The following is a 71718-nucleotide window of genomic DNA, read 5'->3' as shown; positions in this document are numbered from 1 at the left end:
AATTAGGAGTTACTTAAGAGTGGACACAGTCTTTTAAGCGCAACAGCACCATGAACATCAAATGATCACTATATTACTAACGATGATAAAGCTTTAGGAATTTGGATGTTTGATTTTTATTCAGTGCAGATGTTACCAAACATCATGTGTTTTTAGTGATTTTGCTTGTTTTACATGCAAACTCAATGTAGTTGTCATATTCAATAATTTATTCATTATTTATTACTGATTTATCCACCTAATGAAGGCCTACATTCCCCCAAATACATACATTTAGATCCTTTATAGACCCCACTGGATGCTAACAAATCAGAGCCCTGATGTTTCATGGCCATTTAAAACAAAGCAAAACCAACACAAGCATACCCGTGCAAGCCATTTTAATCTTTTAAAATGTTTGATGGTATTTGCTTGAAAGTGAAAGCAACAAGTACATAATTATCTGTCTAATTAAGCTGCCAAAACACAAGCACAGTGCTGGAGCACCTCTGAAACAGTGAGTGCACCATTCATTAGCATGTGCTATAAGCTTATTAATCATCTAACAGCCAATTAGCACACTGTTACCATTTGCAGTGGGTGTGTAAATAAATTCCTGGGTTAATTTCTTCCTCTGATAATAAAGGGAACATTATGAAAATTAGCTCTGTGACTATGTAAATGATCTATGTCGTTAATTGCATAGCAGCGATAGATGTTTGCCATGAACCAGGCTGGTGATGCAACAAATATTTCCCGGGCTGTTAGAGAAATTAAACGGGTAGCTGCTGATTCCCTGGAGGAATCCACAAGCTACAATAATGACATTTACCCAGCCCTCTGGCACACTGATAATGACAATGTCGCTGCTTGGCAGCAGGCCAGTGGGAGGTGAGGGCGATGGCGTGGGGCTGGCAATCATCTCCGAGAAAGACAGACACACAAATATGTGCACACACACACTCTCACACACTGGCCACACTGCCAGAAAAACAGTGGGCTTTAAAGACTAAATCAGCTCTTGTATCACCCACTGGTAATTAATAATAATTGCTTTCTAATAAGGGCCATGCCATTAGCAAATTACCTCTCTACTGAAATGCAACCACAGCAGAACATGCTGTTATTGGAAATGGAATCTAATGGGATTCACTTGACCAAAATAAAGATATGGGCACGCGTGCACACACACACACTAAATTCATTGAAAACAAACGATGACCACTCACAGCTAATGGAATTAGATGCATAATGCATTACGGCTGTCAAAATAATGTCATCACTTCCAGAGACATCAGACTGATGCTGAATCACTGTGCAGCTCTGACAGCAGAACTGAGGGGGGATTTCACTGCTGACGTTTCCCTGACAAGTGAGAGATGTTTGGATGTTAGGCAAACAAAGAGCAAGGTGGGCTCGGTTTCCTTTTGCTTGATCTCCACCAGCACAGCACCTACCCCACCCCATGTTCTGGCTCTGTGATAAATGCTTCAAGCTGGTCTTAACCATGCGTGTGACAGAAGAGGAAATGGAGGCCAGTGCAGACAGACAGGATGAATGGAGCGTTTACTTCGGGTGGCTTCCATAAAACAACCTTCCATGCAATACTACCCCTGTGTTGCTGACAGTGTCTGGATACTGGCTGTGCAGCTCAGGCGCTTTGGCAAATACACCCAGCATGGCCGACCGGATGAAGCTAGGCTTCACTAATGCCAAGAAGAAGAAAAAAGATTGAGGGTATGGATTGATCTTCCCCTTAGACAAGTTGTAAACTTTTCTTTTTGTGTACGGTCATGTTATTATCATGTGCTTTCATTCAATTCAATTCAATTCAATTTTATTTATATAGCGCCAAATCACAACAGAAGTTGCCTCAAGGCACTTTTCATCAAAACAAGAGAGTGGCCTGTGTCGTTAAGCGACTATATTTAACTGTTGGGACCACAGCTATTTTGTCACACTGTGTAAGTGAATGTTCCGAATTAGTGTCCAACTATCAGCTGCTTAGCCCTGAATTCTCAGCGCAGCCACCCCCCCACCCCCTTTTGCTATCCAATCAATTAACACACACGTAATACCAGCCCTATTAGAGCCAGCCAAAACTTTCTCAGCCCTGTCATCTGCTGTTGGAACAATTGCTTAATATAACACCAGACTCGAAGGAGCACTTACCAGGGTCCAATCTTCTGAATCAATAACAACAGGCAGGCTATATTGTTTCAAACAAGGAAACCGTGGGGGATGAGAGGGAGAGAGAGGGAAAGAGATGGGAGGTGGGTCAATACAAGTGCTTGGGTTTAAGAGATGCTGGCTCAGCCGTAAACACACACACACACACACACACACACACACACACACACACACACACACACACACACACACACACACACACACACACACACATTGTGCTCTAAAGTACCACTATTCTCTGACATGGATATGAGCACCACTTCCTGGGCGGAGGGGAGGGCACGGGGTCTGGGTGTTGTTGAGGTCTGAGAAAGGACGTGGCCTCTCACCAGGCCTCTCCACGACTATGAGAAAAGTCAGAAGGTTTAACCTCTGATCATGAACACAAGAGCTAAAGGGCAGCAGCCTGAAGGGAGACACTGTGTGACTGTCTACAGCCTTTGTCAGCAGCACTGTGGGACACCGTCAAGGAGTGGCAGCAGCAGTGGCATTTAGGGTCAGGAAAGATTTCATTTTCTTGATGATAATTCTTCAGGAGCTGTCCATCAAAGTTGATGAAAATTTAAATTGTGCTGTGAGCAGATGATGAGAAAGGCATTTGCCATCCACATAACATAAATGTCACAGTCTCGCTAGCATAACAATGACAGGGCAAAGCCACCCAGCCGAGCTAATGGAGAGCATTTTTCTAGTAAGTGAAGCTGTTGCCTCCCTGGGGCCTGTCAATGTCAGAGCTGCATGGATCGCATCATTTCCTGTGCCAGCAGGGTGAGCTGGCTGGAGACACCACAAGGTATCGATCTGTCTGTAATCACACAAGCAGTTTTGGCTTCAGAAAAACTTCATCCTGAAGTGCTTAGCTTTAAGGAGAGGATCCAATTTCTTTCCACAGTGCAAGACAGGGCTGAAGGAAAGGAGGAGGGAGGGAGGGAGAGAGATACGGTGTCAATGATCTTTACTCGAGGCCTGACACAGAAGAGCAGACAGATATCGACATGATGCCGTCTGTCATCAGCAGTGGAGGCCTAAATCTGCCCCTGTATGATCCAGTAGAAACACTTGCATGAAAGCACAGCAGCAGTGCTGAATGTTTTAGCCCACAATCGAATAACCAATCCTTACAGTTAGGAATGGGAATCAAGAACCGGCTCTTGTAGAAAAACTGGTTCCCAGTAGTCCAATTCCTTGGAATTGTTAGTCTGCCTGCCTATCGATTCTGCTTATCGGTTCTTGCACTTGCACTACAATTGGCTGATTTCAGTTTGCATGTCAGAGGAGGAAAATAACGCTGCAGTCTAGAGCATGAATATGGACTTTTTTTATTGCACAAAAAGGACGAGATAAATGGTAAAGTAAAAAACTGCATCCAGGACAGAAACAACCCCATTATGCTGCTAACAGAACTTCAGCTCTTTGCAAGCATCTGTCAAGACATTTGACCCACAGCATGCAATTAATTTGCACGAATTTCTCTTTATTTCTGCTTAGTAATGGTAGTGACTCTCAAAATGGAGCCAATGAGAACCCAATGACAATTCATGAGAGAATTGATAAATTCTGATCAATTCCCATCCCTACTTGCAGCACAGTAGCTGGTGTCAAAAACAAAACTAAGAAATGGGAAGCCACAATTCTGCAATACTGAGCCTAGAGAGCGCTTTCTGTCCATGCTTATGCATTTCTTTAAAAAAAAAAAACAAATCAAGTATCTGAATGACTCTGACAAATGGAAAATTTATATGAAATATTTAAAAAGCAAGGTATTTTTTTTAATGGAAGGAACTGGAACTGTCTATTTTGGGATAAGAAGAGGTGGTCTTAACTAACAGTGAATGGGTGAGTGATCACACCTGCATCTTTGAATGAAGTCAGCGAAGCTCGATGAACAGAAAAAGGATCGAACGAGAGGCTGAGGAAACAGGTGAAGAGGAGGTGTGAACCACAGCATCTTCCTAGAAGAAGTGCTCATTTCTGCCTCTCGTCTCACTTCTCTTTGATGCCTTTACATGGAAGTCAGACTCCAATCACCAAATGGAGATCTAAGTGTGTGAAAACTGATTTGTTTAGACTTACTTTGCTTTTACGCTCCTGCCTATAAATAAAGATATACGAGAGGAAATCTGCTCATAAATACTCTAAAACTGATTTTGAAGTGTGAATTGAAAACGAACCAAACAATATCATTACACCTCACTCATTCAAGTCAGGGAACAAAGAAAAACAAAGCTTTAAAATGCATAAAGGAATCTTGAAAAGACAAACCCGACTAGATATTAGCTCACATGTGCGGCGGACCAGCCGCCTGCTGACAGACAGACAGAAAGACAGACAGGCAGGGGGCTGTCTGCTGCTCTATGGCTGCTATCAAAAAGCACACCATGACTTCTTCCAGCTTACAGCATGCTACCTGCATACGTCCCCCCAGTTGCCATGGTAATAGAGAGTGGCGTAAGTAGTGATGGGCCAACCACAGACATCAGAGCAGCTGTTAAGCAGAAACATCAGACGACTGCTGGCGGAGGTGATTTATTAAGCCCATGTTCAAAGTCCATCTGAACCATAACAAGCCTATAAGCACGCAACGGATCGAATACATTAAACTGGTTGAGAAAACCCTCTCGCTCTTCATTAGATTGTTCATATTACATTCCACCATGCATGGAAGCCCGAATGAAAGGACAAACAATATAGTGAATAAAAGAGAGTGGGGTGTGCTCACAATCAAGCCCACATCTTTTTTTTTTCATTCGTTTTTTTTCGGAGCGTATCATATTTATGCACAGAGTGAGCTATAATTTGCTCATAAATAATTGACTTCTCCTGTGTTAAGATCTCAGGAGACCCTTTCTGTTTATTCACTGCATGGCCTTTGCAGCATGCATAGCATATTAGCCTTTCAGAAATGTCTTGTCAGGTCTGCCACTGGGCTGCGCATAGACACTCCTTTCCTGAACACCTTTCCCTGAATAATAACCTTCAACTAACCTTTAAAACACGGTGAATAATTTCAATTCTATTTTCATATCAATGGCTGAGTCAAGCCAGGCAATTATCTTTTATCCATATACTTTGCTGTCAGTGGAGAGAATAATAAAGTTTTCCCTTGTGAGGAGCCGGAGAATGAAGAGAGAGAGGGAGCCAAAAAGGCAGAGCAAGATGCTGGAGATGCTATCTAAAGACATTAATGTTGCAATGAATTATTCAGTAATGACTACAAGATCTGTCATAAAAAAAGGCTCTGCTAACATCTGCACTGTGTTCTGAGGGGGCTGAGCAGAGCAGGGGCACTGACGCCAGAACGCCTCTGAAGATAAACATGACAAATTGGCAGATCATCTGTTCAATTAGGATTGCGGAGCAGGTGCGTCGGTGAGGTGCCTCTGCCACGGGATGACACAGTTACCAAGCCAAATCAGAGGCATGATGGGAAATACCTTGTTTGTGTGACAGTGATTTAGAGCAAAGCACCAGAAGGATACCCCATTAAAAAAAAATAAAAAAAATTGGATATTCCCCTTGGTACTCATTAAAATTCGACTGCAGACGGCACCCTGCCCCTCTCCCCCTCTGTTTCATCGCTTCATCCTTCTGCTTTTGGCTCCTCAGCTGCCTTGACTGGACCTTCCAAGATCATTTCTTATTAATCCATAAAACATACTGCACTGGTGATTGGATTGAAGAGAGCAGTGGAGCAGCAAAACTTGAGATATGGAAAAATATCACACATTTTGGCGAGCAAGCAGGCGGGGAGGCAGGCAGGTTGGGGTTGGGGCGGGGGGGAGAGGAGAATAAGTGGTGAACAGGGAATGGGCTGCATGTGTGAGAGATGATGCTGGGGGTGTGGGTGGGTGGAGGTTGGGTGGGGGGGGGCATCATTGAGGCAAAGGAGGGAGGGGAGGTATAGAGAGAAGCGGGGAGATGGGAAGAGGGGGGAGTCGGGGTGCAAGCAAGAAACATGTTTTGAAATATTAATCTGTGGTTTTGGCCGTGGGCTGGTGCACAGAGATGAAAAAATGCAGGGGAACCTTTGAAGCGAGGGAATGTTCCCTGAATTTGTGAAGCAGGCGGTGCACAGACGGCCATGTTGGTGGAGAACAACTGGGGCAGGTGCAATGTTTCTGAGAGCCCTCATCTCCACTCTATCCTATACGGCTTATTGGTGCAGTGTGTGTTTAGAGTGCTCCCTTTTCTCGGCTCTGACACAAATGAGATGAGTGTGGTACAGTCTCTTAATCCCCAGTGCCTTGTAAAGCCTTTGAAAGGAATACTTACTGCGGCATAAACTATCGTTCACCGTCTTCAAGCAAGCACAGGCCCCACGCTCCTAGGGAAAAGACATCTTCCTACACACACTGGCTGTAGCATCATCAAACTTAAGTGAAGAGGAAAAGTGCATAACAGGATATCACAGGATCTTACTGAACCCTAATGACCTGCTGAAATCCTGCTGAGGAACTAATAGATTCAGCACTCTGTTGTGACTGCCCTGTGTGCCTGTTATAACCACGGCCCACTTACTCACAGCCCTGTGTAGCTGAGCGGCTAGCCGCATCACCTCTCAGTGGTATCACACATTCCCAGTCTCAACACAGGACCGAACATGTGCCACAAACCACAACGCACTCGCACACACACAAAAGCAGAATGAAGATGTCTGCAAAAAAAATGGCAAAAAGTGAAGGCTCATTAAACATGAAAGAAAAAAATATCTCATTTAGGTGGATAACTTAATATGCAGTCCTCGAATTTACCACAGCAAACACATCCACTATGAAGACAATACATTAAAACACTTTGAAAAATCACATTGGGAAAAGTCATCATCATTAAAGCGTACTCAGGCTAAGTATCTTAGATGAATTATGCTCCCTGCATCAAAAGACAGCAGGAATAACATTGAGAGTGTGTCCTTTTTGTTTCTGTTCTCTGGCAGCACCCTGCTGGGAAACTTGAAATTACCCTCTGTCTGGCTATTCTCCACTAATAATAATGATAAAGTTTTTTCTGCCTAATTATGCAAAGAACTCTCAATTAGCATAACTCGTCCTCTGTGTCAGTACAAACAGTAGAACACCCCGCGGGCCCATGATGGTTTCATTCTCAGGCTGGTTTTTTTTTTTTATTATTATTATTCTTTCTTTCGTCTTCTCTTTTTTTTGCTTCCTCTTGTGAGCTAATGAAGATGTACCTTAATAGAGATAGTTGTGGAGGAGTAGGAGGAGGTGGCGCAGGTGTAAAGGAGCTGCTGTAGGAGAGGATGCTGTGTTTAGCATGCTGCCCTCTGCAGGCCTCCCAGAGGGACTGCAGTGGTGTGAAAGCAGGCCCGCAGACTCAGTGGAGAGGCAGTGACACGCACTACCTCTCACACAGCCTGCAGCCAAGATTAAAGATGTATGTTTAGGGCAGATTAAATAGCATGCAAAATCCACAGGCCCACAGAGAGAAAACAACACATTAGAAAAGATTTTTAATAAAATCATACATACTCTTTGCTCAAGGCTTTTGTTTGAGCCTGGAGTCACATGGCGGCTGATAACGTCCATCAAGCTCGCCATCGTCAAAAGAAACAGGCCTCCTGAAAACCGGAGCTACTATCTGAGATTTGTGCATTTTAAGGACAATGCCGCCCCAGAGGGAAACCCTGAAAGGAAGCTCAAACAAATGATGTCTGGTGTAAGATCTTTTTCATGTAAATGTATAATGGTGTGCTGCCACTAGAAGATGGTAATCAGGCCTTACAGACGGACATAAGTGACCCCTGGGACTCAAAGGTGTCATATATAGTTTTTCTGAAACACATAAGAGTGTGTGAGAGGGAAATAAGACATTAGAAGCTGAGCGAACACAGGGGGGGAGGTGTGTATTATGTACTGCTGAGTGCTGATGAAAGTGCCTGTAAGTCCTTAAGGGTTTGGCAGTAAACACAGCAAACAGACAATCTCCAGAGAGCCCCATCACCCCCCCTCCTCTTCCTTCTCCTCCTCCTCCAATACTCTTTGAGTGGGAACACCATTAAGACCACACTGAGAGCGGAGACAAAGCATTTTCTTAAAAAAAGGGGGAAAAAAAAAATCAAACCAGATGTCAGTAAACCTTGAAGAGATCCGCAGCCTCTGCTGACTCGTGCTCTATCGAGTCTCGTCAACACTGAAAGAAGTCACAGCTGAAGGTGTGAAGTGGACACCGAGCCACCACATGACTCTGTGATATCCAATCAGTGAACAACGTTTTGACACCTCAGCAGCACTCCAGAGGGCCTGTGTCGGCTCAAGTGTCCACATTTCTGCTCAGTGGGGGTTTGGCTCGGTCAGAAAAATCACACACACACTCATAGAGGCGTGAACAATGAGCAGGGCGGAGCACTGTTTCCTGTGAGAAGTGGAGATAAAAGGTCAAATTATAGCGTCAGGTTAGACATGGCTTTGGGGTCCGGCCCTCTCTGAGATCGGTGAGACACATTAGAGGGACATGTTTTTCCATCGCCTCATCGCCTTGTGAAATCCTCTCCCCGTCCTTACACTCCATCGCCTCAGGCCCTCTCTGAGAGAAAGAGAGAAAAAGGGAGAGAGAGAGGCTAGAGTGAGAAAGGGAGAAAGTGTGTGTGAAAAAGAGAGAGAGAGAGGATTTCACAAATGCCTTCATCATTTAAACGGCTGTGCTGTCGCTGGAGTGCAGCATGAATAATTCAGCGAGACTGCTCCTTCTTCAAACAGACAAATAGAACAGGATTACGCCTCCACAAAACAAACGGTAAACACCACAATCAAAACAACAGAATTAATTAGGTAATTAGGGAGACAAAATAAATGTGAAATAATGATAAACTCTTCTGAGACCACAGCTGCAACTCGGTTACAGTATGCAAATATGCAGATTCAAGAGTTCAGAATATATTACGGGCTCAGAAGGATTGTTTGGAATGAATGGCACTCGCAACCATTTTTAAAGAGATGAGATTCGACGCGTAATCCACATCCAAGCACGCTGCTGAGGAGGAATTTCAAAGGCGAAGTTGTAAGACAGCCTCGCACAAACCTATATGAAGCCAATCAATCACTGGTGATGAATATTCAAAGCCATCCTGAGTTGATCATCACGCAGCGAGCGTGTTGATTACTTTTAAACCCTGGGAAAAATTGACTCGTACTCTTATTAATGCTTGTACTTGAAAGTTGAAAGAGATTATAAGCCTTGTCTGTCAAGAATTTATTTGTATATACACAGTGACACCATTGAGTGGGAACAGGGGGAAAAAACTGATTTGGGGCTTACATAACTGAAGAATGAACAGCAATCCAGCTCAAGGATTTGTAGTTCATTTGCAGCCTGGAGTTAAGAAGGCCTTTATCTCCTTCTCATTCCAGCTGGAGTATTTCGGCGCTCTATAGCCGATTAAAAGTGTAAGCAAAGACAATCCTTTCTCATCTCGGAGAAATCCAGCCATGAAGAAGGAGTGACAAAAGCGTGCGGAAAAGCAGGCCCACAGAGAATTCTGTTTGCCTTGTGATCTGGAAAGGTCAGGGCTAAACTTTGTGCTAGCAGCAATTAATGTCTACAACTCATGCACAGGAAGTGCAGTTGACATCCTCCGGCTTTCATCGCATGACAGAGTCTGGCACCGTGAAGGGTGGGGGGGGGGGGCTTAGGTAAATACGAGCTATCCATTTCAAGCAATATTTAAATCACATTTCCAAATTGCAGCCCTTGAACAGCAGTTTAGAGCACGATGAGGAGGTGGAGGCATAATGACAGCTTCTCGGGGGTTTATTGAAAGTGATGAATGCTCAGAAGAGGGGATTGCTCAATGTGAATTCATGAATTTGAAAGAGATTATTTAAGCAGAGATCAATTTAAAAGTCTTACAGCTCAGCACTGATGCAATGTTTCAAGGGCTAAAAAAAAAAATAAAATAAAAAATACTGAGCACCACCAAAGTGAAAAAAGCATCCCTTCAACAGGATGAACGGTCCTTTTGCTGCTGCAACAAATTAGCTCTCTAAATCTGATAATGCTTCCATCCAAACTAGTTTCATCAGCACAAGCAGGGCAAGGGGGACACTCCATGACACACTAGAGTGGAGAGACATTGTGTGGATATAGCTCGGCTTAATCTACCCACTGGATATGCAGCAGCAGCAGCAGCATGTTATGATGGGTAAGCAAGAGGATGAAAAACAAGTCTTGATGTGGACCAAAGCAGAAGGGGTCACAAAAATAAGGAACAATCGGCAGCTGTTATGCCTCGGAGTGACTGTGAATTTACTACCAAACTGCCTCTAAACTGCTGGGACTAACTGCATTAGCCACCGCTGAATACAAACCCCTGAAGACAACATTAAAGGCTCAACAAGGCAGACTGCTATACGGCCGAGCTATCAAAAGACCACAGAAACAGATCCCCTGTGTCAGAGCAAAGAAAGGAAAATACATCACTAATAAATGAACATGTGATGCAAAGAAGGGGGAAAAAATCTGGGACAAAAAGAACGTGGCGCACACATTTCGTGCGAGTCAAATGGAATAGTGAATGAGGAGCTGCTGCTGCTGCTGTCCTGCAGGGGCAGGGCGGCTGTTTTTCTACAGCAGCACATCCCCATCTATGCCAGCACTCATTTACTGATCTCATTAATATCCCCACTCTAAGGAGGAGGGAGACAGCAGCCGTGAAAAAGCCTCCCCCCCACCTCATCTCCTCCTCCGCCTCCTCCCTGCATCCTCCATGTGCCTGTTCCACCGGGTCCCCCTCCCTCTCTTCTCATCTCCGCCTCTCTGTAGTTCAGTAATTGGGCTCAGCTCATTGTTATTCAAAACCCTGTAGAACCAATTAGCTACAGACCTCCTGACCCTGGGTTGCTATGTAATGGTGCAAGCTAAAGACTCTAAGTGAGGAAGCCAAGAGCAAAGGTTTTAAATTCCTTTAGTTCCTGATTAATAATCCTGTCAGGACGATCAGAGACATTAAAGAGAAACTCTGGTTCGGCTCCTGCTTTTATGGCTTCTCCCTCATTTCTAGGCTGTCTATTAAAGCTTAATGATGCCGGGGGTCGCTCTCTCTCCTCTGTCTTGTCAGATAAATGTACAGTTAAAGGGATAATGAGGAATCCTGATCCTCCAGCAATCTGGGACAAAGTAGCCCTGTGACCCTGCGGGGAGGAAGTAAAGGGCAGCACGGGAGGATGAAGAGCGGAGCAGCTAGGCCAGCAGAGACAGGGGCGGCGTGGATAGTGGACCGAGATGTCCGGCTTCCCCTTAAGGATAGAGATGAAAGAGCTTGGGCAGATAAAAACCTGGGGAGGAAGGGAGAGATGAGAGGGATGCAGATAACACCCTCATGCAACATTGATGAGGAGAGTGAATGTAAAGGAAGAGTTGCGGTGGAGGCTGCCCAGACAGCCTGCTGCTACAAGTGATTTGTTTAGAGAGTGCCGTTGTTTTAGTGCAAGAATAGTTTACCACAGAGAAAACAATAACTAATCAGCTACCCACCACGGTTGTTTATTTACACCTGCTTCAACGAGCCATTATTATAGGAGCATATATCCGTAAAGTCCTTTTGCGAAACACATCATACCATGGCATGCTGAGGCTGAATTTGAATAACAAACAGCTCTCCAGTGATTTAAGTGGCTTTAACAGGGGACACTTCAACCTGTATGTGAAAGGTGTCACTTATACTAAAGGGAGAGAGCAATCACCAAACTTCCCATATGTCTGAAAAGTTTGCATATGTTCAAATTTGAAATGGTCTACAGCCCACAATGTAAATGTTTTGATTTCTGCTCTGAATCGGGGGAGTCAAACTTTAGATCCAAGTTATGCAGATCCTTGGCCCATGTTGGTGTGGTAAGGCAAGACTGTAAGCAGTTAAAACACTCTCACTTTCATAACATCCTCCATGCACCACAGGGCGTCCTGGTCCAAAGCTTTGAGAAAAGTCCACAAAATATCTCTGCCATTTGTGCAATTTCTATCAGAAAACCATTATATTTGTCAGAGCTATGTGTTCAATACTCCTTATCTAAAAACTCAGTGAGTGTTGACAGCTTAGCACCAAATAATAGACAGTGTTACGACCCCCTCTGCTAGGCGACAGGAGGGGAGAAACATACACAAGCCCTCTCATGAAATCTGAGTTAATAAAGGGTTTTATTACAAACATTAAACCAAAAACCAACGGGGCTGTTCAACAGACCACCGGGGAAACAATTAATACACAATGAAAAGAACAGGCAAGAATAAAACTAAGGATTAACTAAGGTAAGCTGGCGGCACACAAAATAAAAGCTAAGGGTTAACTAAGGTGAGCCAGCAAACACAAGACTCTTATAAAACTAAGGTCGGCTGAATATCAGAGGTTACAAACACAGTTCAAATCAAACAAGACTCTAGTAAAACTAAGGTCAGCTGTATATCAGGTTTAAACAGAGAGCAACACAGCGAACAACACATGCAGCGCAGACGAGGAGGCCACTGCATGTTCACTTCAGAGCAGCAGTTCCCCATAGTGTGTAGGATCTTCAGCCTTTTATACTCCCAGGTGCAGACAATCAGCCAGTCAATTGGTGTTGGAGTGGTCATGGGATCTCCAGGCAGCCAATCGTCCGGGAGGTCTGGCACACTTTGATCTGCATAAAAGAAGGCTGGCACAGGACTCCCAGCAGCCAATCACCCACAAGTCATGGGACACTTGGATTTGCATGAACACAAAAAGGCAGTCTCACTCCCTCCAAGGCCCAGGGCCGTAACACCCCTCCCCTTAAAATACAAGACTACGTTTTGTAGACACAGACTTCAATATTCGTGACAGACAACAAAACAAGTCATACTCACACCTGGGAGAGGCCATCAGCTAGCACATTTTCTGATCCTTTTATATGCCAAATCTCCAAATTGTACTCTTGTAGCAGCAAGGCCCATCGCATGAGTCGTTGATTGTGGTTAAACATTTGGGCAAGAAATACAAGTGGATTATGATCAGTGTACACTACAACGGGTAATGTGCCAGACCCCAAGTACACATGGAAGTGCTGAAGAGCTAGCAACAGGGCCAATGTCTCCTTTTCAATGATGGAGTAGTTTACCTGATGCTTGTTAAACTTGCGGGAGAAGTAACAAATGGGGTGGTCCAATCCCTGCAAGTCTTCTTGCAAAAGTACTGCCCCAGCCCCAACAGCACTGGCATCAACCTCTAATTTGAATGGACGCGTCAAGTCGGGGGCAGTTAACACGGGAGTGTGGCATAGGAGGGCTTTTGCACTTTCAAAGGCATCCTGACACTCATCAGACCATAGGAAATCAACCCTAGGGCTTAGCAGGTTGGTCAACGGCTGGACTATGGAGGAGAAGTTTTTACAGAAGTTCCTGTAATAACCCACCATTCCCAGGAATCTGCGCAACTCCCGCCGGGTGGTAGGCGTGGGATACTCCATAATCACTGCAACCTTGGCGTTAAGAGGTCGCACCTGCCCACGTCCCACCTCTCTGCCCAAATAAGTCACTGTGGCCTTAGCAAATTCACATTCAGCTAGATTGAGGGTTAAAGATGCCTGAGCTAAACGGTAGAATACTTGGCGCAGAGCGTACAAATGGTCCGACCATGTTTTAGTGTATAAAACCAGGTCATCTAGGTAAACACTACAGTTGGAAAGGCCCGTATTCACCAATCTCTGGAATGTCGCGGGTGCATTACCCATCCCAAATGCCATGACAGTGTACTGCAAAAAGGTGTCAGGCGTTACAAAAGCTGAAATGGTAGAAGCACGCTCGGTTAAGGGGACTTGCCAATAGCCTTTGAGAAGGTCTAATTTAGTCACGTATTGGGCCATTCCAATACTGTCCACGCAATCCTCAATTCTAGGGAGTGGGTAAGAGTCAGGGACAGTAACGGCGCTTACTTTGTGGAAGTCAGTGATAAAACGAGGTGAACCAGGGCCGTAACAACAGACAGAAAGGGTAAGTAGCTAAAGACACAAACTTTTGCCTCACAAGAGACCAAAAAAAGGGGGGGAAAGCAGGCGACTAAATGGATGCTAACATTGCTCAGTGTCTGCTGGATGAAATAACCATTTTTCTTAGCTTCCCTGTTGACTGTAACACAGCTCAGATCTTTCAAATCGCTCTGCTCAGTGTAAAGATGGCAAAAGAGGGAAGCACCAAGCTCGGCTCTGTCCAGGGGTGAAATTCCTATCTGACACAGACAGCAAGTGCAGATATTACATTAAACAATACACAGCTGAACTAGGTAAATCAGATTCTGACCTATTCATAACCCCAAATGTATTTTTTACAAGCTTATTGACGGCCTTTCTAGCTGTTGGTCTCAGTTTACACAGCGAATAATTGCATCAAATCCTCACAAGGCACAGAACCAATATTTCCAAGTCGGTCCATATAAGGCCAGTAACTTGACTTGTTTGTGAATAATCATCTGTAGGTCATCACAGTTTTCTCTCCCTCTCATTTTTTTCGTTTCTTTTTTTTTGCTGAGCTCACACCTGTTTTCTGAAACTCATTTGGAGGAGTTGTGGTGTTTGCATTCCTGGTGCTGGAGTGCTTATTTGGTCCAATTCTCCAGGCTTGGCTGAGAGTTTTGGGAGGATTCATATGAGGTCCTGTAAACACTGGATGCTTAAGGCCCTCAGACACTGATGCATTGCCTCCCAGGCTGCTATAAATCCTTTTACAACAAACTCCATAAAGCCCTTTGGTGCCTAAATATTTATGGTTGCCTGAGTTTCCCTTGAGGGTTGTTTTCTGTCAAAGTACCAACAACACTAAGTCATGTGGAGCGACTCCAGACATCTTATCTGGGAGTCAGGGTAAAGGGCCTGGTGGTCTTCCCATCTCTACCAGAGGAGGAACACATAGGAGGAAAGGGCCACTAATGAGCACTTCTCCCTCCATCACTGGCCTCCTCTGTTAGTAGACTCAATTGACCCGCCAAACAAACATACTGCTGCATGACCTCTGCTGACCAGACAGACAAACAAACAAACTTTTCCGTGTCAAAACTACCAAGCCCATCTCTATCAGGGACCACAAGGCAGTCGATGTAGGACAAACATGCAGGAAATACCAATGCACAGAAGACAATAACGAACATGACAGGCTGTAACTCGACCTGCCTGCTGCTTGACTCGGGGGGGAGGGTTGCATGACATTATTGTGGTGCGCACCATCAGTGTGGAGACTCGTGGAGGCTTGGGAGTAGATGCAGGTGTGCTGACGGTGAATATTCTAGGTGAAATCTGTAATTTAGCCCGTCGCAGTGTTGCTGCCAGCCACTAAACACAGTGGCTCCTTGAAACAAGTGTCTCTAAAAAAGCAGCAGTGGGCCTGATGAGTCCTCAAGCATCCTTCCCAGCGCTGTGATTACTGACGTTTACCCTCTTTAATATGTGTAATTCCCATTTTCTCTGATTCATGAGTAAGGGCCCTCAGGGGGACCACACTAAGTGGCAGTCTGCCAAAGCCCTCCTGTTGGAAAGGCTCTAAGTCACTTCTCTCTCCACAGTTAGATACAGCGTGACAGTTACAGGTTGTCTCATCCACCTTTATTATTGTTATTTACTTCTTGGAACGCCGATGAAAGCTTGATTATACAATGTCTAATGTTTTGTGCTTCACATGCAGGTGTCACACGGTTTTAGTTGATGACTACATACCACCTATAAAAGGTGCTGGAAAATAGAAACACGATCATTTGCAAACACTGGCTTTCCATGTGTGGCAAAATGCTACATTAGAGCCCATATAATGACCAGAGTGCTTAGAGTGGCCAGGATAACCGACCACAGAAGGCACCACAATATGCATTTCCCTAATCTATTTTTCATTATGCCCATATGTAGTGAGCACATTTGTGGTCTTATGTAATTACAGCAGCCCTGCAGAAATAGCACATTTGTGAAGCTTGTAATGCTAAAATTATCAGCAGTAAAAAATAAAAATAAAAATAAATCATCAGGACTAAAGTTTTTTTGGCCTGGGAGGCATTCAGGGGTTAGTTTGTTTTTACAATAAATAAGAAAAATATGTACTCAGATTTATGTATTTGGCTGAAAACGGGCCTGTACATTTCAGCTAAAACCTGAGCTGCTTAAGAGATGACATAAGAGAGGAGAAAGAAATAAGAAGCATACAGTTTATTTTAAAAAGTTATAAACAATAAAATTAAAAAAAAGAACTAGAGCATCAGCAAATCTACAGTAGGATTCCAGCAGACAGGCAGACCAGTATGGAAACTAAAAATAGCACATATGTATTTAAGATAAAGTATAGAATAATTACTTGATAAAATATGGCACAGGAAATACTGTTCATTGGGATTGTACATGAGTCTGCAAGGATACAGACTTACAAAGACAGTAATACCATAACATTATAATACAAACCCAACTTGGAAAAAGCTGGGAGGCTAAGTAACCGGAAACAGGTCGTGACTAGGTATAAAAAGAGCATCTTAGACAGGCAGAGTTTCTCGGAAGTAAAGGAGGTCCCGAAATCTGCAATAAATGTCATCCACAAATTATGGAACAATTTCAGAATAATGATCCTCAATGTAGGATTGTCCAGACTTTGACAATCTCATCATCTACACTCCACAATATCATTAAAATATTCTGAGAATCTGGAGAAATCTGTGTGCACAATCGCGAGGCTGATCATCCTAACCTTCGGACCTCCAGGCCTTCAGGCAGCACTGCATTAAAAACAGACATGATGTCAGTCGTGGAAATCACTGCATGGACTCAGGAACACTTCCAGAAATCACTGTCTGTGAACACAGTTCACCGTGTCATCCATAAATGAGGCTGAAGCTCTATCGCACCAACAAGAAGCTGTGTATGAACATGATCCTGAAACGCCACCACTTTCTGTGGACAAAAGCTCATTTGAAATGGACTGAAGCAAAGTGGAAAACGTCTCTGTGGTCAGGCAAATAAAAAATGTTTAAATATTTTTGGAAGCAGGAGAGGGACCATCTGGCTTGTTATCAGCACTCTGTTTAAAAGCCTGCATTCCTGATCGTATGCATTTGTGCCTTTGAAATTGACAGCTTGCACATTTGGGAAGGCACCATCAGTTCTGAACGACATACACAATTCTATCTTTGCATATATGCTCGCATCCAGATGACATCTTTTTCAAGGAAGGCCTTGTATATTTCAGCAAGACAATGCTGAACCACAAACTTCATAAGGTAAACATGGCCCTGTCTAAACTTTTTTGATACTTGTTCCTGCCATTAAATTCAAAGCGAGCTAATACTTTTTTTTAATGGGACACTACCTTTCTCAGTTTAAACATTGGATCTGATTTTTTTTTTTAACGTGCCATTGTGAATTAAATATAGGTTTATGAGACTTTGTCATCATCACTGATTTTATCCACATTTTAGACAGCGCCCCAACTTTTTAAATTTGTTTAAATTGGGTTTATATAATGTATTATGCCACATTACATTAAAAAACATATAGTAATAATAAGAGAAGCACAGTAATAGGTCAATATAGTACTAATATTGAGTTTCTCGTTCTTCCTAGCAGGAGGTTTTCTTCATCTTCGCCACGAGAGAGAATGTGAGAGGTAGTTATTCCGTTTAATTCCCAGTTAGTATTCTTTTCATCTCTGGGTTAGAGAGTGTGCTGCAGGCCCAACACAGAAGGCTCACTGTTGGAGAGCAGCTACATGATGACAGACCCACCAAGAATGTTACCCTGACCGCCATATGTAATACAGCACCAGAGTTCCCTTATTAAGGAGTGAAATAATTTCCACCAAAGTGGTTGGTGGTGCTGACAGCTCAGATTAATGCTCTCTGTAAAACAGCCAGAATAACAACTGCTCCTGCACGCATCGTGAAAACTAGTACGTTTGACTGAGGGAAGCCTGCCAGCTCTACAAATTCATGCATATTTGGGTCTGTGAACATCTGCCAGCGCAAATAATTTATGCTGTTCTCTCAGCTAAGGGGCAATGAATCCCCTCTGAAAAGTTTTCTCCAACTTCTACAGTAAGGCTGAGCGTGCCCCGCTCCTCTCCCTCCCCTCCCTCTTCTCCCTGGTGTGAAGTGGTGCAGACACACGCTCCAACCACAGACCAGGCTCAACGAGGAGCATCCCGAGGCGTGTGGGAAAGTCCCAGGCACCACTTCAGTCGATCAAGAGCCAACTGTTTCCTGTCCCTCTTTGGGCCTCAGGGTTAGAACGCGCTGTCAAGGCCATATCCACAACATCCTCCGTGCTGGAGAGCGAATGGGGCCTTGCCTTGGGTGGGAGCTCCACAGCAGCCCCACACGCACAGCAGATATCTGCATGTGTGCTCCGCTGTCGGGGCCCCGAAGACATGTTTCTCCACTGGAGCGATGAATATCTTATGATATCGTGGAGGTGGATCAAAACATTTGGGCTCGCTGACACTACGGCACTTTCAACAGCTCCGTTGTTGTGTTCCAACACAATGGTATCAGGTGATTAAACATCCGAGGGGAGTCATATTGATATTCAAAACGCCACCACCAACAGATGGCATATTAATCATTAATTGATTCTCTGCCATTTTTTTCTTTGATCTACAGCACAAAATTCTGCACTAATTTTTCCCCACTATGCGCTGCTCTGTGATGATAGACTATTTATGAGCGCAGATGAAACCTAACATTTCCTCTCAACTGATAATAACACAGTGCTGTCCTGTTCCTGCAGTCAACAAACCCAGTTAGACATGAAGACAGCTCATGCACCATTAGATCAACTTACAAAATGAATAACAACCATCAAAATATTTGTGTCATTATACACCTGACAGTTAATTATAGCATTTGAAAACATACCTGGAAGCAAAAAAGAAAGTAGTAATTTAATAAATTAACAGTTTGCCCTTTGACTCACGCGGTGGAAATGTGTGGGAGGAAAGCCTAGAAAAACCTCAGATCAACTCTGTCAAATGTGTGTGTGCGCAGTGCACTGTCTGTGTGTCGGGCTCTCCCCTCCCCTCCTTATTATTCCTCTAGGCTTCACCCTGTCTTCCCAGTCCAAACCGGTCTCCTGCTTTCCTCCAGCAGACTGACGGGAGGTCAGCCTCGGGCCGATCTCCGGCAGCCCCAAAGAGGAGCTGCTGTCAACAAGCAACATGGATAGTTTGAGCACCGAGGGCACTGCTGTGGCACGTCGGGGTCAGAAAAAATCACTCAGCTTAGAACTGACCAGCAGCACAGTCGGGGGAGATGTAACTGTCACGGTTCCTCCTAATGAGATATCGCCGTTAGACTCCTGCAAACCTAAAATACGTCATCTGGTCTCCTGTTGAGAAATGCATTCAGAAAAGCAACTATTTTTTTTAATATAAAACATAAGCCTTCTATTTTACCACAGTCTAATAAGATTATGTGTTGATTTATTGAATATAAATCCTGATTCTTGAAGCTGAATCCTGAGAAAGCTGGATCTTGTTACCTTGTTAGCAGTGGACCTCAAAGTGCATCATACACTTGAATGCCAGATAGTTTAAGATTCTAGATAAAAACCAATACAAAGCGGCTGTTCTGTAGTTAATTCAACCTTCATGAATCTATTAATGCTCAGCTGTGTCAAAAAAAAAATGTCCTAGAGATCTGCTGTTTCAACTTTGTAGTTAATTTTTGAGGCTACAGCTGGTGTTGTTAATTTTAAGATCTAATCTACCATCAGATGATTGAGGTGTAAAAAAAAATGTCAAAATAAAATACTTGAAACACTTTAATCAAAAACTAAACACTGCAACGAGCTGACATCAGAGAAAAAAGACACAAATTGATGCAGGACTATGTAAAATATACAGAAATATGTTAGCTGGGTCTGCTTAATAAAGTGGCTGCTGAGTGAGGCTCTCAGCTCTGATGCTTATTTCTCAGCCAAGCTTGCCCTCTGCAGGTTACAAATATGACAGCTTTACCACCTGATTTTGATTTCACAGTAAACAGTTTTATGCAGCTGACTTTTAATTCTAATTTTAACTTGGTTATGGCTGCGGCTCAGGAGGTGGAGCCGTTTGGAAGGCTGATGGTTCGATCCCTGACACTGTGCAATGAATGAAATGTCACGTGAAGGTGTCTCTCATTTTTACTCATCACTAAAGAAGAAGGCCGCTCAGAAGGTCATGAGCTGACTAGATTTGCCACTAATTGCTCCCCTACTGTTTCAAGTGACAATCTATATAAGAAGGTTACTGCACTAAAGCACAGCACCTCATCCTCACAGAGAAACTTTAAAGTATAATCCATCCTGTTAGTCATCACAATATGCTGTATTTGTTTTTAATTAAATCTCCCTATGATTTGTTTTATGGTGGTTTGCTGAAATATGTTGAAGGTGCACACACACCTAACACTAATAACGTAGGGCTGTATGATCTGACTGAAAAAATAAAGTAAACGAACAATGAATGATCAGGATATTCCATCTCAATCTCGAGAGGAGTCAGAGGTTAAACGACACTCCGGCCCTTCATTTATTATCTCAGTGGGTGTTTTCAGAACAAGCTCATCAAAAAATATCTCAATTAGCATAGAGACAAATCTACAGTGAAGAGGTGCAATCGTACCCAGACGCTGAGGCGTGGATCAAAGCTGCGGGGGGGGCACGGGGGAATAGCAGATGAAAGAGGTACACATTAAACTGTTTACTAAGGTGACATGAAAAGCTGTTTTAGCTCAGCATTCAGCCTAATGAGGGCGAGAGACAGAGGCTTATCTTTTTTAGATATTCAGAGCTGCCAGTTCACAGTCTTTTTACACCCCTGCTCAACATCAAAAGAAAGATTGAATTTTCTGGCAAGGTAATGTCTAATATAGTGAAGTCCCTGCAGGTTAAATTAACGTTTAACTGTTTCGCTGAAGGGCTCATTTACATTTTCCTCTCAACGCTTTCACACTTCAGTGAGGGACACGGGTTCCCAATCTGAGGGCAAAGATCGGCGCCTCGAGGAGTCATGTGGTTAATCTGAGGGGGTCTAAAAGAAGATTAACAAAAGGATGAATAGAAGTTCACTAACTTTCCTCTCATTTTTATGCTGCCTTTGATGGATTACTATCAAATTTTGTGCATTTATGGTCAGTTTGGGTTCAAGCAAGAGCACAAAATATAGCCCGATTTTACAGGTGTGACTCTGATTGTACGCACCTTAGCAATGATCAGAGTTTTTATAAAATTGTTGGCATGGCAGTAGAGCAGTAAAACTAAGCAATAATTTACTCCAGATAACTCTGGGAAAAGCATATAGTTAAGCAAACAACAACAGCAAAAAGTTAGTGATTGAACAATCAGTGAGAAGAGGGCCCACAAACCGGTATGGTCATGAACTGCTGCTCTGGAAATTGAAAATCAGTTCCAGTGATTGTGCATCCATCCTTTCCTTATCTGGGTATGGATCGCAGGGGCAGCGTAGCTATCCCAAACTTCCCTCTCCCTGCCTACCATCTCCTTTTTTCTTAGGTTGAATACAGAGGTTTCTCCAGGGCAAGCCAGGATAGATAATCTCTCCACCATGTTCCCAAAATACATCACCTAGAAGGCCATCCAATAGGCAACACAACTCGCAGGATTTGGAAATACAAAAATCATGGGTTCCCTTGCAATAACAAGGACTGATTGCCAGAGAGAGAAAACCTATCCTCATACAGCTGTCAGTTAAATTTAGAGCATAACAAAATGACTGTGATGTGGTTAAAAGAGACAATACAGTTACTGTTTAACAAAATAAATACAGCTATTACAGGCCCCAAACTTTCTCCTTTTCTTCTTCTTTTTTTATGGAAATGGAAAATTTTAAATGTGACGACGACATTCTTCGGATTCTGCAAAGTATTATGGAAGTTCTTGACTCCCTGGAAAAATGCTGGCATGTTCACTTTAGGCCTGTATAAGCAGTAATACAACAGTGTAAATAGACCCAAATACAGTAGTTGAGTAAATGGGTTACTCTCCAGCAATGCACTGAGGTGGCTCGTGTTTCACTTGAGAAACATCACACATGTAATAAACCTCTGAGTGCAAATTGAGCAAAGGCCCCAACATACTCTGAAGCCTCCAAAAGTTGAATCTGTTCATCTGGACGTAGCGTTTTGTGGGAGAAACGTTTCGTCACTCATCCAAGTGACTTCTTCAGTCTCAGCTGACTGCAGGTTTCCCCACTTCTTCTCAACTGACTTCTTCAGTCAGCTGAGACTGAAGAAGTCACTTGGATGAGTAACGAAACGTTTCTCCCACAAAACGCTACGTCCAGATGAACAGATTCAACTTTTGGAGATTTACTTTCCTGGATGATTGAGAATGCATCAAGACGATACTCTGAAGCCCTCACAGTTCCTTACTCTCCCACTGGATCGAGATCCTGTGCACAAAACCACTACTATGCCACATTGAAAACAGATGGATCAAATAGTCCTTATCCTTTATTTGGACTGCGCTCTGTTATTGGAAAGAATCTCAGTACGAATTACCAAATCTGGCCGCCTTTCAGGAAAACAAATGGACACAGATGTAGTTTTCCATTTTACAGGCTGTTTATGTCTTGCAAATTCCTTCTCCAGAAGAGTGGGATAGGCGTCTTTCATGTTTTAATGGCTCAGAGTGACCGCAGCCCTTTGTGGCAAACGCTCTGTTCCAATACTAATGACATACAGTCACACAAGACTCTGGCAGCAGTGTGCTGCTGAGGCTGCCTGCCCATTGTGTAATTAGTCTACCACTAAATCCTAGTCTGGGGAAACATTCACAACCACATTAAACACTGACAGTCTTTCACCTCAGAGAGCCTGAAACAGATGGATACGTTCTGAGGCAGTAATCGAGCACAAATGCCTTTCATCAGTCAGTTAAACTGATAACATTTGTTTTCTAATAATAGGGGGTTCTCTGCCATCACTGCAGGAGTTTGTCTCGAGTTTACAGTTTGGACTGTGGACAGACAGTTTGGACAGAAGACGACTGGATGACAGTCTTCTTTCTTTTTATTGGCATTACATTTCTACAGTAATTTAATCTTTCTCTGGAGTGATTGCCTCACATGTGCTTCTGATAGAGAAAACTTTATTTGGGAGAAAAAAGCAAAACAGCCAGCAAAGCTGATAAGTATACCGCAAACCAGAATATCTTGATTTGGACCGTTCAAGTCTCGTCTGGCTTTGCACTTATCCTGTGAAATCCTGCCATCTGGTGGCTCTCACGAAACATTACAGTGAGTCATACTTCTTTCTTTGTTTGGTGGGCACAAAAAATGAGGGGATTTTGTAGTGAAATAGATTAGATCTGGATTTAGCCCTGTATCTTTTCCACTGACAACATAATGATGTTTTCAAGACAGAAGACAAATGTTTGTTTACTATCAAAACAATATTGGTGAGATTCTCAAGTGAGCAAGCGTGGAAATACAAACCCACTTCCTCACCACTGAACATCTGAATACAAAAAGCAGAGGCAGCTGATGGGTTAGCTGAAAATTGCACTTAAGAGTGCTGAATGGGCTCTTCCAGAGGATCATTTTATGAGCTACATGTCAGTATATGAGTTAAATATAAATAGTGTTTTGGTTGAGCTGAAACTTTTGTATTATAATTTTAATATAACAACGAAAAATGCGGACGAGTAAAAGTAAAAACAGGTTAACTTTTCCACAAGAGGAAAGGCTCATTTGCTTTAATATATAAAACACAACCACACGTCGATGCTGGAATACTCTGGTAAATCCTGACTCTGATCATTCCCAAAGGGCAGTGAACTCGGGCCGTTTTGTGATCTCTGATCCAAGTCGATTCTGCAGAACTTTCTGAAATGTCTCTTTTACTTGGCAGATCAGAGCAGACATGTGAAGGAAAAAAAACATCACTCAGACTTCAATCTGTCCCATTTTGGTGAAGGCCACATTGCGCACATGTCTCTCTCATCTGTCAGGCAATGACAGCACTAAGGCTACTTGTCACCTGGGTCAAATGAAAGCCCTCACACCAGAGGAAACCTCTCGGTGACCCGGCCTCTGTCTGGGAGCGTGACGCGTTAATCACAGCAGTAAATGACGCCAAAGCAAGAAGCAGGCGCTGAGGTGTCTCCCTGAGCGGATCTGCAGAGAAGTCTTAGTTTCATGTCAGTCTTCCTGATGGGCTGTTAAAAGCCATCAGGGCGCTGTGATCTCAGAGCGCACTGCAGTGAAAACACATATGGTTCTGGTTGAGGCTGGGGGAAATTGGATTAAAGAAATTCTTCTTGAAACGCTCGGCATCGTTCTTGCCATAACAACTGCAAGCAGCTGACAGATGAAACCACAAATCAGCCTGAAACTAATATTTAGCTTCTCTTTTTCATGTCGACTCAGTCACAACAGTGGAAGACAAGCCAGCTGGAGGGGATTGTGCTGAACAGTGGAGAGAGGTGAGTGGAGGAAGGCTCTCTGGATGTGGATAGATTATTATATTTCTTACCCCAACAAGGTGAAATGATTACAGCATGAAAGCGTGTTTCGGGGTTCATATAGTAAGGCTTTATTTGCACACGGGCCCCTGATTATTGTTTTAAGACAGGCTTGAAAATTTGTGGCCCTATAAATTGTCCCTCAAGTGGCCAAAAACTGTGTTCTTAGGCCTGAGCGCAGCACATGCTTTCCATCACACAGATGTTATTCCGCCCTGGCAGTAAAAGAGTTGGGTTTGCTCCCTTTGTTCAGATCATCAGAGTAGGAAAATCATCTCATCCAGCGTGAGAGGAAAAAGACAGGTGTCTACGTTAACCCACTTTGTTTGAAATTATTCTTTAAGTGGAGCATTAAAGGCTTCACAGAGAACAGCCTTTTAGGTGTTTAAATTAAGACCATCTGTCCAGTTCATACTAAGTAAGTCATCAGTTACATTTAATTTCTGCAGGAAAGAAGGAATCTTGGCTGCGGCCCTGATCCGGCACTTAGCTGAAATAAAGCAGAACAGGCCGGGTGTGGCTGACACTCAAATATCCCTGTCTAAACAGCACAGACCGAGACAGAATGATTTAAAAGACTAATTAAATCGTTGTTAATCCTAGCTGAAGACAAATATTTTCACAGTAGGCGTTTTGATTGATCATAAGAAAAGCACAGGTGTTGCTACTAACCTTGCTGATAGCTCAACAATGAGTCATGACAACGAGACGGCGTGCAAACGTGCACAAAACCAGGACCCTGAAACGGAGCTGAAATTCAGGCACAATTGATTTTATACACCAGCCCTTTCCCAACACATCTCTGTAAATGTAATGGAGGTCATTTTGTATAGTAATGTTCTTGTGAATAAAGTTGAATAATTTCAACTTTGAACAAAAGGTATTAACAGCAATTGGTTGACACAATGCATCTGTCCCCCCCCCCCCCTTCCTTCAGGGAGTGCAAAGACTTGTGGGTATCCAAATGTTTAAGTTCAAATAATTCACTTGGAAGAACTGTTATGGTTAGTGAGGTTATTTCAGTTATTTAGTGCAGACTTTGATCGTTGTGGTTTGGGTGCAATGTGGTGTTTTTTTTCCAAGAACAGCACCAAAGTTTAGATTGTGATCTTTTTAAACAACCAAGCCTCATGTGGTCCGCTCCATCTTCAGGCTAGATGCCAGATTTTAGTCCATATTGACATATTAGCATCACACCATTGCAGATTAGAGGGCTGCACATCCATGATGTCAATATCCCTTTCAACCACAGATGGACTGAGATCTGTGGAGGCCATTTGAATACAGTGAACACTTTGTCATGTTCAAGAAACCAGTTTGAGATGATCTGATTATGGGAAATTGTAGCCAAGAGGATAAAATGACAACCAAATGCCAAATGTGACAACAGTATAAAGCTTGTTCTCTATAGCATATATTTTATATAAATATATTTTAACAGTAAGTGTTGTAGATTACAACAGGCACAAAATACCAGTTAAAATTAGATATGGTTTTAAATATTTCAGTGCAACGGCACTGCTGCATTTGTTACACCAGCAAATGCCCCACATTCACATGACAGAACTAGATGTAACTTTAATCCTTCTGGTTTGGCTCTGCAGACCCCAGACATAATACTTTTTTTAAAATAATGTGTTGTTTTACACCATGTACTAATTAAAAATGTGTACATTTAGTCATTTTAAAGACCAAGTTGTGCATTTAAAAGCTCACTGTCTTTCAGCGTTGAGTAATTTACATGTTTACATAAAATACTTGAAATGAATGAAAACTAAATGAGAGCAGAATCAAAAGATGGAGAAAAAAAAGCTGGCAAGCACTAATGTTTGCACTTAAAACCTCCATTTGTATTATAGATTTAAAAAAAAACAAAAAAAAAACAATATCTTCTATTGAGTACACATTTCCTAAAAGGCATTAAGAAAAACAAGAAAGAAAAAGACCTAGCATACATTAATTGCATAAAAGAAATGCTTTCTTGTTATTGGTCCTTGTTCATTAACTATGATGCTGGGTAAAAGAGTGAAATTCAAGTAAAATTAAACTTGAGCGAAAAGTCCAAAATAATATTTAATCTATTAAAAATACTTACAGCATATTATACAACTGACTTGTCTTAACGGGTTTCATATATTTCAACAAAATATATGAAAAGAAATCTGTACCTTTGTTGTAAACGAATCACATCTTCATTTTGATTTTTGTAACGCTCCCATAAAGCACTACATTTAAAAAAACAAAACAAAGGATCTTCACGTAAACAGGTCTTTAAACAAAATGTAAATGTAAGGACAAACATCTGGAGAATGGTTTTATTAGAAAAATGGTGACAGCCTACATGACAAATTAAGCCAGCATCTGAATCAAAATAGGGAACGTGAAATTCTTTTCTCTAAAGAGAGAAAAAAACCCAAACAAAAACAAAATTAAAAAAAAACAAACAAACAAACTACAAAGTGGTACTCAAAAACATACCAGTACAGGAACAGCATAATCAGCAGCTTTCCACATGAAAGAAAATGGATTTGTCCAGGGATTAGTGTGACATCTTGCTCCAATTCTCCTCTACATCGTCAACAGATCTCTCACAATCCGCTCTCCAAAGGCGTTTTGTGAAAACATCCTTTCAACTGGGAAGAATGTCTCCAAACGTCAACACACAAAGCCTTCTGATCCGAAAATAAAAAACCTTACACTGCCTTGCGGTGGTACTCTGGAGGGGCAACTTCATAGTCGCTTGCATTGAAGAGCGATGCAGAGTTTTTTACAAGATACCTGAAATGAAGAAACATTTTACTCATCTCTGCTGCACTTTGATAATCATCATGAGCCTCGTTAAGATTCCTGAATACTCACTTGAGGAAGTCCTGTAGGTAACTGAGCAGCAGTGCAAGGCTCTTCTCATCCAGGGGAGTGTACGCCAGCATGGCTCCGATTCTCACTTTCAAAACCGAACAATGACAGCCTTTATAAGTCATGTGACCACTGACCTCCGTTTCATTTGTAACAGTTCATTGCAAAACCATGCCTCACCTGCACACTTTCAATTTAAAGCAGCCCTTATTTCTAAGTGTTGATGCTTGCATGAGTATATATTTTCACGCACTAAAGGATAAAGTAGGAACTAGACAGAGAAGGTCAACAGTGAATTGACCTCTACACTACTACTGCTTAAGCAAAAATTAACACCATCTAAAGAGGCGTGTGTGCAACACTCATCTCAACAAATGTTTTACCGAGTTTATGTCATTCTGACTTTATTTATAATGTGTTGTTATGACAAGAAATTAACTGAGACAACATAACCTGTAATAAACATGGCATCACAGTCAGGTCTATAAGCTTTTGGCCGATTACAGCTTTCGCAGTTTTGTCTCTGTACACTGCCACAGGAGACTTTAAAATAAATTAAGATATGACTGAAGTGTAGACTTTCAGCTATAACTGTTTATCAAAATGTATTAATCATTTAGGAGTTGCAGCTATTTTTCTATCAAGCCCCCCCAATTTTTGAGGGTCTCAGCTGCTTGCGGATGACTGGCTCCAGCTGGATGACAGAAACTGGGCAGAGAATTCATCCACCTTCAAGTTTCAACCTGCCACACACATGTAGCTCTTGCCATGTGTTTGTGTTCAAGTGTGAATAACTAAGGGTGGGCTGCCTTCAATTTTGAACAGTTCTCATATTTATGTCAGTTGGGTACATGAATTGCTGCATTTTGCTTTTTCTTTCTTTTGGTTGGATTATCTCCATTTTGAATCTGTGGACAGATTTGCTTGATGTTCTAGCCTCAGCTCACCCCGGAGTTAATTCACCAACTTAACAAGTGGCTCTTGTGGCTCCTTGGAACTTGGGAAAGAGATGCCTTTCGTGTTTTGTCCGGGCCAGCCCTAGATGGGGTATAAACAGCCTCTAAGCTATCAATTCCTTTTTATGATTGATGCTGGCATATTTTTCTGATTTCTCAGACACTGCCCTGACACTAAAAACCTGTCTAGGCCCAATTTTATCTTCACAAAGCATTCATAAAAGACAGACCGAATCCAGAAAAGAATCTGACCTACAAGCAAAATGAATAATGACATTAATATGACTGAAATCTTTTACAACCTTAATTATGACTGACAGGTCACAATTAATGCCAAAATGGAGTTATTTTGGGCTTAGCCCAAGTCGAGAGATGATGAAGATGAAAAACTTTTGGCTGTGCCTTCAAACTGTGGTTACAGTGGAAATGATACCTCCCCCAGATCAAAGAGTTCATTTCCAGTAACTGAATCATCAAGAGATTTTACAGTCAGCTCTTTCAACACCAGTGAAAAGGAAGATAATCTTTTTTAAAAAGCATCTTTGCATATTTGGAGTTTTATGCTAGAAACAGCTCTGTGTTTAATATGTTAAAGCTTAGACAAAAACATGTTCAATCATTTTTGTGCATTAAGACCTACAACACATATCTGATAGTTTTTATAATATACAATTTGTTAATGGCTTTATATGAATAATTTGATAAGGAAACAGGACAATCTTTAGCTCTTCTACACCGTTTTCGTCGTCTAGTTCTTTCACCAAACATGATGATGTGTAAGTGCTTTTACCAAAGAGTCTGAGTAGGTGAGGAGCCCCATAGATCTGAGACATTGGTGTATCTGGGTGGTTGGCAAGGATGTCTGCGTACTGAGGCCTCTCGAATTTGTAGAGAAGTTGTGTCCCCAGCATAACATTGAAATATTCACGGATACCAGCAACCACCTCGTTTACAGCAAACTCCCTGAGCAGTGAAGAGAAAAAAGAAAAGTCAAATCTTTATTCTTAGTATTTGTTCACCATGTCCTAGAAACATTTTAAATAAAACATTTTCTCTCTCTGCATTGCTTGCACCATAAACAGTTTTGCTTGAGAAGATGAAAAGTAGAAGTTTTTACTTGCTGTCTGAGTTTCCTCTTGATTTCTTGTAGTTTGCATAATCTTCAAGGACTGTGTCAACATTTTTTTTGGCAGGTAGGTGGAAAAGCTGAAGAAAAACAAAATAGAAAGAAATAACCTTGGAAATGTTGTAGACAAATACAATGTATAAAATGCTGTGAAGTAAGTGAAACTTGAGTTTAAGGTCAGTGCTTACTAACCTGCTTTTGCCGTGTAATCAAGTCCCAGTCGTCCACAAGCCAGGGTTTCAGCTCCTCTGGGATTTTCACTTTGACCTCCACTCGATTTATGAAAGTTTCCTCCTGAGTAAACAGGAGTGCGGGGAAAAAAAAAAAGAAAAAGTTAATTAAAAGGAAGCTTTTAACAATCATGTTTACACACCTAAAAGGAATCCAAGCCTCAGAAACATTTCATAAACAGTGGTTTAAAATGTAGTTCCTGCTACACAGCTGCAACTGCAGTGAACTAAGGCTTTTTTACACCTATAGTTTGTTTACTCTGGTCTGATGCAGTTCATGAATTTGTAAACTTGGAGCTTTTTCCCATGGTTTCGTCTCTTTTCACACAGAAGATGCCAATCAAACTCCAAGTGAGCCAAAATGCGTCACTAAAAACGATGCAGCAATGTTCGGTATGCTTACTCGCTCGACGAGTCTGGAGTAAGAGCAACAAAAGTAAATACAGGAAACAGGTGCTGTGGTCTGGAATAGTGGATAACATGGAAAATTTAGTCCTAACATTTGTATTTTATCTGGTTAATATTTCACAGTTTATACACGCTGCAACACTCCAGAATGCAAAGCATTCTCGGCTACAGCAAGGTGTTCCACTCAAACCTATAAACAACCATAAACAAACTGCTCTGAAGTTTGTTTGAAACCAAAGAAAGATCAGCTCCCCCAAAGGGTTTCAGTGCGGTTGTTCTGGTCTGCACCCAAGTGCGATTACTTTGTTCTCATGAACCACATGAGGAGAAAACAAAGCAGCCTTAGGCCTTTTTTATGGTCGCCGCGTCGCTTGTGTCGTAGGCGTCTCGTGATAATTTTCACTTCACATCTTGTGCCATGTTGGTCGGTCATGCACCTCTTGATTTTTGCGACTTGGTGCGTTGTGCTCAGCTGAGTTTGTGAAAGGAACTTTGCAAACAAAACAACAAAAAAAAACTTTTGACAAAGCTTTGGCTTCCGGTTTTGACTTCTCCTCCTCCCCATCAGCGCATATGACAAGATAGTGTCTGAGTGGCGAAACCTATCATTTAGGAGAATACTGCAAACCTCTTGCGCCTTAACGGCAGGCATAAATGGCTGCATCTGTGTGATAGCATAGCAATGAGCAAAGCGACCACTGCAGCAGGTGTATTGGCACCTTAAGTCTGTTCATTTTCGCACAGTCTGGTATTATTTGACATTACCAGCAGAAAAAAATTGAGCAGTTCTCTGAACTTACGCTTTCCACAGTTGGGTCAACACGAGCTCTTTTCTTGCGTGGAGGATGGGTTGGATCTCCTCCTGAACTAGTCCCTTCTCCTGCTCCAGGAGCTGCACAGACACAGTTTTAGTTAACTGCCACTCTTGCCTTATAAAGACAGTAAATTTTAAGAATAGCGTTTATGAATTCTAACATTGTTAGACAATGTGATGTACTTACTCTTCTGTTTGTTCTTTTTGGTTTTCCTACAAACAACGAAAAGCAAATTAAGTGTGAAGTGTTTATATGAAAAGCAGTTTGGCAGCTTGTGTTACAGAGGAAAACAAAAAAACTCACACATCGTTTTTCTGCGATGCCGTAGGTATCTTCTTATTTGGCGCTTGACCCCTCATTTTTCCTTCTACATAATGGTCTCTGTATTAAAACAAGTTCAGATGTTCAGGAATACAGAAATTGTACCACACTCACTACGCTTCACAAGATTTAAAAATCACTGTAGCATGTGACCTAACAGTTTTTGTTATGTCCAAGTAGTACTATAAATAGGCATGACACATTAGTGTTGACACTTGCATAAAGGGATTTAGTACACAAATAAAGGGGGGGGGGGGGGTTGTTATAAACACTTTAACCAGTTTTTCCTAAGTGGGACATTTACTCGAGGATAAAAATAACAGATTAATGTGTAAATAAAATTACAGGAAAATATTTGTACTTCTATTAAGACTGAATGATCTTCACTTGTATAGTGACTCCATACAGGCCCATTGTGAGCTAGACTAAAACCCTGTTGTGTCCCAATATGTTTAAAACATAGCACACAATGTGTGCTACTGAAATTAGATGAAGGATTTTGCCTAACTTGCTCCAACAGTCATAAGGAACTCACAGTCAGTTCAAAGTCAATAGTGAAAATAAAAACAGAGTATTGACGTACTGATTGGCCCTCTGAAGCTCTCTCTGTTTCTGCAGATTACTATCCACATACTTAAGCACCCTGCTTTCAGGAACCCATTCGTCCCAGCTGGAAGACACAACATCAAAAGAATGTAAGCACTTCTTAAACAGTTCCTGTACAAACTTTAATCTGGATTTATTGGAACCAAAAACTTACTTCTTATTCCACCCACTGTAATGAATAAAGTATTTGATTTGTTTGTCCTTGATGTTTATCTTAACACACTGCAAAGAGAGGCATGACTCATTGTCAAACACAGACACAAAGAAGACGACTGAATGAGAGACGCGCTTAATTAAGGCAGCTTACCTTAGCTTCGTAGAGCAATGGCCCATGAAAACACAGCACTCTTTCACCTGAAGAGATATCAGTCAATAAAATAAGGACGCGAGTAAGGCATTGACAGGACAGAAGAAAAAACAAAAGAAAACAAAAAACAACTTCACAGCAGCTGTATTTGCTACATGAATGCTTCCGCAGGTCAGTTAACGTGTAGAACTACAGTCGTGTCATAGTAACTTTGGGCATTTAATAATTTGAACTTTCCCATTTCCATGGTTGACTGATTGTACAACATACATCTCTATGCATGTTTAACTGTATTAAAAAAACAAAAACAAAACGTAAGATTTGGGTGCATACGTTTGAATTTATTTTGGATGTTTTCCTAGCCACACAGGCTCAAGAGTATACATACACTCCTACTAATATTTGTTTATGTCTCTTAGGAAGCTCCATCTCAACCAGATGCTTTTGGTAGTCATCAACAAGCTTCTGACTGGATATCTGACCCCTCTTCTTAGCAGACTTGGTAGAGGCAATATAAATTTGTCGGTTTCCTGGCCCAGACATACGGCACAACTTTTTAATAGGGATGAAGTCCGAGCTTTAGGAGAGTCACTCCAGAAGCTTAATCTTAGACTGCTTTATCCATTCCAAAACCAGTTTGATATGTGCTTTGGATCATTGTCTTGTTGGACCATCCAAATGCGTCCAAGTTTCAACCATCTAGCTCTTGATCTGAGGTGAAGTTCATGAATTTGAAGGTAGTCGTCTTACTTCATTATTTCATCCACTTGAACAATGTACTAGTTCAAGGGGATGGTCAATCTTTTTCTTATTTGATCATAAAATTTTTCTCCAGAAGACATTTGACTTGTTCATGTGGCCATTTGCAAATTTCAGTCGACCTTGAAGGTGCCGATTTTGGAGCTGGGGCTTATCCTTGGTCGGCACCCTGTCAGTCCGTAGTGATGCAAAACTGATTTCACTGTGGACAGTAATGGTGGTATTGCAGCAGTTTCCAGTACCATGGCATTTCATGCCCATAACGACTACATGTAAACGTCTGACCACAACTGTACATTTAAGGAAGTTTACATAAAAACTCGACTATAATCTCACTATGTGACTAACTGTCAAGAGAACATTCTGGTGACTGATAATAAAAAAAGAAGACTTTTTACTAACTAAATTTAACGTAGTCCAGCTAGTTAATTTAATAACTAAACCACTTGTATATAACTCCACAAATGAGCGGCAAGTCAGCAGCAGGCGGTGCTAACACGCCGTGTACAAAAAAAGCTAGCTAGGACTCAGCTAACAGTCAATGAGAAGCTAACGCTGCATGAATGAAAATATAGCTTTCAGTTCACTAAAACATCTCGAAAACACAGTTTATGTAGCTTCTTACTTCTGAAATTGGTTTGTGTAGTAATGACAGGACGAAATAAACCACCAAAGCTGCGAATAAAATCTCCCGAGTCCCATTTTGTGTTCACAGTAACAACAATGAGAGCTAATACGGCTAGCTGTTTGTTTCGATCAGTAACTAGCTGACACTTTGGCGTTTTTCAGCAACTCCAGCATTCGCTGCTGGTACAAGCCTAACACAGCAAGAAGGAAACAAACTGTTACCTTCTTGAAATTTAGGTTTCGGGTCCTGTTTCGGCGCCATTCACGGATTAAACTAACAAAATATGGGAAAAATCGCCAGCTCCCATTCCAGTCTGCAGCGGCGCCGCTTTCTAAAAACGTCATGACCGTCGCGATGACGCTTTAATGCCCCGACTAAACCCACATCCACACGCCAAATCAGCAATGAATGCAAAACAGGATTTCTGTTCACATTTACCTTACACGTCTCTGCCTTCTGTTGGAGTTTTTAAGCATCGGTGTCTGTTAAAAAATAAAATGCAGGCTAGACAACAAGTCATGAAACGGCTTTAAGCTAAAAACAGCTGGTTGTGCCCATGTCCTCTGAGACAGACCTGTGGTTTGGCTCGGACGCAAGTGTGCTATTAATTAGTGTCATATGATGAACAGATGCTCCAAAGACTGGTGATTTTATATATATATATATATATATATATATATATATATATATATATATATATATATATATATATATATATATATATATATATATATATATATATATATATATATATATATATATATATATATATATATATATAGAGATATATATATATTATTTTTATTTGGTGTTTGTTTACGTTAAGTAAAAGTTTCAGAGTGGGTTGGCTGGTTGCTGTTAGTTGTTTGTTTTTTCCCCCAATATCATTCTTATTATTATTATTATTTTAAAGTGGAGGTGAGGATAACTACCAAAAGCAGGTTTTCAGAAGTTCAGTATAGTTACTGAACCTCTAATATCAATACTGTAAAAATAAATAATAATATTGATCATGAAATGACATTAACATATTTGAGCCAACGCAATAAATAAATAAGTAAACAGAATTAAAAAGGAGGTAAAATGTCAACAAGGTATGCCATGTTCAGTGTCTGGATTCTGTATACAATGTTCACCAGTTAATTTCTTTTCCAGAAACCAGAGACCCGGGTAGAAAAAAAAGTTTAAAAACATATTTTTTCTTATACTCCCCAAAATTATAATTTCAATAGTTATTAAAAATGGCAATGAATAAATAAATAGATAGAAAATAAATAAAAACAATGCAAATGTGAATGTAACTGCAAGTTACTGCACAATGGCATTAGTTAACAAATTAGATCACTATTCTCCAGCATAATATAAGACAAAATACATACAAAACATAAATTGTAAATGATGATTTCATTCATTAATGGAAAAAAGAAAAAGATAGCCAAACCAACTGGTCCTGTGTAAAAAAAAAATAATTGTCCCCTACACCTAATAACTAGTTGTGTGCCCCTTGGCAGCAAGAACTGCAATCAAGCATTTGTGGTAACTGGCAATAGGTCTTTCATATCACTGGGAAGGATTTTTAGCTCACTTGTCTTTGCAAAACTGTTTTAATTAGGCATTTTTGAGCAACCTGTATAAGGTCATGTCAAAGTATCTGATTTGGATTTCAGTCTGGACTTTGACTAGGCCAGCACAGCACATTCAAAGGTAGACTTGTTTTGGATCGTTGTCTTGCTGCATAAATCAAGTGTGCTTGAGCTTCAGGGCACGAAAAGATGGCCAGACATTCTCCTTCATGATTTTCTAGGAGAGAGCAGAATTCATGGATCCATCAATTACAGCAAGTCATCCTGAAGCAGCAAAGCAGCCCCAGACCACCAAACTACCACCATCATGTTTGACTGTTGACTAGTAAATGATTTTGTTGAGATGAAGAAATCATCTGCTTCTGTGGCTCTGTGATTGATTGCAAACAGGACACTTTTAAAGCTGTGATGGACAGGAATATCACTGAGGTCCACCTAATCTAACAGACTGATTCAGCTCCACTACCACAAAGAAAGATACAGGAAATAATTTATATCTCATGCTACTATCATCTATAATACAATTTATCTGTCTGGCAGAGCGTCATCTGGCAGATGTATTTTTAAGGACAGCATGGTAATCACGCCCCCAGTTGGGCATGTCTGAGTGGGGTTTGCATGTTCTCCCTGTGCCTGCACGGGTTCCTTATGGGTACCTTGACTTCTTCCCACAGTCCTATAATACTGATTTTAAAATGACTATAGGTGTGAATGTGAGCATGAATGCTCGTCTGAGTCTCTGCCACAGACTGGCAACCTGTCCATTTCAACTGCATGAAAAAAAAAGTTCTAAATACAGGATAAATAATGTATTTTGTATGGTAAACACAGCAGGGAAGTGGACTTCGACCATGCTGACTGAATAAACAAATGCAGAAAGCCTGCGGCAGTTTGTCAGGTTTACATACTCAACCAAATCGACAAAGACTTAAAAAGTGACATTTCCTGTATATATATGCATTAATATTTTATTTTAGTTTGGTTTGTAAGTACATAAATATCATTTCAGTTATTTTTTATTTTTGAATATGTCATCACTCCTAGTTTAAATTAACCATTAAAACACTGGGATACCCCGAGCCCATTTCCACTTCTCTAAAATCAAGAAAACTACTCACAAGCAAATGTGTACAATGTCGCTTTTCTTTCTTCTTCTAATAATAACTGCCAATGATATTACGTAGCTTTATCCTTTTGTAACCTAAGACCTCGATACTGAAAAACAATTTCATAAACAATGCAGATTTCTTTGAAGCGCCACACCTCTGCTGCTCCTCAGAGACGGTACATTTTTTGCTGGCGACATTCAACCAAGTGATTTTGTTTCTATACTGAATGCTCTCAAAAGCTACCAGAGAAGCAAACAGAGCTGTCCTCACGCCATCTACAAAACATGCACTTCCTTGTATTGGTTTTAATTCTTACAAATATCAAACAGCACAGTAGACCTCGCAGCCGTTCAAAATGATCAAAGCTTCTATTGAGTTATTGACATCATCTGATAGCAAAACAGACAAACAGAAAATGTTACAATGCATGTCAAGCAACAATGACATCTTTAAATAGCATTAATTATATATAATTACAAAAGAAATGATCACATACAATGACAGCAATGCATGTTCATTAATCAAACAAATGCTGAAAAATATATATGATAATAAATAATTCTAATTGTAAGCACAAGTCAAATAAAATAAAGGAAAGGGAGGAGTCCAAAGTAACATAGATGATTTTGACTTCTGGGCCAAAAAAAAAGTGTGTTGTGATTCAATCGAAGACTAAGCTCTATCACAGTTATCTTAGAGGCTGCTGCAAATACATTAAACATCAAAAAAAGGCTGTGTCCTGTCACCTCCATAGGGAAGAGCACTCAAACAGGTGAGCTTTCAGGTAATTTGCAGACACACATAAAGCTGAAAACTACTCAAGTGCGCATTGTAATGCTTCACTGCTCCAAACAGACTCTCTGTAAATTAAAAAACAAAAAGCAGCAAGTGCTAAAATCAAACCCAGTGAAATGTATTTAATCCAATTGCACTCAGTGAACAGTTTTACACCTTTCAAATATAACATTTCACCTCAAGTGGACCAGAAACTAGTCTCCCATTGACGGTGGATATCGGTATCGACTCACCAATTGTGTTTTTTTTTTCTTTGCATGTATTTAAGAATATAATATGCAAAGTAAAACAACTACACTTTGAGAGAAAAAAAAATTACACAATACTGCAAATCTAAGATTTATATAAAAGGTCCGATAGTGGTTCTTGCTGGACCTGTGCCCTTCATTCACACAACAACAACAACAAAATAAAATAAAAGCGTTGTCTTAACAATACTGACTTCTCCCAATTTATATGTCATCCAGGTACAGTTTGAACAATTTAACATTGCTCATGTTTGATTTGAGTTAAAGAAGTGAGGAGGAAAAGAGAACACTTATGACAATAGAAGGATCTAGCATTTACTCCTGCATTTCTAGTGGCAACAGTTCCTAGAGGCATAGGGAATGCTTCTTTAAAAAACAAAAAAAACAGCACGCATCCTACATAACTTACATCATAAATAATTATTTAAAATAATGACCACAGCATGAATGTTCTACTGAAAAAATTCTACAGTGATGGCAAAAAATGGCCAGATCTTTCCGCTGCCCACAGCATGTCAACAGAAATAAAGCCATTTAGAAAATAAAGAAAGTGTTACCCATTTTCCTGTTTTGCTGAGACCTGCCTTTTGTACATCTATAACAATGCCCTTTTTCTTTATATTCTGAATATCACACTCCATAAGGTTGTGACCCCCACTGCGTTCTGTGCATGTATACTGAAATAATGCCATTGACATGAATTATTGAAACAAAACTGTAAAAACAGGTACAAAAGGTACAATTTAATCAAAGGACCACATGAAGAGGTGTGAAAAAGTCTTCAGTATTCACAGAAAAATATCAACTGAAGTAACTCACCGGACAGGAAGCGTCCTAAGTTTATATACATATGATAAGTAAAATTGAAAATAGATTTTCCTCTCTGTACATAGCACTGTATTCTTTCATCTTCCTCTTCTTTATTTACAAAGAACTCCTGTTCTCGAGGTCTCCCTTGTCTTTCAGTTCTGAGTGGATCTAGTCAAGAGAGATAATGTCAGATATGGAGCCATAAATGGCCGCTGCAGCTGCTGCTGCTTCCACTGAGGACCTTGATAATCCTGAAATGGAATGGCTGTCCCTGTCTCTGTCCCGATCCCGGTCTTTGTCGCGGTCCCGCAGACTGCTCGAAGACACCAAACTACTGGTGCTGCCGCTGTTGCTGCCTCCGTTGGTGGCAGCCAATGTGCTGCTCGCCGGGGTGCCTGGCTGCTCACGTAACAGCTGAGGGGAGCTGTAGGGCAGGAAACGGTTGAGGAGCAGGTCATGATCCTCTGAGGCTGAAGCCGACGCAGCTGCTGCAGCAGCCATCACCATATTGTAATGCTAACAGGACAAAGAAGAGTGACAACAGTCAAGCATACTGTGAAGAAATCTGTTACAGCCTAGTGCTATATTTACAAAACTTCATGACACTGAAGAATCGGGAGAATAAAACAAACCAAGAAGCAAAAACAGATGACCAAGTTTTAATTTTAAGACAAACCACTAAGACCTGTGTCTGTCTGATTGCATGCGTGCTTTAATATAATATACAGTAGTTCAACTAACAGCTGCTAAAGATAGAAGCAAAATGGCAAATTAAGTTGTTTTAGTGAATATTAAGTTTATAGTTGTTGCCAAATGTCACCGGCATGTTTTCCTGTGGTGTTGAATGGCGCTGTGTGTGAGTCATGTGCGGGCAGAGAGTTGTGCAATTTGGAAAGAGGGATGCAAACCAAGTTACTTTCATTAGTAACAGTCTACAAAGACAATCACTAAACGCCTCACATGAAGACACCAGTTGTTGTAACAGGATAACAGAAAACTAGTTTTAGCAGAAATGTGAGAATCAGTTTTCCAAATGACCTCAGATTTGACACGGGCCTCAGCGTACACCTGGCAAGTGTTATTTGTTAGAGAGATAATAATTCAAACAGCACTTTAGTAACTTAAGTATGTGAGAAAAAGTGAGTTTGCTGTATGTACAAGTCACCTACAGCACTAAATGTATGAATAAAGCTTAGTTTTGATTTGCACAGCTATCACTGAATAAAAAACATCTGTAAATTTATTTAATTCAATGTACAGATCTAAAGATTTGTCTTACTGAAAATATATCATTCTTTTACAATCTATTTAGGCGGGTTTGTGGTCGCTGGATGAGAATGAGTAACTGTACCTGATTGTCACCTTGGAGGAAGGAGAAGAAATTTTGATCTGTAAGAAAAAGAAAAGACTTTACAAGCTGCGTTCAGAGGCATGGAGTCATTACGGGTGAATAATTTACAACAGACGTATTACAATGAAAATTCTCCAGGTCTCCAGTATATGGAATATTTCACAGAACAAAAACCTTTCTTTCAATTTAATCGACACATTAGAGCCAAATATTTTTACGGAGGTAAATTGAATATCTCTTTATTTTTTAATCCCTCCACAAATTAGAGAATTCTGTCAGGAGCCAAAAAGCGTCCATGTTCTCCATTTTTTCTGTTTTCTTTTCGCTCAGAGTGTGAGAAAAATAAGTTCTGAGAAAAAGGGTTTTGTTTTTTTTTTTTATTGGAAAGTAGCATTTAAAGTAAAAATTTGAAGTAAAAACATCTTCCCCAGTTAATTACTTACACTGATGCATTTGATAAATTATCTGATTAGAGAGCCAAATAATGCATTACAACAATAAATGTGTCCTGATAGGGAAACCTTTGTAGCAAAAACCAAAGTCTTATCTTTCTCACCATGCTTACAAAAAACAAACAAAAAACAAACAAAAAAAACCAACCAACCAAATGAACAGGTTTTTGTTTCTACTGTCTCACCCTTGTGCAAACCTATGTGACTAATGTACACTTAATAATGACTTACAATAATCACTGTGAAGTAATCTCCCTATGACATGGCTACACTATAAGACATCAACATTATCCCTAGTTCTGTCTATCAGGAGGTACATTCATGCTGGTAGTCAGATGACAGAATTTAACAAATACATGCTATGATGGCAGTGAGATAAAATTCAAAACCTATGCTTTAGGGAAATTGACGGGTCTACCTGGCAGGTCACTGGCTGTGTGATAGTAGTGGCGGTAGTCCTGGATAAGAGGTGGTGGGGGAGGAATGTAACTGGTCTCCACAGGTGGCATGCTGGGAGCTCTGCTCACAGGTGAGGCCTGGTTGTGCAGGTTTAGTACTCTGGGAGGAAATAACATCATATGTTTAGAGACAAAAGCAGACAGAGTTGAGCACAGACAACCCAAATTATTTTTTACAGTCATCTCACTTCCTGATTTGCAGTTTCATGACTTACCCTTTGCTTGCAGGTGGGGAGACGGGTGACAGCGAGGGACAGGCTCTTTTAAGAGGCGGCTCGTCATCTAGCTCATCTTCTGAGGAGCTATCCAGTGTTAGATCGATCACATCTACTTTCTTGCAGTTGTCATTAGACCGTTTCTGCTCATGTGCCTCTGTTCGAGACAGATCTACAAGGAAACAGCAAAGTCAGTCTGCGTTCCCAGATCAAGGGGAAGATTAGATTTAAAGATTAAAATCAACTGACGTACCGCTGTCTACACCGTTGTAGGAAGCAGCAACCTCCTGCACTTCTTTCTTTGACCTCATAGGGGCCCAGCTTCCATCTTCTTTGAACTGGATTTCATCACAGTCAGAGCAGCTATTCAAGATTTCCATGAACAACCTAGAAAAACAAGCCATTTCAATTCTATTACAATAATCTTAAGTACTTCTGAGTCACTTAAAACTCAAACTTCAGAATTATAATACAGCTGTGATTCATGAGCAGATTGAGCAACTGATACTAAATAAACATAAACAAGGATTTGTATTATTGGCAATTCCTGTCCAAGAATCCAGTCCAGAAACAGCTGTGTTCAAGATAGTCAGGAGACAAAAAATAAAATATAATACCAAAGAAAGTCTGTTTCAAGTTAAAACAAGAAGTTTAATTTGAGTTTAATTGCTTATAAAGCTACACACTATTTATGCAGCATGCAGTTTTATTATTATTTATCTTGACAACTGTCAGACCAGCTGCAGGATTATCCTGATAAAAATCAGGAATGCGGGATGTTAAAGTTAAGCCAACTTTAACTTTATAACCAGACGACTGCATCCTTTTTTGCTAAAGCTGTCTGATCAGCAACATCCACCCAGAACAAGTGGGTTTAATCAAATTAAAAAGGCATTCAGCGCATCCCGTTTTTGCCAATGTTAAAGAAACCTGCTCCACCCTTTCTGGTCAGAAGTCGACTGGATTAACATTTCCACACAGTAGAGGAAGGAGAGCATTTCTGACTACATCATACTAAACGGATGGACCATACCTGACATTTAAAAAAATAAATTAAAAAAAGACGTTGTGCTCACCCATCAATAATTAGGTGCTCATATGGTGCCTTCTTGTCACAGACTGGACAAACCCATGTTGGTTTCTTCTCATTCATTTGAATATAAAGAGTAGCATCGAAGCACTGGAGGTGTGAGCATGTCATTGCTCGGCAGGGGATTGTCAGCCTCATCTTCCCCAACTAAAAAACAAAACAAAAGAAAGATAATTCGATAAATGTCGCTTCCATTGACTGACACAGTGATCAGTTTTATACTATATAATAGCACAGAACAAAAGAAGCAACAGTCCCCAACCACTTTACATCCAAATACTGTAAATAAACGTCAGGCCACTAAAACTGTAAATGTATTTCTTGTTGCTCTAACAGCAGGCTAAGAAGCAACTTAACATCAAGGAGGATAGTGATGAATGGTACTTACAGGACATGAATGGTACTTACAGGACACAGGAGAGAGACTCTTAGACTTGTGGTAGCAATCTCACTCTCTGGATCGGCCGTCAACTTCTCTTTGACTGTAAGCAAAACAAAGTTTAAGTGCTAGAGTTGCAACTTTTTAATGTTTAATGCAATTTGTTCTTTGACACACTTAAGGCTTAAAATGTTGCTTGTGTAACAATGTTTTAAGGTTATTATAGTATGTTGAACTAATAAAAACCTAACAAAACTAAAAAAAAGTGGGAAAAAAGTTAACATGTATTGAAAAAAGTTGAAAAAACTAACCTAAAAAAATTACATCAAAGAAAAGCTCTTAAAACATTATAGTACTGTAGAGTCTTTACCTTAGAATATAAAATGCCTTGAGGCGACTGTTGCTGTGATTTGGTGCTACATAAATAAAACTGAACTGAACTGAACTAGCACGATGATGTTACATAGATTTATTGAGACCAAACATCCTTCCCAATGTGTCTGTATTAAAGGAACAATTGTGACCTTGCTACTGACAAATTTTTTCATATTACAAATATAAAAAAACAAACAAAGCTAAAGTAAAAACTAAACACTTTAAACATTAAAAACCAAACTGAAACAAGCAATCTCAGGGGAATTACTCTGATAGTATACAGCATACAGTAAGGACTACAAAATTGTGAAGCAGAAAATGTAAGCTCCACCATTGGCCTTTGTTCACATAAACAAGCAGAGGGATTTTTCCAGAGAACATATGAGGAATGCAAAGAAAAGTACTTTTACTTTTGTTTTGACTCTGTGGTCAAACCAGTTAGAAAACTGTAGCAGAGTTACTGTATGAAACTTCTGTTTCTTAAATGTCATTCTCACAAATCATGGGGCAGATCCAGTTCTTTGTACTTCCCAATTAATATCATGACTTACTCAGAGCCCTGGAGTGGTCAGGGTTCCTGATTCCTTTGGCCCGTAGTCTTTGCAACAACACTGCTGACGACTGCTGTCTGACCAAATACACAGCCATGGAAAAACACTGAAAAAACAGAAGAAATAATAAGCAAAGCAGGTCACACTGATGGTTCTTGTTCTCCTCACAACTTCGCAGACCATTTGTTTAATCATAAAAAAAAATGAGAATCCAGTGTTTTTACCCTGCCAATTTCTGAAGTCCATGACACCACAATTGTGTTGGGGACTGTAGTGGACAGCCGGACAAGAGACGTTATGTTGATGGGGCGACTGGGCCTTTTTGGTTCAACTCCATTTTTGGTGGGAGGAAGATATCCCTGTAAACAAGACAACAAATTTAGTAACTCACAGTCATATTATTAAACACTGGAAATGCTCTATGACAAGCAAAGAAAAACAAAACAAACACCAAGGACTCACCGGAAGATTACAAGGCTTTCCATTCACCTTCACGCACAGATTTGGGGGGAAATGGTCCTCCTGGGGACAGCTTGTCTCCGATAAGCAAAATCTGAAAATAAGAGAAAACAAATTGCATCGAGGATAAGTTCAGATGTTGAGGAAAAAATGGCAAACACAATTTGTTTCTGTTCAGTTACCACTTTGACAAAAAGGCAGGCTTTCTTTCTTTCTTGCTTATTTTAGGTTTTCGGTTGTGTCAAGTACAGCCATCTCCATCTATGATACAGGAGAGCACTTCTTAACGGATGTCATTCACCAATTTTATGTCATTAAGTATTCTCTGTCATATATATGCTGGCTTGGGAAATCCTAAGCGATGACTGGATAAATGATGTGTTCTTTAAAGCAAACTTCACCTTTACTGTTCAGTGTGGTAACAATGTGTCCACATCCAAATATTTTTGTACTTTTCTTTGGTTATTCTTGTAATCCCTCATGTCCATTGTGAATATAAACAAAAGCCTGAGCCCCCAAGAGAAAAACATGCCTTGTATATAAATTTGACCTTGATGTAATTCAACTCAATTCTTATCTTTGCGTAGCTGGGATAGGCTCCAGCCCCCCCCCCATGACCCTGATAACAATGAGCAGAAGAGCATGGATGGCTGGATCTCATCTTTGTCACTTATCATTAATGATAACTAAAATCATAATTAGCAGGTTGAGGTTTTCATTTCTTAAATTTGAAAAGAAAAACACTAGAAGCATGCTTAAAACAAACAAAACTGTCACAACTTTTGTTCAGGATTAAAACATTTAGAAACAAGTTTCCAGCTGCATGAGCTCTCTTAGGCTTTTTGTTCTTTGGCACGTTCTTGGTTGCTTGTGTATCAGTGTTTTACTTGGAGCCACTTAGTTTTCAAACCTTTTTCTGTTCTGTCACTTAAAAGAAAAGTTTGTCTGGATGTGTGCACAGTTGCTCTTTTTTCTCTAAACTTTTGTTCATGTGACATTACTATTTCTGGCTGATTCAAAATGGAGAGCAGCTAAAAACAGACCCATTACTCACACCGCCACATCACACCGATTAAAACAGACGCTCAGAAGAAAAGGCTATCATAGTCATACCTTAACTGGACTTGAACGGCAAAGTCACATTTGGTCCCAGATATGTCCCTGAAGAATTCAAAAAAGAGAAATATTTAACACACAACACACGAATGACTCGATTTTCTCCGATATCTGATTATAAAAGGTTAATTAGCGATAAAGCTTTAAAAGTGACAGTTATTTGCCTTCTCATTTATTTAACTCGCCGAATGTACCAAGAAGCTTTCTCACTTACATGGAGCTGCTGATCTGCTGAACTTGCTGCGGTGTTAATGCAAAGGCATAACATGCTTCCTGGAACCGCTGACTGTTGTCTGAAGCTATGAGAAAGAAACCAGAAACACAGAGTCAGTGGGGAAACCTACAGAAATGACTGGGGTCAACAGATGCTGAACTTTTACCCGGTGCTTTCATGGGATGCACCCAATGGAGAGGTGCTATCACTAAAAACAGCTGAACAGGAAGTCGTGGACTCACCCAGGCTGGTTGGCTTTATCAGCTCATCCAGCACATCGTAGAATGACAATCTCTGGAGCTTGACATCAGGGTGTACAGGGTGCAGAGCGGAGGAAAGATGAGGCAGACTCAGCTCGTGCTTAGGCCCGAGTAAAGAAACAGGCAGCAGCGGTGATGGGGAACCGTGGCTGTCAAACCCCAGCTGGGCGAGGCCAGTGGGCAAGCTGGCTGCAGCGTGGACACCGGGAAGAGCTAGGTCCACTGGCGAAACCATTTTGGTTGGAAAGCGCCGCCTGTAGAGCTCTTTGATCTTCATCTGCACTGCGGGACTGCAACCAGCCTTGAGTAGGTGGAGAGCTTTGGTCAAAAGTTCATGTTTGCGCCCATGCTTATTCCGTCCCGCATATCCCAACAACACTTGGAGCTCAGAAACACGAAGGCTCATTACCATTTGCTGGTGAAAAATGAAGAGTGAGGAAGAAAAGATCTATAACAACTTAAAAACAAAAATGTCTAATCTGACATAAAGAAACAAAAAACTATTTTATCAATTAAATACAACTGTTAAACCATGTCTTCTTCTTCTTAAAAAAAAAAAAAAATTAAAATAAATAAATAATGCTTTTAAATCCTTTGCTAGCTTGCAATGTCCACACACAACATTTTCATTGCGTCATTAATATTTGTCTGTAAACATAGCCAGTCTGAGATGACTATGGAAGAGACAGGCTTTTGGTTAGATGCAGAAATGCACATTTTTAAATGCAACTTCTTTGTACTTTTAATTCATAACACATCAGCACATGTTGCTCGTGGTAAAACAGGATGTGGACATGGTCAGCTGTATAAAATAATGGAAGCCACTACAGAAACTTTTTGAGACATCGTCAAAGATAATCTAACTCTGGTAATGTTTGACAATGAAGGTGGCAACACTGCAACAGACTGCATTAAACTATATGGTGGTTTTATTTTTTTTCGAGGATTTAGCAGGATGTGAGTTTCTTTTATGTTTGTTTAAAAAACAAAACAAAACAAATATTTTAGAGTGAAATGCAGTGAAGCAAAGCAACAACACTAGCCTGCATGACAGCCTCTGAGACACAGAGAGAATAAAAGTCCATTTTAAATAGTTTGTACTATGTTACATTATACTGTAAAGCCTCCACTCATATTCGTGTGCTGACTCTATGCTGTAATATCTTTGTCGATGACTGCGTTGCAGACAAATAAAGCAACGTCAGCATTAAAAAGACAGGCTGCAATCATATAGTCCATATGCAAATATTTTGGTAATCTGCTCTGACAATCAATCCGTGACCTACCCGGGATAAATATTTAAGCAATGGAAAATATTCTCATGACGCCTTAGAGGTGCAAATTATACTGTGAAGTTACATAATCATATGTACTTTTTTAAGCTGGCTTGAGAAAACTTAAAACATAGTTTAGAGATGATTACAATGGCATTTCTTTTTTCTGTAACACACTCCCATAACAGGGTGGTGCCCGCCATATTCAAGAATAAGAGATCACAGAGAGCTCTCTCTCTCTCTCAGTATAGTATATACCACTAATAAAGACAGTCTTGGTGGTTTTAAAAACCAAATGACTAACTAGTGTTAGAATGTGTGTTCTTTTAACTGCAACACCAGCAGTGCAAATCAGTATCACGCATGAAAACACATTTATAACACGTTCCCTACATAATGATGTAGCCAGATTAAAGAACTGTACTGTAGTACTGCGCAAATCCAACTCTTAACTCAAAAGCGGCACTCTTAGAATTTACAGATAGATTTAATGAGCTCATCTCAAATGCATTTTATGCTGTACAAAAGTAACACTTACTGATCAACATCAATGATTGCTACAGTACAGTTGATATGATCGCCTTTGGGAATGCAAGGTGTGAGTATCGCAGATATTAGTTCATTTGAGGTGAAGATCAAAATGAAAGCCTTTTACGTGTAGTGTAATTGTCCACAGTGGAATAATAATCCATTAACAATATTAAATTAGAAAGTGAGGACACACCGCGGTGGTTTAATAAGTAAAAACTAGCTAACACCGCTCGCATGATGCTGGTGTGACCTCACTGAATCAAAACAAGACTTTTCATTGTGTTAATTTGTGTTTAAAAACAAATCGCGTTGGATTACATTAAAACAGGAGTGTGGACAGTTTCTGTAATTTGTTGGACTAGATGTCAAAAGTATAGCCAATCCAAGTTAACCTGTACTCGGATTCCAGGGAATAGACAGAGCCCATCTTTAACACACACTGCGGTTCGCACGGCGAACTACTGATAAGGCTAGGAGGCTAACATTACAATGCCATTGGGTTTCACACGCTGACAGGAATATTAGCTTCATCTCTTGCTAAAGCCCACATCCGGCCTTATTTAAGTGCAGGTGAACCACAGACAGAACCTAACGCAGAGTGTGCAACAATAACAAAGCTAGTGCTAGCGAGCTAGCTCGCCAGCTAACTGTCTATCTAGTCGTTTCTGCTCTGCTGTTTTCTTATCATATGCCCTCATAACAACACTCTTCGGGTGTCTACTGTTAAGTGTCAACGGCGCGATCACCTGAAATTGAAATCTCAGTGTGTGAAACGTTTATTTATCAAGCTAACGTAGGTACTCGCTTTACCTTCAGTTCCGCACTCTCCGCCATCTTGTTACACTGGTTGCGCAGGCGCAACAGCCATCCTCAAGAAACATAAAAAAGTCAGTTTTCATTCTCCATAGTGCACAGCAGGGGGCGCTGCTGGAACACAAACGACTACAGGGCGTCTCCGAGGTATTACAGACTACTTTGAACAAAAGCAGTGCGCACCTTCAGATCTTAGTTGGTTTGATGCGTTTTGCTCTGCTGTACGTAAAGATAAAACAGGGTCGCGAGCAGGCTTAAGACGCAGTGTTTCTTCCCTTTATTCGTGCTATATTTTGTAAATCTTATATTTAATTTGTCAACTGACAATGGCAATATTTGATCCTTATAATTAAGTCATTTAGGCGTAATTAATATTGGCAATTTCAACTTGGGAATCCGCCACCTTTTCCTTGTCTCATCACTTTATTTATAAAAAACTAAACACCTGATCATTTCAAGTTGTCTCCTTGGGCTCTGGGAAGTTGGATATAGGTCTCAGACGTCGATTAACTAGACAAATATTCCACACTCAAAATAGCCGCGGGTTGCTTGTTTTCGGCGTGTAGAAAGCTGTTTTCTCATGGATATGGCATTATTTCCCCCTCCACAAACAGTTATTTAAATAACGCTTACAGCATATAGCTTCATTCATTCATTCACAAAGGTGAAAGGTGCACTCACATAAGTGGGTTTTGCTAAATTAGGAGTCCACTGGCTCCCGAGATCCTGTGTGGATTGATTACTTGCAGGAAAAAAAAGAAAAAAAAAGTTGTGGGAATCAAAAGGTTAAAAAAAAAAAAAAAAAAAAAAAAAATAAATATGCCTTCTGACAACACTGAGGGGGGAAATAAATCACACTTCTTTAAATAAAATGATTTATTCATTAGCGACAAAAACAAATATTACATGGAGGAATAGGCTATTCTTAATAGGATATGTCACTGCTTACAAGGTCGCAGATGCACTAATTCAGCCTACTAATTTCTGTGTTTTTCAAATTTCCAAACGCAAATAGGCATAGTTTGACCGCTACAGAAATAAATATGCTGTATTCCAACGCGGAGGCTTTTTTGTACTTTGTTTTGTTTTGTGTTTTTTACTGTAATTCCCACCACTCGTTTTAAAGTGCATAACATCCAAGGTAAGCTACTGGCCTGCATGGAAGAACACATTAAAATTAGTAGGCTTATTTACAATACTGAGAGGATAAGGAGCAATGGACCGTCTAATCAAAGCTGCTATTGTTGATAGGGGGAGGAAAAAATGAAGAAGAAGAAATAATAACCCACCTTTACAACAGACATACATTGTCATTGCACTTTGCCACAAATAATAATAATCGATGGGATAATTTCAATAAAACAAATCACTGTATGCGAGATACATAAACGCTGAGGGTGGAGATCCACTTTTTTTTTTTTTTTAATATTACAGGTAATTACACTTTAGACTACTTTCAGCTTGGCTCAGAGTGTCCGTGGTGGTTTTTAAATCTCCCGTGATGTGGTTTTTAACAGAAGCTGTGGATGTGTCCTCGCGCCCCTGTGTCTGATTCACGGTGGTAGCAGAGGCGATTTGAAGGAGCAGGATCCGGTGCAGTGGCGAGGAGTCAACATCTTACAGGAGAAATGGTGTAAAGCGTCGTGAGCTTCTATGAAGAAGGAGATCAAACAATCAATAGTGCACTCGCATGTGAGCGTAAATCACCCTGCTGGGGATTACAGAGGCTGCTGCTGTTTAAATATTTAGACCTACATAAGACAAGTTAAACACATCTGCACATTTACAGTTAAATGATGATATGATCGATTCATGATATGAGTCGGAGTTGCTCAAAACAAGTAGTTTGGAAGCGTTTTAAGAGGCTGTGGACCATCCACTTAAATAGCCTGTCCATCCACAATTACCCTTCAACCTTCTCTTTCTGGAGCAATTCACTGGGGAAAGTGTGCATGCAAGAGGCAAGAGCTGGCCACTAATATCTGTTGATATAAATCGTAGTAAAGTTACGTTATGATCCTGTTCACCACTTTGCACCCCTGATGCATTTGTAAAATAGCCAAAAACAGACATCATGTGAAAAATCAGGCTTGCCCGTTATATATGAAAACAGTAAAATAAACCTAATTGAGCATATAGGCTGTCGTCGGTGATTTTGCATGAAAAACAAGCTATAAAATATCTGTAAATCCTACAGTTAGAAACATCTTGAAACGCTGTTGTGTCCGCTGCCTTTGCTTTATTTTTCTCACCTCTGACTATGTGAAGCTGCTGGACCATCTCCTCCCTGTAGGAAAGTTCCCTTTTCATTTGATCCTGAAAATTATCTGAGAAGCAAATGAAAGATCTGAGTCAGTAAACCAACCACAATTATTTCACAGACAGAAAAAACCCTTCATTTTAGCCCCCAAAGTTACTGACAGCACCATGTAGGAAATGTTTGTGCCTCTGATCTTTGTCATTTCTAACATTCATGTAACCTCCACATCATAAACAAACAAAGTGGAATGTTTGTTTAGAGAGAGGCAATAGTTTCTTATAAATTAAGGCTTTTAAGAGGCTGATGCCATTCGTAACAGATGCATGTATTAAACTTGTCGGGCAGCTGAACACCCTGTAGAGGGCGCTCTTCTCAAGCTAAAGCTACAAACCAAGGGCATCAACGGCAGCAAACACCCGGGCATGCCTTCAGCTGGAAACAAAAACATTTTTTATGACAATATTTTTTTTTTTTTAATTTTATAGCATTTAAATGAAAATAAATCCGACCTATAATTAAAATACCGATGCTACTGATGAATGTTTAAAAAACTACTTGCAAGGACATGTTTATATTAGGAGAAATATAAAAGGAATACCCTTAAAATATGTTATATTATAAGCATCTGCTCAGATTTTTGTTTGATAATGTTTCCTCACCGCTCTTATATTTATAACAGTCTTACTTTCAGATATAGTAATAGGGTGATTATGCTAGGAATCAAAATTAAAATAAAAAATAGTGTCCAATATTAATGATATTACAGTGTTAATATTAACAAGTCTTACTGTCTTGTCCCTAGATTTTTAATAATAATTTTAATAATAAATAAAGATGGCTCCGCCTCAGTATATGTGCATATTTAATATAAGGTCAATAAGTGCAAATAGGTGCCCCATTATATATATGTATATATATGCTAAATGGGCCACATATAGGTTTAATTTCTTTCCAACAATTTTGAAAAACAAATAGTTTTATATATGTAAGCCTTCATCATCACTTAACTACCTATATGTGACATCATTTAGTTTCCATTCTTGCAGGTTTATCTTAATTTTTATTCATCTTTACCTGTACTGCAACCAGTGCACATATTTTGGGTATTACATCAATTCTCAATTTTTATATGAATCTGCCAAATATTCATATTGCTATAAAATATATTTCAGAAAAAAGGTATTTATTTATTTGTAAGAAAAGGTGGATAAAATTATTTTAAGTTCCAAAAAAATATTTGCTCATATCTCACCTGATATTCACCTGATTAATCACCTGAATGCAGCTGCTTCTTGAGGACATGGTTAGTTTCACTTTCAAAATCATGATCTTTACATTGCCAGTGTGAAGCTGTTAGTGTCATATCCAGATGGTCTTAATGTATGGACTGCAGATGGGAATGTTCTGTAACATTTTTCATTGTGGTGGATGGGCAACAGTTTTATATCTAAATATATTATTATAGATATTTTTCAGTTAGTGTTTCGTAAAAATCAAACACTGACTTTTTAAAGTTACCCTTTGTTTTTTTCTGCTGTCCACATATATTTTAATATATATATATATATAAACTTAGTATATCAACATGAAAAAGGGCAAAAGGTAGATCAGATTAAAAATAGCAGTTATTTAGTTCCGCTGCAGCACATGGGAACTACTGCTGAGGTGGATTTGATATATTAAGGCTTATGTTTTGGCCTCAGTCACAGAGAGGAGGAACATTTGCCTTTGCATGCACCGTGGCAGAGATTAGCTTACCTTTTAAATGTTGAAATTCACGTTCCAGCTTTTTCCTCAGCTCCACTTGCTCCAAGAGCTGCTTTTGTAGCTCTTCTGCAAAAATAAACAAATAAATAAACACAGAAAAAGAAATAAATACATAGAAATCAAACAAAAACGACGGGTGTTGAAGGAGAAAAGATGCGGGCTTTTCCATCAGCTTCCATGTAGGACACTTTGCTATTTTTAATGACAGTGACGAGCACATCATCTACACTGAAAATTCAGAGCAGGTCTTCCTGGACTGCAGACGAACGAACCCCCCCGCCAAACCCCACATTCATGTAACAAAAGATGAAAGTGGAAAGTCTGAGGTGTTGTCTTATTAACTTTAACTTCAGTGTTTCTAATTTGTTAATTAAAGGTCGCTCCAACTCGGAAATACAAAGGCTCCAGGTGGGCTCTGAAGGTGCAGATGAGCGACAGGACGTTGAAACTGACTCAAGTTTTGCTTGATTTATTAAATTTAGTCCCGCTTATCTACAACCTCTCATTAGCTTTTTTATATTTATAAATGTATGTGATGGAGAAAAACACAATAAAGTAGGCTAGGTCAAATGTAAATAATTTTATGTAATAATAATAATAATAATAATAATAATAATAATAATAATAGCAGCAGTAGATAGCTTACCTTTTGCCAGACTTTGTATGTCCCTTTGTGTTGGTAGAGCTCTGGGTGGCGCGTCCTCGCCTGAGTACACATAATATAAATTAAGTTCTTCGGCAAAAATGTAGTCCCACATCTCCTGAGCTTTTTTTTTTTTTTTTGAAATCCCTTTTTCTGACCTCGGTGTAACTTACCTTCATCCGGCTCTCGCTGGTGCTCCTCGCTGCTTTGTTCATTAAAAGATTTCGTTTCGATCTCCTCCACTGTGGAAGACGGCTCTTCTTTACTTGCACTCTCATCTTAAGACAAAATAAGTCGATATCATTTTTCCTCCCTTTTTTCAACTTTTTTTTTTTAAACAAAGGCAGGAAAATAAAAGTCTAACCGTTTGTTGTAAGTAGGCCTACTCCAGGCGGGTAATTCGCAGCTCTGAATTGATACGGACTGCTCCTTTGTTGCAGCTCACTCCTCTCCGGTGTGTAAACCTAAAGGAAAAAGAATTACCACTTCTTTGAAGTTTGGTAAAAAAAAAATAATATTTGTAATGGAGTAAAACATTAAAAAAAATGAATAATGAAAACCTTTAATTAATGTATAGATATTTTATTAGAGAAACGATAAAGGATTTTATTCCCCCTCCTAATTGATGTGGACATGCCTTTTGTTGTTACTGTTACACTCTTTTAACATAGACAGAAAATTCCCCCACAAGCACACATTTCTCTGCTGAAACGTACACATACAGGCAAAAAGAACAGAACCCGATCTTCAGGGGAAAATTACAGCTCTGAATTATCGCCCGTGTTTGGAGTCACTCACTTCGGTGAAAGGTGCAGCTATGTGGCTCTCTGATAACTGCTTGGTCTGCAGTTCTCTTTCAGAGGACTGGGCCACGTGCAGGCTCGTTTTCTGGGAATCGACCAGGCTGCTCTCCTGCAGGCCTTTAGAGTCAGAATCGTGTGGTGAAACGGTGTGTGTCAAAGCTGGGGGAGTTCGAGGACACACCGAAGACAGAGGCCGGGAGCCCTCCTCCTCTTCCTCGTCCTGCGTTTTGTTTGTCTCCACGTCCACGTCTGGCTCGCCCTCGCTGTCCACGCACGGGGACACAGAGCGGTAGCTCGAACTCTCGCTTAAAAAGTCGGGCGATAAGTAACCGGTGCGACAGCCGTTGTACGCGCTCCTGTTGCCGTACAGCTTGGCGATGCAGTCGGCGTCTTTGATGACAGGTCTGAACGCCGACACGTAGCTGATTTTCCGGGGCTGGAGCGGCACCCCCTCCGCCGGCCTCCCCTCGTCCCCTGACTTGTCGTCTTCATTGCGCAGAGACTGAGTGCTGGAGCATCGGTCGTTATCGACCGCGCTGTCTTTCGATGTGTTGGTGCTGCGATCACTGTGCTCGGACATGTCCATGTCAGTCTGCCTAGGCGGACACAGCAGCTCTGGAGGGGGCTTGTGCTGGGTTTGGGGATACGGGGGCATGGGCAGCGCGCCGGCCGCGGGCCAGAACATGGGGAAGGAGTGGTAGGCGCTGTCCTTGGTGGCAGGCCACAGCACACCCGGGAGGCCGGCTTTGCTTTGCTCGCCCATCATACCGTCGTCTTTCTTCTGGCACAGGCCAAAAGCCGGGAACCCGTATGGGTGAGGGAAGAGGGGCGGTGGGATCTTTTGCATTATCCCGAAGCCCTTGCTGGGCACCGGGATGACCGGGTAGCTGCGCGTGCTCGTCATAGCACCCCGGCTGCCCTCGCAGCTCAGGATCTTTGCGGGGATCTCCGGGGAGCTTTGTGGACGGCTGGGCTCGTGTGATTTCAAAGGAGAGCTAGACTCGGACCCACTGCCTGGCAGCGTCCTCTTGCGACTCCCCCCGTTGAACATGGCCTTCACGTCTTCCCACGCGTGTAAAATCTCCGTGGGACTGCCTTTATCTGTTAGTTTTAGATGCCGCCGCCAAGAATTGAAATTAGCTGCGTCTGGCTGCGTGTACTTGGACTCCGGCGTGCGGTGGGAGTGAAATATGAATTTATTTGGGGAGAAGTACATGTTGCAATAGGAGCACTTGATGCACTTGGCCCTGGAGCTGTTGTATCTGGCCGGTATGAAGCTGCCTCGACTCCCCCAGGCGCACTCGTGGGACACATCAAAGGCAAAATTCTCCGGAAGTTTAGGGGGCGAGTGAGCTCCTAGAAAGGACTTACAGAGTCTCTCCGCCTCCCGTTTAGTGATCATCCCGCAGCGCCTGGAGGAGATGGGCATCGCCCCTGCTCTCCGCAGGATCTCCAGCTGGACAGGGGTGCACTGGACGCAAGTGATCCCCAGCGCCACACGCCTGTTGTGTATCTCGTTATAGCTATAATTCTTCAATAAGGTGTTGGATATTTGTGCGAGGCACAGTCTCTCCTGGCCGTCTATTACCAAAGACACGATCGGTATTCCGTACAGCACCGTCTCTCCGACCTGGTTGGGCTTCAAGTTAGTGCTCGGGTAGGAAAGTTCTTGTTTGGAGTTTGGCGAGGAAGTGGAGTCTCGCCCCGCAGGTATCGAGTCCATCCTTGGAGGCCTAGAAGCTGCAGGGGAAAAAAAGAAAAGCAAGAATTGATATGAACACGTGAGTTAAACGAACGCCAAAACTCCAGCTTTATAATTAGCCTTCACTGCAGCGTTTTTAGGTCGAGGACAAGTCATTTGCAGGCCTGCGTTTTTAATTTAAGACACACGAAGCTGACGCTTTATTTTTAGAAATTAGTCTTTAAAGCAGACACTCGTGTTTAGGACATTGTAGGGAAATCATATAAGCTACTCCACGCTTAAAGTTCACGGAATTATATTTGCTTTAATATCTTAAACCTCTTCGGTGTAAGAACACGATTATATCAAAGAGACTGCGCGTAAATAATAAGGAACACCCCCAAAACACTCAGTGCATCTGCTGCCCAAAGTCTGTTCCCAAACTCACCTCAGACGCTCGCGCAGCTCCCCTCCGCCGTGAACGACAAAGCTGTGATCAAGTGAATGTCGGAGCAATGACAACTCCGCGCTGGAGGACTTGAAGATGTTTGCTTTAGGAGTGGGACGCAGTTGTCCGTGCAGCACCGCCTCCCTCCCGCCTCTCTGCTCCCCTCTCAGTGTGTGCGGATGGTTTGTGTTGCGCCACCAGCAGCAGCAGAGTCCACATGGCAGGCAGACTGTGGTACAGCCCCCCCCTCCCACTCCAAGACAACGATAGCAATCAACTGACGGCAAAACTTATGGCAAGACACTCCCACTAACACAGGCAGTCTGAATTAACTATGGATTCATGACCAATGAAGATGAGCTGATCTGAGTGCTTAGTCTTAAAGAAGCCTGGAGGTTTATTGGGTAAAGTGTTTACAAAAGATACATTAAATAAATAAATAAAAATCGTTGTTTTTTGAAAGCAAACGGTTTTCTTATATTTTAAATATGATAAAAAATACATTTATATAAAAATATTAATATTTTATCATAATTCCGTCATGATATGTCGGTCACACGCGTTTCATGTTTTTTGCTCCTTCCTGTTGAGAAACTCAGGGTTATTTGGCATTATGCACGGAGGAGGCTGCAGTGGGATCAGGCATTCCGCTAAAAACAGCAGGGACCCCCCAAACACATTGTTGTGCGCGTCCGCCTATGAATACGGCGCGCAGGCCTTCATCATGTGCTAGGTTCCCACGGACACGCCGTTTACCAGCTCCCCGGCCTAAACATGCGCTGTGACAATCACCAGCTGCTCTATAAGGTCACTTTGGTGATCTCTCGCTTGGGTCCTTCCCTCTTTTTTTGAAAGAAAGGCATCCACGAGAGGAAACCTCGTGCCATAAACGACCAACATTTACCCTTTAAAAGCCAATAAAGGTTTGGATTAATTGTTTTCATCTGGCACAAGTGCTGCGACAGGCAGTCATGTAATATTGATGAAGGTAACAGGACGCGATCCCGTTGGCCCCATCGACCTCAGTGGGGCAGAGCGGTAATGACAACTTGTCCGTAATTGTTCACTTATTCTGAGAGGTGTACCATGTGATGCCACGCGAATAATAATAATAATAATAATAATAATAATAATAATAATAATAATAATAATAATAATAATAATAATAATAATAATAATAATAACAACAATGAAACAGTTGCAAAATGCAAATAAAAATGCATATTACTGATATCACAATTATGAATTTAATGCAGATTTCTGTCCGGTCAGAGTTAAATGTGGAAGTGGAAACATTTATATTCGCCGAATGCAAATTAATGGGATTAATGTCCACGTTGTATGATAAAAAATATTCTTTTATTTTTGCTAAAAAGGAGAAGAAGATGGTGTTGTTCATCTCAAATGAGTAACCAGATTCAGATTGAATGGTAATATCCGTTGATCACTGAAGCAGCAGCGTAAACCTCCTTAACAGCCGGTGTTACATTCAGATGAATCAAAAGTTGTGTTGACAGACTGAACCACTCCAAATGAGCATGCTTTCAAGTATTCAAAAGACTGCCAACGACCCTCTTCTCCTATTAATGCTACAGACTTATTTCGCAGGACTCCCTCTCTGCAGGAAGTGGTGTGTAAAAAGCGATTTTCAACCACACCTACAGGCGAGGAAATGAGAAAAGTAGCCCACCCTCCAAAAAAAAAAAAAAAAAAAGTCAGTGAGGTCATCGTCAGGTTCGTGCTTATTCTACCTTTTTTATGTGTGCAAGCCAGAACAGCTCGTTTAAAAGTGTGTCTGCATTAATCACAGTGCTGCATCAAAGTATGATAATCACCTGAACACTCTATTAAAATAAAAGTGCCAGCCCAGGGGAAATCTTACCTTACTCTTTAATTGTTTTGAAGCTTTGATAGGCTTTTTAATCTAAGATTAATTTATGCATTCTTAAATAACTCTACATATGATTAATAAGCTTGAAAATTAAAAGGAGACTGAAGCAATTATAACAAGTGGTTGGTCATCACCTCATTAGATGGTATTAGAAAGATGCAGTTTGTGAGTTAGTGTGTGCAAATGCGTGTATGTGTGTGTTTGCCTGATTAGGTTAAAAAAAACACTGGAAGGGTAAGAGCAGCGCAAAATGTGCAAGAGACTGTTTGATGGCAATCACCGGCAAAAGTGCTGCAGGCTAATTATTCTGGATCTTCCCGGTTTTGCTCTCTCTGAGAGGGCGACGCGCAGTAATTCATGGATAAAAGACACGTGATCCAGGACTGATCAGGTACGCCAGCACGGCTCCTCATCAAGATCAAGTTGAGACTGTTCAACATGATTCCACCGGTGCTGATCGTGAGCTGGAAGGACAACAAAAGAGAAAGATCAGCTGTTTGAGAGGCCACCGGAGAGACGCGCTGGAAACAGTGAGACTTGCTAAATGCTCGCTAATGTGTAAACAAGTCATCACCCCTCTCCTGCTCTGATGTTTATTTGTCTCCTAAAAGCCCACCCCTGGGTCCTGACCCCCACATCCTCCACCGCTAAACGGAACATTTCTTCTCGCAGGAGGAGGTGTGCAGTGTGTGTGTGTTGAGTGTGAGTGAGGGGGGGAGTTCATCACAGCATCAAATGAGGCTGAGCGCAGGGACCCTTTTGTCACAGACAGGGACTCATCTGCCAATGGTGAGCTGTGAGGTCCTGAGGGAAGGAAGGAACAAAGGTGCTAAAAGGCTATGTGACAATGAGGGTGCTCCGAGGAGAGCCTTCAAGTGTGGGACACAGGCTGCACGGGACAAGCTGTGCCCATCACTCCGCAATTACTTTTTGTGCAATCCAGAGGCCTTGTGCGGGCATTCATGGAGAGATGCAAGGACACAAGCTGCCATGTCTCTCTGAGCCTTGCTTGCAATATAGAGCTGACCTGAAGCGCATCGTAGAAGGCGTGTGTCGTAAATCACAGACTCGTCTGTTGTGGAAAAAACAGGCCAAAGAGAGAGAGAAAAAAACCTCCTGGCAAATTCAAATCCTTTTTTTTCTCATGATGAACTCTGCACCCATCAGAGAGCAAACATCACACTGATTCAAAGATGCATTTTGCCCATACTAATATGTGTAATACAATTAGATCGAGCGTGCAGCTAAAGCAGTCACTAAAGGCAATGAGCTTCATGATTGAAGATGCAGAGTTCAGAGCAAAGAGTTCACGATCTTGATGGCAGCGAATGAAGATTTTGGTCGACACTGGACAAAAAAATAAATAAAATAAAATAAAATAAAAATCAAAGGAAGAAAAATAAAAATACACAAAGAAATCAAACGGTCGTAGCAGCATTTAACTTAACTTGGAGATCAGATATGTAAAGCTATATTTACCACCAGTACCGAAAAATAAGGCTGACAAAAAAATCACAATAATATACTAATATATTCTAGATATTAACAGCGTAGCAAATATGTGTTAAATTACATTGGAAACAACCTAATATGCATGAATTCATTTTTAACCGTAGAAGTTTTTTTTTAAAATGTGTGAAGTAAAATTGACCTCGAAGAAAGCAGTTGACAAAGAAAAAAGGACCTCAAAATAATTTTGCAATTTCTTTTCTACAATATAATAAAAATAAATAGAGTTTTGTCAAACATAATATAACATAATCCAATCTGCATTAAAACTTTACACTGTTCATCCCCAACAAGAACCAAGTTCAAAAGCGCCTTAATGCTATAGCACACAGATCTCTCTGCTGCTAATTCATAAGAACAACTCTTAAATTGCCATTATAGAGACTGCTTGAGTATTTAGGGACCTTAAGTTCTATGCACTATCACTGTATGCTACAGTGTAATAAAGGAAGATACAGGAATTTGTCTATATCCAACCCCGAGCAGTTTCAATAGTGTAATGAGGAGTCAAGTGAGAATGGGAATTATCGTAATGATAACAAAGGTCTATGCACCATAGCTTGGGGCTGTTATTGTAGGGCATTACCATAAAGATGCGATGTGCTTGTATTGCAGGGTTTTTGTGAGGGAGCAGGCCAAAGCGATAATAACTATTAGTAGATGACAGTGCTTTGTGGGATTCCAGCTGTGGAGCCCAAATTTCCATACAGATAGAATAGCTCTGGGTGGATGATATGCGTATGTGGGGGAAGGGTTGTGTGACTCCAGTGGAGTCATCTGTGCGTGCGCGCACACACAATCAGGATCAGGAAGTGGCAAATCTCAGTGCTGGACTCAGCCTTGGTGTCCCCAGTCTTACTTGGGTGGGGTGGTGGTGGTGCTGAGGAGAGCCTCCGGTTCAAACATCCCCGCGGGTCTCTGTGGAGGAACTGTCCAGAGTGCTGAAACAGCCTGCTGTTGCTCTACTGACAGTTTTCAAAGTCGGGAAGTGCAAAGTGTGTGCGCGCGTATGCGTGAACAGAAAACCAGAGATTTCCATCAAGATCACATGCAGGTGAGAGGGCGTGCAACATACTTGTCAGCAACATGTCTAACACAAAAATATAAAAGCCTCCCTCCCCTCGCCAAAGAAAGCGTGTTTTCAAGGTTACAAACTTTGAAAAACGCACGAATAAATATACAATGGAATACAAGGTGCATCCAACATGCAGGAGAGTAAAGAGGTGCTGCTTAAAGGCACAGGACAACATTTTTTTTAAGTGCATGATTTACATTCTTGTCACTCTAAAACCGGCACAGGAAAGGTGAGGAAGCAGCTGGTAGAAACCAGAGACTCCGCCTGGTCACGTGACTGACAGGGGTCCTAACCACGGTTAGCTAAGTATTTGTTAAACATTTTTAAAAAAGAAAACAAAATACAATACACACACACACACACACACACACACACACATATATACAAGCTGGTGGTGGGATTATTTGACCTCACAATAATTGTATTGTAGTTGATAGTCAGAGGAGACATTTAATTGCACTGGGATGCTTCGACTTCATTATCTGGTGGGGTTTTTTGACCCAGTATACTTTGTAAAGAGGTTAGGCTTGTGTATTAAAGAGTCTTCATTTTCACACTGAAATAAAAACAAATAATTATTGTATGGCTTTATTAAGCTATCAGTCTTTTTTTTTTTTTTTTAAGTTTCTTCACTTTTTCCCTGAGTTAAAAGTGAGCATGCTGGTGACTCAACTGAAAATTCCTCACGAGTCTTTGACCTTCCACATGGTAACAGATGAAAGTGTCCTGACTAGAAACACACTCAGAGCATATATTTGCTTTATCTTTGGAGACAACCAGGCCAGCTACTATTGATCTTTACGCTAAGCTAAGCTATAACTCTAGACTCTAGCTTGAAGTCTGAAGGACAGACAGAAGAGCGGCATTGGTCTTTCTAAGCTAAGTCGCTAACTCTCACCAGGGCCGCAAATGTGGGTATCCTCCAAAATGACAAACTATTCCTTAAAGGGTGAAAACTGGAATGGGTTTTACAAAGTAATTAATTCAACTTGAGCAGTGTGTCATTATGACCGTGAAAGGACGTGCAGATGTGAGGAATCAAGGCTGAGTAAGACAGAAAGAGAATGTGGTTGGAAGGTAAGGGTGATGAATTATCCATGGGAGGAGGTTAGGGTAATAATAGCAGCAGATGTGGTGGTAGTGCAGAAATCCAGTGTGCTGTCTCTTGTGTTCTGCACAATGAGGTGGTGTAAATAAGTGCAAAACATCTGTAAACAATGACGCACATGTTTTCTGTCAAACAAACACAGCTGGTTCAAACTGGGCCCCGGAGATCTAGAAGGTAAGAGGGCCGGGATCCCGGGACTAAGCAGCTTTTCTTTTTTTTCCTTTTTTTGGTTGACTTCCAATACTAGGCATACCGTGTGCATTTATGTAAGGGTGAGGCTAGCAGGGAGGAGACAAAGATAGTGAGAGCAGAGAGCGTGAGGACACCAATCACCCTGTAATTATCCCCCTGGTGTGTGAACTGCCCAACTCTCCGTCCTTGATAGATTCACCTGACCCAATAACACAACACACAGCCACAGCGGACTGGAGGCAGGATAAAGACAACAGCATAGATCAGCAAGGGATCAGCAATGAGACAAAGACCTAACATCTGGGAGCTGTGGTGAAATTAAAGAACCGCAAGACTGAACCAATCCTGTTCCAGCTTTCCATTAATAGCCTGGGAGCTGCTTGAGAAACAGCAAAAGTGAGGTAACACAGGATTCAATTTCATTTGATATTGAAGAAACACCCCTTGGCTTCTCTCTCTCATATTCCTTCCCTCTGCCGCTCACATCTCTCTGCCACCTTAGAGTGATGTATTAAGCCATTTAAATTAACAGCGGAATGACTTATTCTAATACACCCGTCCCAAGGAGAGCCTGGGACGCTTGCTGGAGTGGGACATAAACACCACACACCACCTCTAGACCCCAGGCTGGGCGGTGATGCATGTTGCTTTTTCTGGATAGCCCAAACAATCTGGCCGCCACTCTATCCAAAAGGCAAACATTCATATAGTCATTATGATGTGAAGAGGGCGAATAACACCACTGAGCCTGTCATTACTGGACACAAAAACAACATCTCGCCAAGACGAGTAAATACATGTTGTTTCCGAGGTGGAACAGAGAGAAAAACAAATCAGTAAATACACCAAAGTCCTATAAAGGAAATGATTTTTTCTTCTTCTCTGGGAGTTTGAGGCAGCGAAGCAAACACTGTATTCTTTATGAACTTCAGCAGCGGCTTGTAAAATCTCACATTACTGCTTCTCATCCTGTCACTGTCTGATGTACAGATGTCTAAATCATTCATACTAAGGCCACGGTCAGCTGAATAGAAATGAGGATACAGTGGGTGCTTTGTCTGTCCCTGAGGGGGTGTTCAGAAATAGATCTGAGAAAAGCGCATTGAGTGATGCTGCTACACTCCGAATAATGATCGGTTCAGAGGTCAAACTACTTCAGTGACATGCATTATATCATTAATTACAGAGATCAATAAACAAAAGGACTCAGTCCATATGTTTTCAGTGCGCCTATGCCTCTTCTTTTACATCCTCCTGGAACATTTCACAATTAATAACTGATACAAAATGACCTTAAAAACACAGCAAAAAAAGAAAAAAAGAAAAAGGAAAAAAGATGTTCATCAGTTATTGATCGCATTCATAGAATATTACACGAGAAAAATGTGGCATAGTAATTACACGTGATGAGAGGAGCACATTTCGATCTCACAGTTACATATGCAATTAAAATATTATTCATTACCTCTTAAATAAAAGCCTGGTTCTGAAATCCCATTAAATTTGGGATAATTGTGTGTGTTTAATTATAAGCTGCAGGAAGGAAGGGAGGAAGTTTCGGAGAAAGTAACAGAATGTGCTGTGACCTAGATAGCAGGGGAGACATTTTGTTTTAAAAGTGACCTTGCTGTGAAACCTCAGCTCAGAATAGCTCAGATTTTCCACAGACTCTGAGTGCGCAGAGCCATCACTGCTTCAGTTCTGGCTGAACACAGCATTAAAGCAGCGACTGGGGTCATGAAATCCTCGATTTCTGATGCAGATCTGAATGAATAATCCGATGTGTTAACGCCGCGATGCACAGAGAGGTGACAAAAAAGGGGGAAAAAACAACATAAAGTTAGTTAGTGAGGTGTTGGTCCACTATGTGAACTATTCAGGATACTTCACTGGGTGTTTGGATAATTGTTGTGGAGAGTGGTATCCGTTATCTCCCAGAGGATGTAATCTGTGTTAAATACAATGTAAAGCCAGTCAGGGACCACTCATTCTGACAGACCCCCATGTCTTAATATAAATGTATAATTTTAGGAAGCAGGTGATCACTCAGAATAACTTTGCATTAATTTGCAGAGACAAAGAAAAAAAAACAGCGACCCCCCTCAGTGGTTCAGTTTTTCTTGTATTTTCTTTCCTTTATAAACTGCAGATGTTTCTGATACCTGAAAGTATATCGATTAAAAGCGAGTTGTACTTCACTTGAGTTCTTCTGTGTTAAACCGCTTCTACTTTGCTACACTGTTTAAAATGGAGATGTTACAGCGTCTGACAGATGCAGCTACAAGTTATCAGAGAGTTAATTAAGGCACTTGCAGCTAGACTGAGCAGCTAGTTTGCTTAGCTTAGCATGAACAAAGAACACGTGTGAGTGCGCCAACTTATTTTTACACTTCAGTTTTAGTGCCAATTAAATTAGAGATGCTGTTCTCCAACGCAAGGTTAGCTGTTTACCCAGCGTTTGAGTTCAATTAAAGTAAAATCATGTTGGCTGTACCTTCATTATGTATGTAATAGACAGATATGACACAAAACCACAGATTCGTTTACAAAATCTGATTAACATCTGATCATCCAATTATGGCATTAAAACATGACACTCATAAAAAATATCTGCTATTTAATGGTTTCTTTAACTACTCATAATTAACGCATATTTTGCTGATGCTACTCTCACACTTTCATCCAGCCAACCAAGTATGACCCAGTTTAGGGTCATAGGAGTCAAGTGTCATGAGGCCTAGACCTTATCCTAGCTATCATAGGGCAAAAGGCACAGTATACCTTGGAAAGGCAACCATTCATGCTCACATTCACACCCAATGACGTTTTAGAATAACCAGTTAACACTACATGTATGTCTTTGGATTATGAGAGGAAGCCGGAGAACTTGGAGGGAACCCATTCCCATAAACAGGGAGAGCATACAAACTCCACACAGAAAGCCCCTAGCTTTTGGGTGAATTCAAACCCAGGACCCTTTTTCTGTGAGGCCACGCTGCTAACCATTGTACCAGAGTGTTGAAGTTCATATGTTTACTTAAGTTAAATTCTAAATCCGCACCTCTACTTCCAATGGAGTATTTTAAAAGATTTTTTTCTTTAAGACTTCCCGCATCCTGTGTATAAGTTCATGCATAAGCTGTCTGCTGCCCCGGCCCAGCATCCCCCGCTGTCTCCCTCAGAGCAGCGAGGCTCGGCCCGGTGGCTTCAACCTGCAGGCAGCCAAAGGACAGCCCAAGCGGAGCTGTCTGCCACTCCTGTGCTTCATTAGGAAACAAAATATAAGGTTTCCACTCCATTAGGAATGACTTTAGGAGTGAAAGCACATAAGACGCCGACTCACCTCATCAACAATGCATTGCAATAACGGCTGAGGATGAATGAGAGCGAGCAGAGTGGGGAGAGAGAAAACAGCATTAGCCTGTATACAATGTCTTTACAGCAGAGTGGGAAGGAAAAAAAATCATTAATGCAATAAAATGTGGTCAGATTAATCAAATGCCTCAAACTCTTATGAAAATATTACAGGGAGAGAATTTTCTATTACATCTAATGGTATCTAATCTAATACTGGCAGTTAAGGGCTTGGGCATCTATTTATTGTGAAACACAATTTAGGAAGTTTAAAGGGAAGCAGTGAAGCATGCATGCAGCATAGCCGTCAGGAACATAGACAGAGATCTTTTCCTGCTATTTTCTTCCCTCCAACGCATAAAAGCTTACCATTAAAGACTGTAGGTCGCTCTGAGTTTGAGGGGAAGAATACACAAAGAGGCAAAGCAATATGTAATTAGCGTGTCATAATCAAAATGACCCACTCGGACACTTTATGATCAGCAAGACAAAATTACTGCACCACTGGTGGCAATCTGCGGCCATGTGTTAACACCATTAACATAATGAAAACACACACATACGCTAATAGCCCACCTTTTCATACGGACAACGAGCTGAAGCGCAATGTTAATTTCACATTGCCTTTTCGCCAACCTGCAGGTTGTGGAGGAAATGCTGAGAAACGTGCAATGTCTTTTGTGTGTGTGTGTGTGTGGGTTTTTTTGTGTGCAAAATGGCTCGGAAGATTAAAAACAAAAGTGTTCGTGCCTCTTAAAACAATCTGCGAAAAGTACCATTCCCCTGCCGCACATCTCCAGTGAGAAACTCTATGGAAGATCTCATTTTCAATTAAAATCTCATTTGCTTGGAAGTTGAAATGAAATCATGTTGTGAATTAGCACATGAATTTACATACTGGGATGCCTGCCAGTGTGCAGGGAGACTAATTTACCTTAAAGATTGATTTTTCTAGAAAGGATTTCAGTGATGGCCTGAGAGCAATGATGCATACGTGAGATCTGAAGAAAAAAAAAAAACATTTGCCAGCATCCAGCAACAATGAAACTGAACTGTAAGATGTAACTAGTGAGGAAAAACTATTTTTCTTTCTACTTATAAACAGTAAGAACTGTTCTAACAGAGAAAAAGAGTTTCCAGAAACTTAGAACAAGAAGAAAAAAATATCCCTATGAGGATGAAGAGGAGGATTGTTATTTACCATTAAAGCGGCATCACAAAAGGATCACTTGGATGGATACTTTGAAACTTCACATTCTTAATTGTGGATTTAAGGATATTTGGTCAAGATATGTTAAGAGACAAAGAAGCAGCCAGTGATCTTGTCATCATCTAGCGAGGAGAAAGAACAGCTATACTCCTCAGCCACTAAAAAAAAACGTAGCGTCAATGGAAGTGCTTGTCCTTGTAACTTGTTAAGTTTTTAAGATGCCCACCTGCATCTAGCTACAGTTGATGGTCTTCCACCACGAATACACTCCTTCAATCAACCAACCACCTGGCCTTGGATTGTCCACATTAAATTACTTGCTCATTTCGCAAGGCCTTCTCTGACAAAGCGCCGCAGCTGTTATTGATTCATTCTCTCAATTAAATAAAGCTTTGCCCTCTCCCCTCCTTCTAAATACCTAGAGACCCCCTATCCAACACAATATCCATTCTTTTTACACTGCTAACATTATCAGTCTGCACGCAAAATTAATTCCCCCACTATTGCTGAAATAACTATAATTGCAAACTACACAGAGAGAGAAATTGGAAAGGGGGTTTTAATATACATTTCCAGGTGTATTTTCCATTTGTTCAAGTCAATAACATTTTTCATTAACATTTGTAATAAAAAAAGCGAGCTCTGTCCCCTGCTCATTTCCTTTTTAATTCAGAGATGAATTTGCAACACTCTTTCCAAACTGCTATGAGCTACTCTTTCTCATTTAATTTGGTTTAAGACATCCAAATGAGATTAATGTTGGCCATCAACTATAAAACATCTTAATTTACATATTTATCAGTTGAATGAGCCATGACTCACAATAGGTAAGATGTATTAATGTGATTGCATGTTGATGCAACACTTTGATATAATGGAAAATCAATATGTGGATTAACATAAACAGCAACTGTAAGAGTGCGAGTTCTGCCGTTTTTGATGTTTATTGAGTTCTTTCTTTGATAGACCGAGTATGTGGAGGGATTCCTTGAAAATTCCATTTGCTACTTGAAAAGCACTGCGCTGTTATGTGAACAGCTGCATTCTTTTGAGGAGGAAATGAAGAAAAAGCTGCGAGTCTGCCGATGTGCAAGGACATTTAGGTTTCTCCACAGACTGGCCGAGAAGAAAAGGAGAAAAGAAGAGAGAGTGAGAGACCCCTGTCTCTCCCCTCGCCTCCATTGTTATCCCACTGACTATCCAGCAGGTGGGCTGAAATCAGTGTGGCTTGGCCTCAGCTGTAGTAAGGTCAGCTCTCCGCTCGTCTGTGCTGGAATTATGGGCTAGCCTTTTGCCCGTGGCACACAGATTTAGCTGTGACCCTGAACACGGCCTCCCCCAGAGGCTGACAAATTTTATCACCACATTTTCCCAACTTTGCACAGAAAACCAGACCAACTTGCCAATCCAGGCGCTTCCCCTAACCTCATATCTCATCTCCGACATAATGGGAAAATCAGACCTCTGTGAACAGGAACCCTTTAAGATTCATGGGAAATGAGGGCATGTGCTGGGATGATGAGGGACATCTCACGGCTTTCACTGCAGTAAATTAGTGCAAAAGACTTGAAGAATTATCAGACACTAATTAACAAACTGTCACATCATTTAAAAAAACAGATATTTACACTTTTCTAAAATCATTTTTAGAAAAAAAAAACAAAGACTGTAAATTCACAGTGCTTGTCATGAGCATTTTATACTTTTGCTGATATATTTATGATATGGGCTGTAGGTTTTCCTCTTTTTATATATATATTTTTTCAAATTTATGTCACTGAGAGCTTATAATGGTTTAGATTTTGCAGTAAATAAAACATATACATCATATAATGTTTTAAATTAATGTAAGCGGAATAGAAAACTACAGTTCTATTACAAAATTGTGTGTCTGTTTTGGATGCAAATTTCTTCTGTAAAATAATAATCATTACAAGCATATTGAGAGTTTCTTTCTTTCTTTCTTTTTTTTTACAGTATTCGCTCCTCTGTGTTTGAGAAGCACAGAGTCCTACTCAAAGATAAGGAAGATGGGAAAAAATGAGCCAACACAAGAGACCTAATAAATCAGAAAGCTCTTTGCTAGCGGCTGCATGCACATTAGACCACATCTTCAAGATTTTCAGAGCAAACCGTGGAGCAAAACTCCATTACCTCCTGACACAAATGCAAATGAATCACAACATGGGGTGGGAAGGAATTAAAGACCCTTCTCTAATCAATGACAAACCAGGATGAAATGCTCTCTTCCATGGCTCTGCCATAGGCAAACTTCAAGTCCCCTGAAAACACACACGCACACACACAAACATACTGTGAACACACATGCATGCACGTGCTCAAAGACAGACCGACAGACTCTCATGCAGACGTCTGGCATGATCTCGCTGGCTTTTTTCCAGCTGGACTTTTCCAAAGTGCCGGTTCAGGGCATGAGCCTGCTACACAGACGGCGTCTTGTCTTAACCTGCCGCCGCTTCCTTATTGCATTTCAGCGTATTTCATAAAGAGAATCTGATTTCGTCAGGTAGCTGGTGCTGGTCTCAGGCGGTGAGGTGAGAACGGAAGAGCTGTTTCCGTTCTGCTGCGCTCTGTTCTGCTCAGACAGATGCACAGGCCTGTGTAAATGACAGCCTGAGCCCGAGGATGTCTGCTGGCTGCTGCACGGCCTGCTACAGCCTGCAGGTGAAGTGTCTGTGGCGCCATATGGAGCAGGGAAAATTAACAACGAGAGGAAATTCTCCGCAACAGCGGGAGGCCTTGCTAGTCTCTCCTCCAAACAAAATTTAGAGACGTAGAGAAACAAGAGAGGGGGAGTGATAAAATTAATGGGGTTCAACATTTTAACACAACACCGACGGCAATGTTTGCACAGAAAAACAAGAATTCCCTTTACAGTTTAGTCACATTGCACTCCTGCATTATAAATCAGTGCCTGGCTTAAGTAGTTTGACCTGTTCTATAAATGTACATTAACCCTGCCGATGCTCCCTTCCAGGTTCTAGCGTGCTCTCCACAAGCCCAGCACAGTGGTTGTTAGAGCAGGTGAGCTGCCTCCTTCCCTGGTGGCTCCTTATGCTTTCTGCCATCATAGCGGAGGTGCCCCCCGTGGAGCCTCTCTTGGTTTGGGTCATTGATTACAAAGAGCCTCCTGGTTTTGTCTGACAGATGTGAATCCATGCTATTTAATTTGGAGAGTTACCCTCAAAGGGAGCACCATTAGCTATCCAATCTGACCACAAATAGTGTTCCATTAAGCAGAGAGTTTGAGAAGCTCTGGTGGTGTGTCTCCTGACAGCATGGAGGAAGCCTGGGCATATTACACTGAATGTTAAATGCTTGGTTGTTTAAACAAAAGGGAGATCTTACTTTAAAGAACGTCTTTGTTTTAGAGATACATAAAAAGTCCCCTCAGCGGGATTCTTCAGGCATATTAGAGCTGAAACTGTCCTTGTTTAGTGTCTAAAGAGGGTGGGGTTGGTAGTTAAAATGTTAATAAGTGCAATTCAGTTTTAATTTAACAGCCTTCTGCATTCCTAATTACTCCACTAGCTGTGAATAAATGAGGAAGAGAGCTCATCTCTTGCCCTCTGCTTTCAACACAAAACACATTCTTGCCATTTCCGATATGGAGCTAAAGAGGACTGCGAGGAAACTGATCTAAACTCATCCCCTCTTCATGAACAAAGCAGCGTGGTTCACTTAGTGGTTTTAGCTATTATTTTCCCAGTAGGTAGAGGCCTTCAAACCTTCGTGAGAGCTTTTAAGGATTTTGTTGATAAAGTAAGACGACTAGAGTGAAAAGTGCGAGAAGATTCAAAGAGCGAGGAAATAAAGTGAATGCGACAATCGTGAAATGTTATTTTTAAAACATTCAACAATAGCAGCATGCCTCTCTGTGCAGACATGGGATAGAGCTGTGCATAAATTACTTTATGTAATCATACAATGTAGATTAGCATGATAATGGTGGGTGTTAATAGATGCCAGGAAGCAGGGAGTGACAGCACTTTGAAATGAGACATGCTTGGGGCAGTGGGCTCCACACACACTCATGCATACACACAGCATTGGGGAATAGCCAGTGAGGCTCTCGTGCCATTACGACAAATGTGAGTGACGGGGAAGAAAGCCACATCTAGCTAGCTGCCTGAAGGCTGCTACAGTATTTCCACAAGTCTATAGGCTTCTGGTCTCATGGGGAGCTCTATTAATTGTGAGCAAAATGGTCCACTATTAGTTCTAAACCTTTCAGAGACCAGAGGACATCTTACCCAGCCACCCGGGCCAGACTCAAAAGCTGGCTAAAATAATGCTACCCTTGATTAGCCTCCAAAAAAACACTCATCAGAAAATGGTTAAATATTTTTCAAAGAATGGCATTAAAGCTACTCTAAAGATATTTTCAGTAGCTTCTTCCTTTGAATTTGGTTTTATTGCATAGGGGTGCAGCAGTGGGAGGGGGCAAGAACATGGAATTAAAATGATAAAAGTCAAGAGGGTATGATCAAAACACTGCTTTTACAGCCATGGGTGAGATGTAAGTAAGCAGATCAGGTGAACTGCAAGTTTAATCTCCTCATGGAAAGCCAAGGTGAAGAGCCACCTGCAGGATGACAGGACTTTGAAGAAAACCCTGCGGTCACCCCAAAACCTTAATTTCTAACAGCATTGTCGTCATTAGTTAATCAGACTAAATTCAGCCCCCTGCAGAGACAAAAGAGGGACGGCAAAGACACGGAGAGATAAACCTAAGGATAGGTCAAGGGCACTTATTTCAAAAGCTCCCTTGAACACAGTTGGTACGTTCAAAAAAGAATAACAAGATCCCGCTTCCTTTCATCCTCCAAAGCCCTGGCAGATCACAAAGCCTGGTGGGAGTGCAAGGTGGAAACATAAGGACCTATAGATTTACAGACCAAGCGGGTGTGACCACTCCTGTGAACTAATCCGAATCAGAATGGCTTTAAGACAATAGCAATTTGATCAACCCTGATCCGGCTTATCCACAGGCCACCCAGATTTGCACTCATGCATGGCAGGCGAGAGCAGCATTAAAACCCTTCTCTGTGTAGTCTTAATGCCACATAAGGATGTGACAATGCATCACGTTGTTGTAAAGGTTAATAGGTAGATTGCACTGGCAGTATTTTACAGGTCGCAACATCACTGAATTCTACACAGATCGTCGATGCGGGTCCGTACTGTTTATCATGTTTTGCATGCTCTTACACAAGCCTTCTTACAATTTTTCTCACTGACCTCTAACACATCCCTGGTTAGGACAATGTTAACAACCTCCTGAGTCCAGGACTATAGAAAATGGGGCTTCTGTTTAGGGAGACTGCACTGCTGACCTTCTGACGGGCAGAGACGAAGAGAAAGCTACATTCAGATCTACATTCAGATCTGGGGGTCAGCATCACCACATAAGCACTCCGAGGAGAGCTGAGTGAAAATTAATTAAAAACGCTCGTGTGCCGTGAATGACAGGCCGCTTTTGTTGGTTGTCTGCATTGACGAAGGAGGCAGGACGGTCCTACGTCCCTGGTGCTTGCGAGCCCCTGGTGGCCTCAACCATTGTCTCACTGCCAAGCGCTTGTCTTATCAGTGGCAGCATATCAATGAAGCTGCTGTCTTGTTTGCGCAAATAGTAATTACAACATCCATATTTCTGTGCATTAAAACAATCACATCTTAGGAGTAAGGAGGATTTGAGGAGAACGGTGGACATTTAAAAGGCTTTTGGGAGATGTGCCAAGATAAACAAAGAAATCTCATCTTTGTTTCTACCCATGCATTTAAGAAAATAAATAGGCACACATATCAACCACATATACAGTTCAAATGACAGTCCAGCAATCTCTCGGATAAACCTTTTACAGTCTGTGCTCTTCCCACAGTGCGATATAGCAGAAAAGATTTAGAGTGCAAAAGCATTTAAGCAGGATGAAGCTCAGAGTTTAATGTGGTCCATCAATCCCATTCGCACAGGATTGCAGCCTCTACATCTGTCCTGCGAGACCATCAGAGTAGTTTAGTGGCATGTTGCAGTTTAAAGGTGCAACAGA

At 41.1% G+C, this 71718-nt stretch overlaps 3 protein-coding genes across 6 annotated transcripts; all 3 read right to left on the bottom strand.

Annotated features, from left to right (window-relative positions):
* Positions 1-26894: 26894 nt before the first annotated feature.
* On the bottom strand, positions 26895-34260 carry morf4l1 (mortality factor 4 like 1). Of its 2 annotated transcripts, none has more exons than XM_039615866.1 (12): positions 34062-34260; positions 32237-32283; positions 32084-32151; positions 31907-31993; positions 31306-31383; positions 31189-31214; positions 30988-31079; positions 29742-29843; positions 29541-29629; positions 29214-29386; positions 27471-27555; positions 26895-27389 (listed from the first exon to the last, which is right to left on the bottom strand). In XM_039615866.1, the coding sequence occupies exons 5-12, from the start codon at positions 31359-31361 to the stop codon at positions 27305-27307; spliced, it is 708 nt and encodes a 235-aa protein (XP_039471800.1). In that variant the 5' UTR covers positions 31362-31383; positions 31907-31993; positions 32084-32151; positions 32237-32283; positions 34062-34260; the 3' UTR covers positions 26895-27304. The 2 variants fall into 2 exon arrangements, with proteins under 2 accessions (XP_039471800.1, XP_031603308.1); XM_031747448.2 differs by lacking the exon at positions 34062-34260 and adding an exon at positions 33845-33991.
* A 2399-nt stretch (positions 34261-36659) lies between these two features.
* On the bottom strand, positions 36660-47732 carry pias1b (protein inhibitor of activated STAT, 1b). 2 transcript variants are annotated; one of them, XM_039615329.1, is made up of 14 exons: positions 47704-47732; positions 45071-45389; positions 44829-44913; positions 44612-44659; positions 43502-43592; positions 43264-43398; positions 43040-43145; positions 42143-42216; positions 41721-41881; positions 40898-41031; positions 40645-40816; positions 40390-40529; positions 39520-39557; positions 36660-38684 (listed from the first exon to the last, which is right to left on the bottom strand). In XM_039615329.1, the coding sequence occupies exons 1-14, from the start codon at positions 47725-47727 to the stop codon at positions 38337-38339; spliced, it is 1875 nt and encodes a 624-aa protein (XP_039471263.1). In that variant the 5' UTR covers positions 47728-47732; the 3' UTR covers positions 36660-38336. The 2 variants fall into 2 exon arrangements, with proteins under 2 accessions (XP_039471263.1, XP_031603216.1); XM_031747356.2 differs by having other exon boundaries at positions 45071-45503; positions 47704-47728.
* An 870-nt stretch (positions 47733-48602) lies between these two features.
* skor1b (SKI family transcriptional corepressor 1b) lies at positions 48603-55581 on the bottom strand. Of its 2 annotated transcripts, none has more exons than XM_039615627.1 (8): positions 55309-55581; positions 53175-54919; positions 52741-52840; positions 52550-52654; positions 52380-52439; positions 51725-51799; positions 49959-50033; positions 48603-49357 (listed from the first exon to the last, which is right to left on the bottom strand). In XM_039615627.1, the coding sequence occupies exons 2-8, from the start codon at positions 54900-54902 to the stop codon at positions 49260-49262; spliced, it is 2241 nt and encodes a 746-aa protein (XP_039471561.1). In that variant the 5' UTR covers positions 54903-54919; positions 55309-55581; the 3' UTR covers positions 48603-49259. The 2 variants fall into 2 exon arrangements, with proteins under 2 accessions (XP_039471561.1, XP_039471562.1); XM_039615628.1 differs by having other exon boundaries at positions 48603-49354.
* Positions 55582-71718: the final 16137 nt, after the last annotated feature.

This window comes from Oreochromis aureus, linkage group 7, assembly GCF_013358895.1.
Source record: "Oreochromis aureus strain Israel breed Guangdong linkage group 7, ZZ_aureus, whole genome shotgun sequence".
In the NCBI taxonomy this organism is placed as follows: Eukaryota; Metazoa; Chordata; class Actinopteri; order Cichliformes; family Cichlidae; genus Oreochromis; species Oreochromis aureus.
Note: the sequence above shows the minus strand (reverse complement) of the source record. Positions and strands in the feature narration are given on the sequence as shown.

Coding starts and splice junctions, on each gene's coding strand:
- pias1b (XM_031747356.2), bottom strand. CDS start 47,727: ATGGCGGAGAGTGCGGAACTGAAG. Junction 41,032..41,720: donor GAGCACCTAATTATTGATGG/GTGAGCACAACG, acceptor TTGTTTTTCTAG/GTTGTTCATGGAAATCTTGA. Junction 40,530..40,644: donor TCCCCACCTGCAAGCAAAGG/GTAAGTCATGAA, acceptor ATTTCCTCCCAG/AGTACTAAACCTGCACAACC.
- morf4l1 (XM_031747448.2), bottom strand. CDS start 33,884: ATGGCGCCGAAACAGGACCCGAAACCTAAATTTCAAGAAG. Junction 31,080..31,188: donor CAAAAAGAACAAACAGAAGA/GTAAGTACATCA, acceptor GTGTCTGTGCAG/CTCCTGGAGCAGGAGAAGGG. Junction 29,630..29,741: donor TGATTACACGGCAAAAGCAG/GTTAGTAAGCAC, acceptor GTTTTTCTTCAG/CTTTTCCACCTACCTGCCAA.
- skor1b (XM_039615627.1), bottom strand. CDS start 54,902: ATGGACTCGATACCTGCGGGGCGAGACTCCACTTCCTCGCCAAACTCC. Junction 51,800..52,379: donor CATACAAAGTCTGGCAAAAG/GTAAGCTATCTA, acceptor TTATTTTTGCAG/AAGAGCTACAAAAGCAGCTC. Junction 49,358..49,958: donor GCAGCTTCACATAGTCAGAG/GTGAGAAAAATA, acceptor CCTTCTTCATAG/AAGCTCACGACGCTTTACAC.